The sequence below is a fragment of the Filicampus tigris genome, chromosome 8, assembly GCF_054856515.1.
Source record: "Filicampus tigris isolate MCC_2025a chromosome 8, RoL_Ftig_1.0, whole genome shotgun sequence".
Taxonomy (NCBI): domain Eukaryota; kingdom Metazoa; phylum Chordata; class Actinopteri; order Syngnathiformes; family Syngnathidae; genus Filicampus; species Filicampus tigris.
Genome location: NC_141224.1, coordinates 24,827,072 through 24,899,160, shown reverse-complemented (window position 1 = coordinate 24,899,160; position 72,089 = coordinate 24,827,072). Strand labels below are relative to the sequence as shown.

The 72,089-nt window shown below is 40.4% G+C and overlaps 1 protein-coding gene across 6 annotated transcripts; it reads right to left on the bottom strand.

Annotated features, from left to right (window-relative positions):
• Positions 1-24,705: 24,705 nt before the first annotated feature.
• On the bottom strand, positions 24,706-71,016 carry LOC147144148 (zinc finger BED domain-containing protein 4-like). Of its 6 annotated transcripts, XM_086038588.1 has the most exons (5): positions 70,859-71,016; positions 69,055-69,147; positions 65,913-65,999; positions 39,284-39,924; positions 38,249-38,769 (listed from the first exon to the last, which is right to left on the bottom strand). In XM_086038588.1, the coding sequence occupies exons 2-5, from the start codon at positions 69,139-69,141 to the stop codon at positions 38,454-38,456; spliced, it is 1,131 nt and encodes a 376-aa protein (XP_085894714.1). In that variant the 5' UTR covers positions 69,142-69,147; positions 70,859-71,016; the 3' UTR covers positions 38,249-38,453. The 6 variants fall into 6 exon arrangements, 1 of the variants encoding a protein (XP_085894714.1); XR_015087892.1 differs by lacking the exons at positions 38,249-38,769; positions 39,284-39,924 and adding an exon at positions 24,706-24,945 and having other exon boundaries at positions 69,045-69,147; positions 70,859-71,014; XR_015087893.1 differs by lacking the exon at positions 39,284-39,924 and having other exon boundaries at positions 38,647-38,769; positions 69,045-69,147; positions 70,859-71,014.
• Between the last annotated feature and the right edge of the window lie 1,073 nt (positions 71,017-72,089).

The following is a 72,089-nucleotide window of genomic DNA, read 5'->3' as shown; positions in this document are numbered from 1 at the left end:
TGTCTCCTTTTCCGAAAAAAAACCCCTCTATTTGGAGGTTTTTAGATAAACGACTGGCACAAAGAATGGACAAACTGAACACATGACAAGACTGTTGTGATTTCATGTCACAACGGTCATTATCGTTCTGTGGGCCATAAATGGCCCTCGGGCCCCGTGTTTGAGATCACAATTTCAACAATGGAAGGGGCCACAATTTTTCATCATTGCTACTAGGGCGGCCACATAGACCACGCAGTTCCTAACCAGATCTGTGACACTTTGAAATAATGACCAAACATGTCCATGTCTGTTTTTTAATTGAACAAATTTGTAGAAGACTATCTTAATAGATTTTAATGCTCAAATTCAATGCTGAAATGGTCAGTACTCCACTTCTCAAATGCAAAGGCTTTGAAGCAAACCAAAAATAACCAAGCTCTGTTATTTTTCCCCCTTCTGCAAAGGAACTCTTGTATGGAAATTCCCATTCAAAAATGGCGCAAACAGCAAACCAATATTAAGTACGAGAACGAATTTTGTGGACGTTTTCACATAAATTAACTCACTTAAGATTGTAATACTGTATGTTTGTCGTGTGTGTAATGCAAAATTCCCAAATGAATAGGCTGACTCTCTCACCTGTATAACATAGCAGTATACCAGTAAACTTTGTCCCCTTTTGCATCGCAGGTGCACCCGCCATCCGTCACATTGTTGCAGCAATGTACAGATTTCACAGCCTTTTAGGAAGACAATATTCTGTCGGCTTTTGTGCAAATTTGTTCAAACTAAACTCATTGAAGTTTGCTTTTATGGACCGTTATGCACTGGGCCACAGTCATGCTGGAACAGAAAATAGTTGTTTGAGTATAATGTACTATAGCAATCTTGGTGGTTATTTTGTAAAAATGGCTGCATTAGTGTGTGGCGTAAAAGCTTCCTGGCTGTGGAATGTGCGTCGAACTCAATATGTGTTTCTCTAGTCTTATTGCTGTTTCAGTTTCAGTCTGAAGTAAATTGTGATACTAACGCTTCCATAAATGGTCATTTCTCAGTGTCTTGCATACTCATCACCTTTTGGCTCTGCTATTCTTCCTTCGCTCAATCAAAATTTCTCAGCGTACACCTTTGCACCATTCAGAAAGGCATACTCAGCAAGGTGTGCGTAGTGTGTGCACGTGTAGGTTATGTAAGTGTGTGTTTGTGTTAATGAAAATGACAACTCCACTCAAGAAACCCCACTCATTCTGAAGTAGAGCTGACAAACAAATTAAATATGCAGGCGTTGCATTTTATTTCGTATTCTCCTCCTGCAGATGCCTTTCCACTTAAAGGGCTCTATTATGGTAGACTGATGCCCGTGCGCTCGCTCGGCGTAAAAACTGTGTTTTGACAAAATGTCCTACCCGTGCGAAAATTCCTACCAGAGGCTGATTAGACAGCCTAACCCTAACCCAAACTTAACCCACCTCACTATCGACGTGAACATGTGTGCGCAAGCGCACTGGGCATTGATAGGACGTCTCGACAGGTAGGAATGAATTACAGGACAACGGCCGACTACATCATCCGAATGGGGAGATATTACAGTTTACTTACTATTGCACGAACTCCAGCGAGTTTAATTTCTGTTTCCGCACGTCAAGCATGGCGTACTCGGGCGTGCGCTCCGTACTTCCCTGATTTTGATACAAATTAGGGATTCAGCAAGGATTGGTCGGGAAAAGACTACATTCCATCCCACAATGTCACACAACAGCGCAAACGCCCCATTCCACCCAATTCTACCGTCACAAAATATAGTAAAAATACCAGAAAAAAGAAAACTCCACTCATGCACACAGGACTGTGCTTTGCGCTCGTCCTTGCACCCGGAATTAAAATAGGGCCCAAAGAAAGACAGACTAATTTGTGTGAACCAACCAGCCAGAATAATGGGTACAAATTGTACAATATATACCTGTCTCATAAATCCTCTTTTACAAAAAAAAAAAAGTATCTTTAATAACGGCCAGAGAGTCATCAATTTATTGCTATTTTTATTGTTGTGTCTAAATTTTACATTGGTGTAAAACTGTACTGGATCATAGTAGGATGTTTTCTAATGTAAATTAATGACATATTAGTTATGTGTTCTTTTGACACCGTATCATATTTTGTTAGATGATACAGTACTATTAGATTATACGATTATATCGTGTTCTCATGAGATTAGACAACTACACTATAATAAATGTGCCTGGTGAGAGCATCATTATTTTTAGACATTTTAATAAAATCATTCCTCTGTTGGCCACATTAATATTGTTTGGAATAACATTGATTTTTGTTTTTCCTTCATTTTTCCCAATATTGCCTGGATCAGTAATTAAATTATATCTGACTCTCCGATACAACATTGCCAAAGGAATAACTTCTTCAAATGTGAAGACTATGCCTGACCTCAAAGCAGATCCTTGCAATAAAATAGAATAGAATTGAATAGGCTTGATTGCCATTGCACACTGTTAAAATTCAGATGCATGTTTAAAATGCCTGTGTGTGTGTGCCTGTGTGAGTGTGTTTGTGTAGGTTCTTTGTGTAATTACGTTTGTGTGTATGTTATTACTTTGTATACATAATTGTTTACATAATTGATGAGTATGATAATGTCACAATCTGGCGCTGGGCTTATGTGGGTATTTGTTTGCACACTCGGGTATAGGACGGCTGCGTGAGCTGGATGTTCAGGGGCCAAGGACGGCCATCATCTCGGCACTGACAGTTGACCACTGACAGCACTTTGTTCCACATTGGAAAGACAGTGAGACACACAGACAGGTAGACGGACATGCGGACAGCATATGGTGCAAGACAAGAGACCTGTGTGCCCATGTGCACGGTAGAAAAACAGTTATTCATCCATCTCTGTTCTGTCGCTTTGCCCCTCTCTCTCTCCCTCTCTCTCTCTACCGTCTCTATCCCCCGACCCCCTGTTGGCATATGTTATGTTTGGTTGGCTGTGTGCCACATGCCAATCTGATGCCCTCGGCACTACTGCGGCTCCATGCCACCTGTGCCACTCTCCTCTCCCACTGCAGCCGCTTACTCGCAGTAGATAACCTAGTGATAAATTACAAAACATATATGCATTTATTACAACTAGCATTAATAAATTAAATGCTGAAATACACTTGAATAAAGACCCTACACATGTGGTTCTACATTTGAGGCATGTATGCATCACTGACTTGGCTGCGGAAGGCTTTGAAGCCACAGTATAAAACTTCTTGTTGGGCAGCATGCCTCTTGTTGATTATAAACAAAAACAAAAAAAACATTATTTATGTTTTATTGATTGAAATGATCCAATTTCACTTAAATTGTCTAAAAAAGATTCATTGTAAAAAAATATCTATTCATTTACTACTTCTAATGTATATTTGTTCATATGTCTGTGCCACTGACATAATGACAGACAATTAAATGCCTTTCAATAGATGGCAGAAGATACCATTTACCCGTGTATCCACCTCATTCAATGGGATATCTTTGTCTTTCACTTAATAACAGGCCCAGAATCATCGAGTAAATTGTAACAAGGTCATCATTGTTTCAATATATATACTTTTTGAGACATTTTTGTCTGGTGTTTTTTTCCATAAGATTTTTTTCCAATGTAAAATACAGTATATGTATATATATATATATGGGCGGCACGGTGGTCGACTGGTTAGCACGTCCGCCTCACAGTTCAGAGGTCGTGGGTTCGATCCCGGCTCCGGCCTCCCTGTGTGGAGTTTGCATGTTCTCCCCGTGCCTGCGTGGGTTTTCTCCGGGCACTCCGGTTTCCTCCCACATTCCAAAAACATGCATGGTAAGTTGATTGGATACTCTAAATTGCCCCTAGGTGTGATTGTGAGTGCGGATGTTTGTCTCTGTGTGCCCTGCAATTGGCTGGCAACCAGTTCAGGGTGTCCCCCGCCTACTGCCCAAAGACAGCTGGGATAGGCTCCAGCACGCCCCGCGACCCTTGTGAGGAGAAGCGGTGCAGATAATGGATGGATGGATGGAATACAGTATATGCCTTGCCTCAATAATAGTTGGGAAAAACTGATGCAAGGTGTGCACACGCAGCATCACACTGCCATGTGTGCAGAAACTTGGAAACCAAATAGTGAGATTGTTTGGATTTTTACTCTTATATCATCTAAACTAAGGCTGGGTTTGAATTATGATTCATATTGAAAGTGAGTTCAGTTGGGATGAAAGGCTATAAGATTAAAAGATGTTTGTTTGTGTACGAGTGAGAGAGAAAAGGCAGAAACACAGAGCTGCAGGTTGCATACAAACCGGGCAGCTAAGCAGAAAGGGGAACAAAAAGACTATTATCTGGTCTGTCAAAAGAGCACATTGACATGTGCACAGCGTAACTCCAGGCTACACTTTTGTTCAATCACTGTGTTGTTGACGAAACTCTAGTGAGCCACGCGCAGTATCACACAGCAGCCATGTATTCGGCCTTCTGTGGAAACCTCATTCATCTGCTGAGCTCCAAGCAAACCTACACAGTTTGAGAGAATGACAACTGTGATTTTCCAAGCAACCTTTTTGTCATCATCTGTTAAACTTTGAGCAGTCGGTGTTCCAGGTGAGCTCGAGCTTATCCCCAAATTCTCAGACCAACTATACCACAGCTGACCAAACACACACATTTGGATGGGTCAGTTCGCTCGGTGGGATGGAGCACACCTGACTCCTCTCCAACACTAGAGGTTAGCTATTTAGGCGCTTGCATATACACACACACACACACACACACACACAGCTCCAGCACATATTCAGTCACAATGTGACAATTAATGAGCTAATTCTACCACACCTGACCCACACACACTCAGGTGCCCTGGTGAAAATCTCGGTTGGCCAAAGGAATCTGTGGAGAGTTAATTGGATCAGCTGTTAGTTGCGGAGGCCAAATGTTTGATGGGTATGAGCCAGAATAGACTGACGAGAGGCGGAATAATAAATGAGGTAGCTGAGTGAAAAACAACTCAACAAGATAGAGCCAGAAGACACATTAGGTACACCTGCACAATCTAATGCCATCCAATGCAGTTCTGGCCATACAGAGATAATGCTCCATTTTGATTGACACGCTCTTAGCGAGGGATTTATTGAAAATGTTTATTTTATTTCTGGGAGAGAAAGAGGGAGAACGCGAGAGAGAGAGAGAAAGAGAGAGAGTTTGTGTATTTTAATACTTATGTATAATTGTTTATTTTATATGTATCTGGTAATGGTGTTCACGAAAACAATTATATATATTCAAAATGGTCTGAATACATAAAACAAGAAATATAATCTTCGTAAAAACTGTTTTTTTTTGGCGGTAGAACTCTTGAAGTCTGCTGGCATACTTAATGTTGTGGCCAGTATACTGTCTACCAGGGGTGGCCAAGTCCGGTCCTCAAGAGCCACAATCCAGCCTGTTTTAAGTTTATCCCTACGGCAACACACCTGATTCAAATCATCAGGCTCATTATCAGGCTTTTGAAAATCTTGCTGATGAGCTGATCATTTGAAACAGGTGTGTTGACGTAGGGATAAACCTAACACAGGCTGGATTGTGGCTCTTGAGGACTGGACTTGGCCACCGCTGTTATATACTGTCGGCATTGAGGACCTTGATAATAAAACTGCAAAGATTATATGTCAGACATGCCACGTCAAATGTCGGACTGAATCAACATTTAACTTGAATCTAAAAAATCTATTAAAAATATAATATAATAGTAGGGCTACTGTTGTTCTTAAAGTACAGTAAGCAGTTATGGACTATTGTGATAAAAGGTTTAAAGGTACTGATGCAATTATTTTGTTTACTACAACCTATCTTGGCTCCTCTCACTTCAGCTGTAAGGCATGGCTGGGCCCCTGAATCCAATGAAATCACCCTGTCTCTACCTGATTTATCAGCCAGTTAGACAGTTGGACATGAAAAACGTTGATCGAGCATCGATAGTGAAAGATTAAATCATGAATTTTATTTATTTGGGGCGAATTAAAGGATAAGCGGATTGGATAATGGATGGATGGATAATGTATGCGTTTTGGGTGAAGGGAGTGAACAAGAAAATGGAGGGGGGCACCAAAGGGTGTTTCACACAGGACCCTATTCAAGTTGAATTGAGTTAGGACCACAACTGTTTTAACCTTGTGGATAGCTGTTGTTTCTAGTAATTAGTCTTCTTCTATTCTGCTGGATTTAAGTGAAGAATTGACATTGAGGTAGGTGCTCATTACACACTCACACATCCTTCCCTCATAGCTCATGCTGCCACATAACATAACGGCATACTAGCTGAATCAAATTATTTTACGACACCTTGCACTAAGATACACATGCAAAAATGCACTATTTTCATGACAGCAACAAGACAATTCAACCAAAATTAGCTGTATTTATGATAACATTCAATTGACAGACATGTCGGTTGTCAGCTTATTCACCATAACTAGACCATGACTAAGAGTTTCTTAAGCTTCTACAGTCGCAGAGTTAGCAGCACGTCCATTTTTAAGCCCTCAATTTGTTTTAGCCTATTTTGTACAGAGGTCCTGCAAAATAGCCACATCCGAACCGTTACAGAAAATCCAGCAATAACCCGCCTTTACTTTAGATACAGAACCCGGCGAAGACCTCTCCTAGTGTGTGTGCTCTTACACAGAAAATAAACACTCTGGAATCAGACAATTCATTTTGAATTCTAAATGATCACATTCAACCATAATTCAGTTAAACAAGACAACCTTATCCATCCACCCATTATCCAAACCACCTATCCTCACGAGGGTTGCGGGGGTGGTGGAGCCTATCCCAGCTGTCTTCGGGCAGTAGGTGGGGTACACCCCGAATAGGTTGCCAGCCAATTGCAGGGCACACATAGACAAACAAACATTCACACTTACAATCATACCCAGGGTCAATTTAGGCCTTGTCTACACGTAGCCGGGGGTTTTTAACAACCGTATATCCTCCCCCCCGCCTGCGTTGGAATACACATAAAAAAACGCATTCCACACAAAACCGCGGAACTGCGTTTTCAAACGCACGCCAAGCTTCTAGGCGGCAGTAGTTAGCCAAATACTGTCCATTCAGAAGGAACCTCCGTCCTTTTACGTCACTTCTATGAAACAAAAAACACGGCGCGAAACGCGTTCAGGAGGACCGACAAGAGGTCAGAATTACTTTTGAACCTTTCAAAGAGAAGCAGTGGTTGGTTGCGGACAAATAAGTAAGCAAAAAGCGCCTCGAGAATGGCTATAACCAATGCAGCATCGCGGGAATCCATGTTGACTTGCATGAAAACACAAGTCGCGCAATGACGTTGTCGCACAGTGACGACATAAATCTCCGGGTGTAACCGCCCAGAGCAAAACGCAGATCTGGAGATATATATATATATATATATATATATATATATATATATATATATATATATATATATATATATATATATATATGTATGTATTCACAGACATACGATCGATCCGGGGTTCCATGTTCCTCTCCATAGCGGCCAAGTTTACATAATTTGTAAGTGGCGATCTTGCAGTTCCTCGTAAGTATACCAATCTCCTGAATCTACATGCCATGTAGACGGCGAGCCTTTCTCTAAGTTGAATTTAAAGGGAAATGAAGAGAGCTGTTTCCATTGGGTGGCAAACAATTCATCTGTGTTACCTCCGACAAGTGCAAAAATGCCCTCCTCTATCAGCGCCAGTCCAGGAAAATACCAGAAGCAAGCATGCGTACAGTTAGACCCAGTTGCTCTGGGCATGAAAATAGGGCCCCAAGTCTTGCTTTGCAAAAGGGTGTCGGAGCGTTCCCTCAAATTGTTCAAATGCAGCATCCCGTCATTTTGCTGCAATCGTTGCCTCTCGCTTTCCTTAAGCAAATTGTACTAATTTTGGCGCATCACGGGAGCGCTTATGCGCAATATATGCTCATATCCACAGGCATTGCGCATATCCACCTCCACCTGCACATTTCTGCGAACGTGTACCCTCGTGCAAAATGTGGACCCCCCACGGAGAATGAGGCCCTACACACAGTGCCTGTTCTGCATTCAGGGAAGGGCGGCCCTGCTGAGGGATATGACACCCAGTCATTGGTTGTGCAAGAATGACTGATGTCTATTTCAATGAATTGACAGCCAATTATGGTGCAGGAATGAGCACTTCATTACAGAAGTAACACATGCTGACTGACTGGATGGAATCCTCGATTATTAGAAAATCCTTTTAAAATATAATAACTAATTATCAGAATTGAATAGAATATAATAGAATATAAGAGTACATAATCTATGACAATATATGACTGTTCACATTTGTGCAAATGTGATTGATGTCAGAGTGCACGTATATGCATTGGGATTTCATGAATATGAATTACATAAATTCATCCATCCATCCATCTGTGTACAACAGTGTGGATGAGGTGTTGTTTTGAATGTTGTGACTAAGATTAATTTGACTCAACCGACCAACCGACACAGAGTAGCCAGTTTTACATGGAGCCATGCAATCCGATTAGAAAGGATCCGAATGACCAATCGGAATAAAAATGCTCCATATAAACACCCCAATTGGAATAAAAAGGCCGAATCCCAATGGAGTTTCATTCGGAGTCACAGGGGTGGTATATTCCTTTTGCCAATTCGAACGAGCATCATATAAACAGTTCAGTCGGAATAGCCAGGCTGCGTCCGGTCTGCACATGCTCTGTCTTGGCGTAATTGCGTAGTGACGTCGTTGTATACGCACTTTAAAATGGCAGCGACCTTCCAGAGCTCGTCTGCGACGTGAGAACTTGTTTTAAAGTACTGTTAACTTGTTTTTATCAAGATGCTGCTTTAATAAAAGTGTTAAAACGATTGCGGATACTGTGTTAGATGAATAGATGAATGAACTCCATCTTGATAGATCACGTGATATTTACATCAATCTCTGTGTGTCACACGGCTGTAACACGGCTGATCTGATTAACAGGGTGGAGCAAGTGAACGGCCGCGCGGAATAGATCGCGTCACATCGTAAACAGGTGACCAGTTGTCTTCATTTGGTCTCCATGTAAACCCGGGTGGTGTGTGTGGGCGTCTTTGTGGCCACAAGCTGCATTTTCACGTCCTTGCCAAATCTAATGTAGTTTTGAGTGTCGGGCCATCCTAAGCTGCTGCTAAAGTTTCTTGCATTGGATAGTTGCCTGTCTGCAAGGTTGACATCCAAATGAGCATCACGCAACACAACCAATATGTAGGAGTGGCATGCTGCCTCCTATGATGACGGGTGCCGGAGTCAGGATTCCCCTTATGGCCATATGTGCCATCTCATCAAAAATAATGGATGGCTGTTTTTTATAAGACAACTTTGCTGTCAATCTAGACATGAAAGCCTATAGCATAGCAGAATGCTTAGTTTGTGTTCAACCTTGGGCTCAATGTCACTTACCAGCCTCATATTCCTCCAGCCATCAGCATAACCACCCCCACCTTTTCGTGTGTTTGAGCTTCTCAGCAGGGGGTTGCACTTCCAGAGATATGCAAGGATGGTGTGTGTGCCCGTGAGTATGTAGCGGCCTACGTGTTGTGCGCGTGTTTGTGTGTTTAGCCTTTCGGCTACTCCCAGGATGTGTTAATGTGATAATTGAGTATTCCGGGTTCTGCCTGCAACTATGTCACCATGCACACAAACACCTACGCCACACACACCCTTGCACTAACTTGGCTCAGAATAGCTTATGCGTATCTTGTAGGTGTTCTTTATACTGAGCTGTACTGACTCATTGGCCATGGCCTACATAGAAATTATTTTGTCATACGTTCAATGCATCCCTTCATATGTATTGTTTATATTGGTTCTGCTTTCTTGCAAACAAGAAATGAAGACAGCGAGTGTTTCCTGTGCTGCTGGAACAAAATGTTTTCATTTAAGAGCACACAAGTGCCACTAGTTTCACATTTTATACTCTATAGAATTCCCATCAAGTTAAAAGTTTTATACTCCACCCTCTTACCAAGACATTGTAGACAATTCCACACTTCCAACTTTGTGGAAACCATTTGGGGAAGTGATATTCATAGAAGTTGTATACTCATCAATGAGCTCTTACTTTGTGTGGCGAGTGGTCTTTGGAGGCTCTTTTTATGCCGTACTTACGGTTGTCCATCTGTCTTTGGTGAACTGTGGTTGATTTAGCTAGGGCAGAGATTTCCAAACCACTTTACATTGTTTCAATGAGTTCTGTTTTCTGGTTTCATGGTCATTATTACAGGAATTAATTTTCAGAACATTTAGATTTTATTCAAAATTGTACAACTCTAGAGACAGGCGTGGGAAGTTCCACTATACAAGGTATATAAGTGTGTATTGTGTGTGTATATATATATATATATATATATATATATATATATATATATATATATATATATATATATATATATATATATATATATATATATATATATATATATATATATATATTTTTTTTTTTTTTTTTTTTTTTTTTTTTAATTTATTTATTTTTTACGGACTATAAGTCGCTCCGGAGTACAAGTCGCACCAGCCACAAAATGCATAATAAAGAGGAAAAAAACATATATAGGTCACACTGGAGTATAAGTCGCATTTTGGGAGGAAATTGTGTGCATAGTACGCATCATTTCCACCGAGCTACGATGCTACATGTAGCATAAAAGAAAGTTATGGTAAGATAACTTTAAACTCACCAAAACGGTCATAAATCGATTAAATAAGTCTTTTATGTATCCCCAACCATGTAGAATGTTTCCAAGTCTTCAAAAGTATTTATGCATTCGGTCGTAATTATGTCTTCGTCTCCTTTGTGCTCCTCTTTACATCTGTGGCTGCATGATGCAATACCCTAGCCAGAGGCAGGCAACTGCCTGTTTGTGGTTCATTCTTGTTCAACCATCGCCTTCTAGATCGATTAAATAAGTCTTTTATTTAACCCCGACCATGTAGAATGTTTCCAAGTCTCCAAAAATATTTATGTATTCGGTCGTAATTATGTCTTCGTCTCGTCTGTGCTCGGCTTCTTACGTGTGTAGCTGCATGATGCAATACCCCAACCAGAGGCAGGCAACTGCCTGTTTGTGGTTCGTTCTTGTTTGTCCGTTGCCTGTAAGTAACTTAGACAATTGTGTGTAATGACCATGCAACATTTATATAGGAGCTGAATTGTGGATGATTGTACTGTGTTGTTGACTGAACATACTAATCACTACTGCTAATGCTAATCGCGGTTGCTAATCGTTAGCATGTCTGCCTGTTTGTGGTTCATTCTTGTTCAACCATCGCCTGAAACTAACTTAGACATTTGTGTGTAATGACATTTGTATACAAGCTGAATTGTAGATGATTGTAGATTGTTGACTGAACATACTAATCTCTATCGCTAATGTTAATCGTGATTGCTAATCGTTAGCATAGGTTCATGTCTATGAAAATACATGTGTATGTAATGCGTAGCTTGATAGTACTGTATTTTCTGTTTCTTGTGCAGTTTCACAATACAAACAGGCAACTTCGTTGCACACCTAGAGTCTGTGGAGTTTGTTTGTGAATGTTTAGCTGTTTGGATAAGCTGGATTCCTCGACTAGCAAGGCCTGTTAGTTTAACAAAACATTAGACTTTAACCGTTTAAATTATTCATGTATTTTAATAGCTTTTTGGATGTATCTTATGTTTCTTTATGTGGGTTACAATTACATGTGAAATGATATAGAATTGTCCTGGCTTGTTAGTGCTGACTTGTATTTATGATGTTTTGTCTCCTAGGGCGGCACGGTGGTCGACTGGTTAGCACGTCCGCCTCATAGTTCAGAGGTCGTGGGTTCGATCCCGGCTCCGGCCTCCCTGTGTGAAGTTTGCATGTTCTCCCCGTGCCTGCGTGGGTTTCCTCTGGGTACTCCACATTCCAAAAACATGCATGATAAGTTGATTGGACACTCTAAATTGCTAGGTCTGATGTTTGTGCGGATGTTTGTCTCTGTGTGCCCTGCTATCGGCTGGCAACCAATTCAGGGTGTCCCCCGCCTACTGCCTGAAGACAGCTGGGATAGGCTCCAGCACACCCGTGACCCTTGTGAGGAGAAGCGGTACAGATAATGGATGGATGGGTTTCTTTTCCATTTCTGAAGTTCAGGAATCATACAATGAACAGGTCTGGGCAGCTTTTCCATCCTCGTGAATGCCCTCACCCGAGACGGGCGAGGGCAGAAAAGGGGCACGATCTAACATGCAGCCCTCACATTTATACTGTCTTCAAAATCTAAACATAATGTGGGATGGTCTCCTCCCTTGCTGGCCCTGCCTATGGGGCTGATCTTCACCAGCTGGTCCCATGCGCCGATCAGGGCAGGCTGACTCTGAGACTTTTAACTGATTGTGCGATGTGTAATTCCCATTTTGTTTTTTGTTAACCTGTTGGCTAATATAAAGCCATTCATATAGATTTAGATCCTTCGGTTTCATTAAATAAAATGCAAAACATATTCAAAATACAAGCAGGAACAACAAGGGGAAGTCAACCCAAACATATATTTTTTCAAGAATATGTTCTCTGCAAGCCCACTAGTTGAAACAAGGAATTTTTTGGCTATTCCATTTAAAATATTTAAATTATTTTTAAATCAACTAATCCATGATTTAAAAAAAAATAAAGTAATTTAAACTTCGAGTAAACTATTACTCTACACATTACTTACTCTGATATTGTAAAGAACCTTAGTTTGTCGAAGTTGGTAGTTGGAAACACTAACGGAAGCCCGTTTTAAATGATAGTCGACCCGGCCTATAGGCGATAGCATTAAAACATTCCAAAACATTACAGAATTTTTATTTTGAAAAATATATAGTCAGCAACTGCAAATATTTTTCCATATTAGAAATTGTAAAGGTCAGCAGTTACGTGACATTGTTCTCTCATCGGTGAAAGGAATGTAAACAGGTTTGCTACACGAACTGGCAATGAGCAAATAAAGCAGCACAAATGAATATGAATCGGAGCAAAAACTGTTGTTTCTTGATGAATAGCTAACTGCACTTAAAAAGCAAGACACAAACACATCATAGCAATGTGTTTTGAGCCTGGTGAGAACAAATCAATAACACCTCCGTTCGTCACGTTAGCTGCTGATGTTATTGCTTTGTCGCTTGTTGCATTAAGTGGGTACAAATTGCATCAAAGAGGGCCGGCTAGAGAGACTCTAAAATAGGCTAAATACCGTATTGACTATACTAATCATCTGAAATGTTATCATGGTTTATCAGTAAATTGTAAACCGTTTCATCCCTGCTTACCAGACACACACACAGCTGAATGTAAGACTCCCCCATTTGAGGAGTCACCTGTAGCGGTCTGGCTCAAACTTGCCGCAGCAAGTATGCGGGCTGAAAAATTGAAGCGTTGAGCCAGAAGGTCATGGATTTTGTTGGGAAGCTGAAAGCAAACATAGCAGAGATGAACCAGAAATTCACTCTCTGGCTTTTAGTATCGATCACTTCTTACACATTTACAAACACACATCTTGTGTCAGGCAAATCAATAAACACACACACACACACAGACACCTACGCACACACACGAGCACACATTTTACATTGGCTGTGTCCCAAGTAAATCTTGTATTGGTGATGATTTTTCTTTTTGTGTAGGTGTGCTTGTGTGTGTATGCATGGGAAAACTGGAAGTTCTGTGATTTTTTTTTTCTTACAAACTGCTGTGCAAAGAAGGGGGTGATGTAAGGAGGAGGAGAGGAGGAGGAGAAGAGGCGTTGACGAGGCGTTGTCGAAAAGAGAAGAAGGAGGGGATTAGGGTTGGTGGTTCGCTGTCGAACTAGCATCGATACAACAGCAGCATTTGCCTAATCCCTTGGTAATGGCAGCTTAGAGGCCTCCTCGGACACACAAACACTCGGCCTCCTCCGCCTCCACTCGGTTCCTCTCGTCTCCTTTCTTGCCCTGGTCCGTCTTCATTTACATAACATTAGAAACATTAAGGCGGTGCCAACAAGGCCCTATTATGTGCATGTTGGTTTTGGAGAGGAAAGGAGCAGAATGAGTCAGGACATCACAGCAACGTGTCCCCTGTTTTGTCTGCTGGAGATGGTTTGTGTGTTTGTAAAGGACTCTGTGAAAGGACGCAGAGAAGGAAAGAGTGACGAATGGAGTCTAGGCCAAGTGATCTGATTACATGTGTGTCCAAAAAGTCACCCACAGCCTCCTAAAAATACACATATTTTAAGTGTGGTTTGATTTATTTTCATCAATTGATTACGTGGTCTGACATAAAGCATCACATACTGTAGTTCAATCAGCATGACAAAAGTCGATAATTATTTTTTTCTCAAACAAAATAAATTGAAAATATATACTGTTTAAATAATAGTTGTTTTTGAATTACACGTGGCCTTAAGGGGGAAAAGGTATTATAATACAGGATTTTATACAAAAATCATGGTAAAGTTTAGTATTTTATTGAAATTTGATTTAAATTCATTCTACTATTTAAAATGTATTTTTTATATTGTATTGTGACATTAACTAAAGCTATCACACAGAAAAATAACATCCAACATTGAATGGTTAGACCACAGCATCTGACATTTAATTAACCTTAAATATTGTGTGAATTGTCTGTCAAAAAGTATAACTTGAAAGCTATGTAGGTGTATGATGATCTTTTGATGAAATATACCATGCATATATGTACTAGACCATTTTTTTAACAGTCATCATAAATAGTACTGCAAGATAAGATTCGATGGAGATTAGATTTCCAACCTAATAACAATCCCTTTTGTTTACTACAGACGGCTATCCAAGCGTTACCAGTAAAATTATACTACTGGCACTCTTCTCAGATGTGTATAAGTTTGCCCTTGCTCATTTTCATTTGGCCCCATAGAGCAGAGTTTTCCATTGGCTTCAAAGCTGTGTGCTGAGCTCAGTTGGGGGCCTTCAAAGCCGCCTTCTCTGTCGGCAGGTTTAGGCACAGAGAAGGCTTCTTGTTCTTCAAGGATTTGGCTGACAAATAACGCTGAGCTGAGGCTAAGGCAACTAGCTTGCACCCTGACAGGATAGTCGACAGGCTGTGCTTGGAAGCTGTTGCTACGTTCACCTGAGTGAGTACACCTTTTTCTTTATTGTGCTTTTATTTTGTTAAATGCTATTCGTGTTCACCTTATTCCCTGCAGAGTTTGCATGAGGACATGTTCTCCTTTTGCTTGGTTTATTTGTGTCAAATATGTGCAAACATGCAGCTGCTGATGGATTTAAGCTAACACAACTTTTTGGCGTGTTGGTTTGCAGGTACTCGATCTTTATTTTAATGCTGGTTTTTGGATTGGAGAACACTCTTCCAAAATAAAATGTTCTGCTTAGATACAGCATAGCGCTATGTGGGTGTAACATTTTTTTTTTTTTTTTTTTTTTTTTGGATACAGTCACATGGCAATGATAAGCCTGTTGTAACATTTTGGTTCTATCTTAAAGTCACCATTCATTCATCATGTCTTGGCTACTTAAGGAGGCAACAACTGGTTTCTAAGTGTGGAGAAAACAGGGAGGAGACACAAGCCCTCCCAAGCCAATCATTGCACAAGACAAGTGGCATTTTTGTAATAGAATATGCAAATCATGACATATTACAGTTATGCTGCATATTAGCATGTGCCTGATTGTAAAACGGGAATATATCCATAAATCCAAATATACTATATATACTTAGAGGTAATTCAAATAATATTATGAAGTGCTGATCATAACTCAGTATTAACATACATCATACTATAGCCTCATCAACATGAGTGAAGAGGGAAAATATTGTGGAAAATTCATAACTATGATGCAATTGTTTAACATGATCATACTCTATAAAAAGCAATTCAATTTATTATTTCCTTGCATAGAACGCTTCCAGACAAACTGCCTTAGTTAATGACTGTTCTCTAAAAACCTTTGGGGGGTTTTCTATTCGTAAAGTAATACCTTAACCATTAAACCCTTCCATTGCACAGAAAATGATCATGAACAAAAATATCTGAGTGAGCAGGAACTAGTATGGATTTGTTGGTTGTTGTTTTTTTTTTTTTTATGGTTTGTGTCTGTGTATGTGTGCGTGTGTGTGTATGAATGGGATATGTGGAGCGTTACACAAACAAGCATATGTTGGTATCAGCTGTTAATTATGGATAGTCTCCTGTGCTGCACTATTACAAGCTTCTGGTGACCAATGTGTGTCAATTTGTTTTTGGTTGATGTATTTAACAGACAGTAAAAACCTCTTTAGAAATCTATGCTCTACCCATCTTCCCAGCAGTTTGTCTAGAAGGCCACACAAGGTAAACCTTCACAATCTAAAGAGATCCGGTTGAAAGTACGACATTGTAGTTGTAGTTTTTAGTATAGACTTAGGACAACAAAATAAATTACAGCTATCTGCTGACGTGACATTTTAATATGGTCCACCATCAAGAATGGAAGTGATTGTTTTCCTTTGTTTTTGCTATTTAAATGAGCCACTGGTGTACAACCTTGATTAATAAACATAAATGCATGAGTGCAATGGTTTGATGATAACATGCAATGGTTTGATGATACACATTTGCATTGTGTAAATAAGTGCTAGTTCTATCTATTGTTAAAAACAGAAAAAAAAATGCCTGTTGAGGCTATTCCTATATGTGTGTCTAAGTCTGTTTAAACATTTTAAAAAAAGGTGCTTTACTTACAACTGCTAAATCTGCCATTTAACTTAGTGTTGCTTTTTTAAAAATGCATCTTTGTGTCACTCACTATTCTCTCAATGTACTAAACATATTTACACAATAAGTGCATGCACAATATATGTATAGAGAATATTACCAAGACAGTACAATGTATGGAAGAAATAAAAATCTGCGATAATGCACTCTAAAACATTAGAGTTGACTATTCAGCACCTACGGTGATGCTTATGTAGTTCCCTACTAATGTATTTGTTAAATATGTCTTGGTACGCGATTTTATATTTTTCTATAATGCGCTGCACCTAACCAAGATGATAACTTTGTTTTGTTGGAAGCTTAAAAAAAAAAAAAAAACTCCCGACTAGAGAAATTCTACAAGAAAAAATTGACATTGCATGTTTTTCTGTACACTTTCCCTTTTTCAGTTATAAATCTTAGAATGTATTGTAACTGTTTGTCTTACATATCAATTGTCCGATAATTAATCTATTACTAGCAAAATATGGCATAACCATTATATCATATTGATTTCCACCACTGCAACATGCCTAAGAATCAGGCTCTCTCATGGAGCTTAACGACGCAACCAAAATATTCACATCACAGTGTGATGCAGTGCAGTTTTCATCACTGTACACAGCAGTCACGACAATAAATATTTTGTTGAAGTAATGCCTTTCTGAGACGTGCAATCAAAAGTGCGCTTCATTATCTTTATCTGTAAAGACCGAGGCGATTGTAATGTGTGTAATTTGATGAGTACGTAATGAAGTGTCTGGATGGTGAATGCATAAAATAAAATAAATGTAAAAACACACAAAAAATATCAACTATTATTAATGCTTTGTGGCTGTCGTTAGCATCACTTTAGTTCTTCTATTCGTCACACATGTTGAGGCAGACTTGTATTGTCCTGTTCTGTTATTGCCTTCCCAGATACTCTTTGAACTTGTTTCGGCTGCACCTGCTCTTAAGTCCTCTTGTCCCTCCTGCTCCTGATCAGGATCACAGGATTCACACACATACACCAGCCCTTTCTAGTGCTATTGCTGTCATTGTCCCTCTCCTCGGATAAGGGCATCCAACTAAATGCCTAAATTGTAATTTTAAATTGCAGGGCTGCCGGCACGTTTAATGCTCCGGTCGCATTGCTCCTAAAGAAAGAGACCCTGTGAGGCTAAGGGGAAGAGATGGAAACAGGCAGCCATTATAATCAGTCATTCAGCCTTTTGGAGGAGACATTCACCGCTTGTGGTTTGTTGTAAATTTAAAGGGAACCTCTGTGACCTCCTGGCTTTCACATCAGCCACTGAGCCCCCTTTACCACACCTCTTCCTCCCCTCCCCTCATCCACTGCTGCATTCCCTCAAGCTCCTACTGAAGCGCAAAGTCTCTCACTCACCCTCTTTTTTTTTGTCAGCTTTTTGCATTTATTTTCAGACTTTTATTGCATTGAAGTCATTATAAGGAATAAGCGGAGTTCGCATCATATGTTGACCATATTGTTGTCTTTATGAGTACTGTATTTACTTGTCCAAAAGAATCATTAGAATCATAGCCAGCTTTATTCACCAACTGCTTTAAACAAACAAGAAAGAAACTGTTATGTCACTCAATATAACAACAGCAGATTTACAGTGAGTGTAAGCCAAGGTTATATTAGTTAACGAAATCTAACGGAATAACTGAAACTAAAATTGAAAAAACAATTTTGTTAACGAAAGAACAACAAAACAAAAATACTTTAAAAAAAAAAAGAAGAAAACTAACTGAAACGACATTTTATGTTTATAAAACTAACTATAATTATAGCGTAAATGTTCTTTGTTTTCGTCTTTGGCAATTCATTTAAAAGGCGTCAACCCAAACAATTTTTTTCAAGAATATGTTCTATGCAGGCCCACTAGTTGAAACGTTTGTGGAATACGATACAAGCACAAAATCCACCCGTTTTTACCCATCTCAGGGGGTAGCCATTTTGTCACTTTTGTCAACTGAAAATGATGTCACAGTTGCTCAAGGCTCAGGTAACGACCAATCACAGCGCACCCATTTTCTGAAGCTGAGCCCAAAAAATGTTTGGGTAGACTTCCCCTTTAATACATGAGCCTTTGGAGTTGATTTTGATTGTATTTTATTTGATATTACTGCTTGGTCATTAGCCGGAGGAAGAGAAGGTTGAACAGTCATCTAGGAGTTGTAGTTCTCTTAATATGTGTCCCACAAAAGCGAGGTCGACAAGCAGCAGCCAATAAAAAAGAGCCACCAGATGACGTTGCTCCTGGGAGACGAGTTTCCGTGTGGTTTTGGCTCAAATGGCTTCCCTGCTTTTGTCATTTAACTCAGCACGAACACAAGGTTAGGTCAAATGTGCTTCCCTTTTGTTTCATATATGAAAAAAATATATACATTATACAAAAAAATAGTACACTGTACAACCGGATTTAATACTTCTCAACAAGAATTCAAGCCACAAATCCACTTTAGATGTTGGCAACTTGGCAAACAAGGCATCCAAGCTTTATTCCATGAGGGTGCATCCGTACTTTCAAAGCGGTATTATGCTATAATAATATTAGAAGTCTGTAGACTGTTAAACTGTACCCTGTATTATCAAAATGTTTTAAAATATGTTTGTTGAATTATTACTACACAATACTTACCATGGTGTTTTTTAAATCTTGCACACAAGTAAAACAAAGTTTTATTTAAAAACAAAATCTAACACTAAAACTAAACCAAAAGTATTTTTGAAAAAAAAAAAACTAAAAAAAACAAACAAGGTCATCTTAAACTAATTAAAACGAACTAAATTTAAAAAACAAACCTCAAAATGAAAGAAAAACACACTATATTCCAAATTCCAAAACTATAATAACCCTGGTATAGCACAGTGCGGACGCAAAGTGACTACATACATTACATACATACATTTGTAAATTTGAGTCTATTGTCAGTGGCTCACCAGCCATGAAGCTTACAATATATCAAGGTCACCTACCTTGTGTGTTTTGTGCAATTTTTTTTGTTCAACCTGTTTTTTTTCTCATTTTGTATTTTTCTATTTGGTATGCATCAAACCATGATGCTAAGCTCATTTTGTTGCACTGTGCAGTTAACTGTATGTTGCAGTGATAATAAAGTTGCCATTTATTTATACATTCAATCATGTCAAAGTGGCAGCAAGCAACCATAACGAACCAAACACAGTTAAAAACTGATACAGTACATTCAAAAGCATTATACTGTAATGTGTGATGATAGCGTGAGACTGACCTGTGACTATGGATTTTAATGAAATATGAATGCCGCAGTCAGTGGTTTTATTTTAATTTGTACTCATGCCATGTGTCAGTTCTAAATATGTACCAGTACCGGTTAAAAAGAAAAAGACTTTCCTGCCGTGAAGAGAGACATAAATATGACTACTGGCCCTTTTGGTCCTTGCTAATTATCCCAGTGCACGCTCACAGCTCTAGGAGTAGCATGCAGAGAGCGGAGCATTTGCCGGCAGGTGCTGTGCAGAAGCCACAGTGAAACTCTGCGTGTGGGTCGCCTCGGCACATTGAGACTGACAAACAGTCCCACTTTGGGGCAATTTCAATGCTCCGAACCCCCGGTCGTGTGTGTATGTGTGTGTTTGAGCCGTGGGAGGAAACCCTGACAAACAAGGGGGATCGTGCACGCTCCACACAGGAACTAACGAAGTGAACTACCACTGGGCTTCTGTGTTTTCTGGCCTCATTAACAGCCCCACCCTGTTTCACCTCTCCTCCATCTCCTCTTGCTGCAGCACTGAGGGAACTAATGTCGGGCTGCGTGTGCGTGTGTGTGTGTGTGTGTGTGTGTGGCAAACTGTGGTTCTCAGCTCTCCACTGTGCTAATCATATTCCTTCTGGCAAGCATGAGAGGGGAGACGGGTATGGGGTAGGAGCGAGAACAGAACCTCTTCTGTTTCTCCTCGTTACTGAAACCAAGAGAAGGAAAAGGCAATGTGAAAGTGAGATAGATAGATGAGGAAAGCGAGTGTAGAGAGTGTTGTAATTAGTTTGGCTTTGCGGTGTTTTTCCAGCCTGACACTGGGGTAGAATACCTGAGTCTCTTCCTCCCCCCCTGTCTACATCTCGCTCCCTCTCCACTTTTAAATTATGCAGGGAGAGAGAGGGTTCTTACATTCTGAGGAGGTGTCAGCAGACAGCTGTGGGAACATCGGCATCATCACATCCACCCAAATGACACGTTCACATCCGCATCTGCACACCAGCCTGTCATCTCTTCTCCCAGGGTACACTTGTGTCAAAACTCTGCCACACTCTGGAGATAATTAGATGGACGTCTAGTGTTAGCATGTAGCTGGAAAAACATTAAATACGAATTAATGCCAGGGAAGAATGCCAATTAAAAAAAAGTGGGTCATTTCTGTTAATATATGACGACTCTAAAAGTTTACGAGAAGAATTGCAAGTTGTCATTATTGCACCGCTATCAGGTCCTTTAGAGGGGAAAAAATTACATCCTTTAACAGAATATTAATTAACTGCAATATAGTGTATTATATGTTTTTAGTGGTAGAGCTTTTCATTACTAATCATAACGATAATATATTGATATACAGTATTATGTTATGTTATACCCGCAATTGCAAGAGTGAATATAACACAATTGTATTAATTTTATTATTCTAAAAATAATTCGGGTTCAACATAGATGCAGTGTGTAAATGTAAATATGTTGATACTTTGAGCACTTTGTGCGCTGTCATTGCCACCGAGGCAAAGTTATCTTAAATGTCGTCGGGCCTTAAACATATTTTAACTCACTCCATAAAATAATTAACATGGCGATAACTGTTGGGGACTGCATTTACAGAGGGTAACATTTAAATGATGATGACATAATTAGTATTACCACTAATCTAATATTTTATTTGATAAGATCCCTAATAGTAATATGGTTATTTTTGTTTTGCCTGCAGGGTGTCTGAGAGACAAATATTAACATCAGCCAAAATTGACTGGATTTAATGACATGCTATTTATAACACTGATGGGATGCTGCCAATTTAGAGGACAGGTTTTGTCTATTGTTTGATTTCTTTGATGTGAGCATTTTACGTATTTTAATAACACAACAGAAAGGAGGTGACAGAGCAGGAGTTTCATGCTGCAAAGGCCGAGATGAGGAACCACAACAGTGTGCTGATGTGATGTTAATTCACAATACATCTTAATCAGAAGATTGCTCATTTTTACCCTTCTAAAATGTCATTCATCCTCCTCATGGCATTACCTGCCTTATAGTACTTGATTGTGTTTAAAGCTTCCAGTGAGCTGTATTTGAACTATCGCACAGTAAATGTCCAATGTTTTAGTCTCTTTGGGCCTTTAACTGTTCTTTCCTCATTTTTCTTTTTCTTTTTCTCTCGTTCAGAACCGGCCAGTCATTTTCCCTGGCAAATATAGCCAGACGTGTCTTTTGTCTGCCTGTCAACATGGGAACCGTTGCTACTTCAGTAATCTCACCGTCAGGTTGGTTTGAGACAAATATCTAATAATAGCCAACATGTTAGATAGGTGCTACGAGCCAGCGTTTTAAATAACACACAGCTATTTCTTAACATTACATTGTTACTAATGAACTGCTCGTGCACAATATGATTTGGATTATACTGTCATTATTATCACGGCACAGTATTGTAGAACATTTTCAAATGACTGTGACACATTGTCTTTGTTGGGCCATTTAACTCGACGGTGACCTTGAAATGACACTTGAGAATCTTAGAAGCGACATCAGCAAAATATAATTACATTCACAGCGAGCAGCTTCAGGAGTTTAATAAAAGGTCAAGTGGGAAATGCCAGTGATAAGGAATGAAATTTGCTGTTAAGCACGTGACGTAAATGTGTTGAAATTTGATGTTCATCACATATAGGTGTGTGTAAAACCTACCGTAGCACACCTCTGTGCAAGGCAGTAAAGCAGCACAAAGTAATGTAGTGGTGACGATTATTATATTATTAATACCAAGGAGATATTTCCCATATGATTTGAAAAGAGAATATCACCCACATTGCTTTGTAGACACAGCCGAGGCGAGGCTGCCTCTATGCATAATTCATATTTCCATATCGTCATGGTGATCATGTGCGATGAAGGTTTGCTGTCACAGCGGGGGAGCTGCATGGTGGCTTGCGTGCGTGTGTGTGTGCGCGCGGGTGTGCGTGTGTGTGTTGTAGGTGGGTGTGTCAGCTGAGGCGGAGACGTGTCAGGCGGGACAGAAAAAACATCCTGAGAAAAGGAGGACAGGGGAAAGGAGAGCGCCAGCTCTGTCTTCCACTTCATTATCCTCCATCGTATAGCAGCCAATTTTCACATTTTCTAGTTATTTTTCAGCCGCTGGAAATAGGCAGCCAGAATGGGAAGGAGAGGCCCAGAAGCACCTCGTAAATAAGCGTGTGACTTACCGGTACATTTATGCTCACCAAGCCTCACACCTCTGCCCTATCTACCCCCCAGGGTTTTTTCGTAGGAAAAATAATTAACTACCCCCTACCGCTTTCTAATTAAGTCAGCTTTTTTAAACACATTTTGCGCAAATATTGACTGTAAAGCATTTTGAAACGTACAAGGCAGTGACAGCCATTCATGTTTATAACCTGGATGTTGTTTCATGTAAATGCAGAGGAAATGTGTCATTAAAAAAAGCCATATTTGCTTTTTCTACTTATTTTAATTAAAATACAACATCAGTAATGTTACTTTTCTTGATTTTCTAATGCTCTGACATTCAGTACTGTGGTCTCATGAATTGAAAACTTACAAAAAGCATTTCATTGCTAATCCTTCTTTCACAAGCCTCACTTTTGTGTTAGTCCTACTGATGCTGGGGCATACGTACCTTTAGACAAACATAGGCAGCCGGCTGGGGCCTAAGCTTTCCACGGGCCCCAAAATTCTCATAAGAAATGCTTACTAAAGTTTTTAATAATTTAAGCATTACTATTTTTAATTCTCTTGCTTGAGAACAATAAAATGCTTGATCTATCGTGATCGATTCGATTGCTACCCCTTCTATGCAGTGGCATGTAGACTGACTATTCCATGCGGCTCCAAAATAAATTGTTGTGGTCTTGAGTATGAAGCGGAGGTGCAACATTGGAGCAGAGAAGAGGAGAACGTGTAAAATAAACAGTTGTTATCAAAACTACAAAAAAGGGTTCTTTCTCGTAGCAGTAACACTGCTGTCAGTGCCAGTCGAGGAGGATACAGTGCAGAAAAAGTGGAGACTGCCACGAGTCACAATTGATAATCACGAAGATTTGAGTAATAGTACTAAAGCAGTTGAAAGGATTAACTGTAAATGTTGATTACTGTGCTTATCACTTAAAGCAAAAGCACTGAAGGTAATAGTTGTTAGATAATAATCCTCCAGAAGGATTTTAAGAACTTTATGTAGCTCTGGAAAATAGAGTATGTTCTCAAATTTGCAGTTTTTAGTTGCTGATAATAATTAATATTCAAAGTAGTGGTAAGTAAAAAAATAAAATATATATATATTTTTTAAAAACAGTCACTGGACAGGGGTAAAAAAGAAAAATGGTTATGTAGCTAGCAATCTAAGCTGTGAGATCATGGAAGAGATCCCACATTACATACACACCTTTTGTTAAAACTGAACTTTAGGAAATGCATGTACTTTACAGTTCCTCCAGGATTTCGCAGCCATTTTTAATGATTGTCATTGTCTAAAATGCCTGATTTCGCGGGCAATTTTATTAAAAGTTGCAATAAAAGTTGCTATTGTTTTTGCTCAAAACCTCATTTGTTTACAATTAAACAAACTTTTTCTACAAATTTTAAGTCGGTTTTTAGAAAAGATGTTTGAAAAAGCAACAGATATTTACAAATGTGTATATTCTTTATTGAGAAAGGATGTTTAGCACACATCTCCTCTCAGCACCTGGAGTTGAATCAAATATGATGGCAACAGTCTTTTTGTCAATGTGGCTCCTCAGTGCTTCTTCTTTCTGGTAGACTGCATCTAAATAATTTTTTTTTAAATGATGATAACCCAGATTGGGTCCTCCATTGATGACTTTCCCGGGATCTTCTCATATCTGGGTGGTCACTAACAGACAGTGGGATGTTGACAGCTTCACGGATCTGACAAGAAAGGGAAAACTTTTAGCACCTACCGTGTGCCTTGATAAAGGTTAATATCACATCATCAGCCTGTACTGTGAAATAACTACAGGTGGGCAATATATCAAATTTTCAAAACAATTTGTGAATGTTGTTAGGAGCATGTGAAAACATGTAATCGTGCATTTACAATCATTTTTAGTGTGATTATAATTATATATATTATATATTATATAAGGTTTTGTCCATAAGTAACAGTCTGTACACAAGGGAGTTAGTGATACGTCAGTTGATCATTTTGCACATATTTAAAATTTGTCAGATTAAACTTCAAATAACACATTTGAAGCAATAAATGGTGTACTAAAAAAATATAATTTCAATATGCAGTATACACCATGTAATACAAAATATTATCTATATATAATGTGTTTGTTTTTTAGCTCATCAAAAATAGAAAATATAAATATACTACAGAAAAAAAATTGAATCTGATTATAAAATTATTGCAAACATGGGAATAGACGAGACCATACGCTGGACTTGGGACGGGATGTGTTTGCCAACCTCCAATCACACACATCTGCCTTACCCTCCTTGTTGCTCAAATTGAACCTACACGACAAAATCGCGTGACAGCTGTCTAGCCAAAGCCAATCAGAGTCCAACATCCTATTCAGCAAATGAAAGACGATCTGAACGTCTGTGGGCACCCTGAGATTTCCGATCTTACCTGCACGAGACTGCAAGGACCAGTCAAAGAGTTGATTTCCCTTGTAAGCAAATGATTTGATTACAGCTGTCGGTAAACAATGCGTCATTGGCTTGAAGCGATGTTGTGATTAGAGTGTAACCTATCATGTGCATCACTGGCGGCATGGAGGATTGTTGGATTACTGTATGCAATTTGCATACATATGATTCATAACTAATGTCTGTGTGGACTACTGCGTAACTTGTCTTGTGTTGCTTTCATTAATGATTTGTTTGTACTGTATGTTTGTTTCCTATTTTTTGTTCTCACAAGTGCAGTTATTTTATTTAGCAGTATGTTTAAAATGAAAAAAACAAACAAACAAACAAACATGTCAGTCCATTCATTTTAATCGGCACCCCTCAACCTGTCGACTAGTCCTCCTCAAGGCTCACATTTAGGGCCTCAGTTATTTCCACTTTATATGAAAGATCTTCCATCTGTCTATGCTGATTTACCTGTTCAAATGCATGCCGATGACATTGTACTGTGGTTTATGTTCATGGCATTAATACTTCTAATCAGACCTGGGCATTTTACAAACATTTCCCGGTTCATTTATCACCGCCTGCAGCCGTGCCCTTCCACTGTCTGTCTATCCGACTTTTTATCTGACCAGACCAAATAGTAATCGCCTATAGGCCGATCCGCCTAGCATTCTACACGGGCTTCCGTTACCGTTTCCATCTACCAACGTCGACCAACTACCACTTAGATGTCCACACAGGGAGCACTCTGTGGTCTTCTCACATAGCACCAGTGCTGGGCAGTCTGTCCCTGGGCTGGACTGGTTTTTGGGGCGGGGGGTGGGGGCTGAAAATTTTTTAAAAATGGCTGGACTGAGCATGGCCAGAAGTAGATTTTAGTCCGCCCCACTAATCGGCCCTCATGCGTTTGACATGGTCTCAAGGCGGCCAAATTTCATCTCAGTCTACTCGGTGAAAGCCTTCTTTTTAGACTTCTTTCTACTCTCGCCTCGGCGCGAGCAACAACTGCCGCATTGATTCTCATGACCGACGCATTGTGCTGTTGGCGAGAGGTCTGCGACACATGCTACGCACACATCAGGAATTGTTGCTGCTCTCATCGGTCCATTATGTCACATGTCGCGATGATATACAGTTTCCCACACGGAGAGGAGAAGAGCATGCAGCACGCAGCACGTTGCTGCTGAAAAGCAAACTAGTTTGTATAGTCTAGTCATCTCGGTCTCTTTATGGTTGTAGCAGGCACGACATCCATTGTTGTCGCTGTCTTTTTGAAGCGACACCCCCGACTTGGAACGTAACAGTTTCAAAACAACGTTGTGTCCGCGAGTATGAAGTCAAGCTGCGCGCAGCACTCAAGGATGACGGTGGCACATCAAGGTGGAGTTCATGCACTTCTTCTGGCATCTTCCCTACTTCCGGAAATACGCCGTAGCAAACCTGCTGTGTATAGTGGTTTGCTGTCATGCTTTTATTTTGAAGGCCGTGAAGGAGGGGAAGTGTGTAAAATAAATAAGTAACTTGTTGACTGCGACTTCTGGCCGTCTGTTGGACCCAAATAATTATACAATACGACAACACCAACCCCGGGGTTTCCCTGTTCTGTGAAAAACACTTATGTCTATTTTTTCCCTTTTTTACATTTTTACATAAAGTCCCTGATAGTGTAGTGGTACACACGCCTGAGTTGTGTGCGGGCAGCGTGGGATCGATTCCCGCTCAGTGACAGTGTCTATGTGTGCCCTGCGACTGGCTGGCGACCAGTTTGGGGTACAGTCTGCCTTCGCCCATTGACGGCTGGGATAGGCTCCAGCAACTCCCCGCGACCCTGTATAGGATAAGCGGTTTGGAAGATGAGATGATGACATTTTTACATTCCCTTCCATGAGCCGTCACCTTACCGTGGTGGAAGGGTTTGAGTGTCCCAATGATCCTAGGAGCTAAGTTGTCTAGGGCTTCATGCCCCTGGCAGGGTCACCCATAGCAAACAGGTCCTAGGTGAGGGACCACACCAAGCACAGCTCACAGACCCTTAATGATGAATGTCAATATAGGACCTCGTTTTCCCTTGCCCGGACGCGGGTCACCGGGGCCCCCCTCAGGACCCAGGCCTGGAGGTGGGGCTCGTTGGGTTGAAAATTTTTACCTCCAAATCTGAGACCATGGTCCTCAGTCGGAAAAGGGTGGAGTGGCCTCTCCAGGTCGGGGATGAGATTCTTCCCCAGGTGGAGGAGTTCAAGTATCTTGGAGTCTTGTTCGCGAGTGAGCGTAGGATGGAACGGAAGATTGATTGGCGTATCCGTGCAGCATCTGCTGTGATGCGGCCTCTGTATTGGTCTGTCGTGGTGAAGAAGGAGCTGAGCTGAAAGGCGAAGCTCTCGATTTACCAGTTGATCCACATTCCTACTCTCACCTATGGTCACGAGCTGTGGGTCATGACCGAAAGAACAAGATCTCGGATACAAGCGGCCGAAATGGGATGTTTGGACGGAGCCAGTAATATAGAATATATGAATAGACAATAATAATATACTAATAAGTTATTATATACTATACAATATATACTATATAATATAATATATTAATATAGAATATATATAATATAGCAGCCTATATAGACTCCTGTAAGGAGTACTTAAATGCCTGAAACGGGAACTAGGAAAGAACAAAGGCGATCGTGGAAAGGTTACGTATTAGCATTTGATGTAATTGGCAGCAAGAAAAGCAAGCAAACGCGAATAACTCAACAACTCCTTTCTGTGACTGCTGGGCACATAAACCCCATTGTTTGTAATAACCAGCAGGTACGCGGCAGCAGACTCCGCCCCCCCCCAAGAGTCACCGGGGAATCTGAACAAACAAAATGGTTGAATGAACAGCAACGCCGGTCAAGAACATAACAACTACGGGTGGTCATTTGGCTTCCTGGTTCTATTTGATTGGTGAAATATAGTCAAACGTCAAAAGTGATTTATGTTTGATTGGTGAACAACGCACAAGCAGTAGTAAAATTGAAATGTATGTTGCATAAAAACTATACTGGCAAGTACAATTAACACCAAATGTTACTTGAGTAAATGTAATGGATAATTGTAGCACGTTACTAACCACCTCTGCACATATGTGACTTACTCCCACCCCTGGTACACACATACAGTATATATATATATATATATATATATATATATATACACACACAAGATGGGCAATCATTAATTAGCAAGGTTTGTATACACATACTGTAAAGTGTCCGCAACATACACACACACATACACACGCACACACACATTCACCTTTCATGTTGGTGCTTGTGTGCTGCGGCTCAGCGGAGTGTTAAGTTACTCATACTGTATTCCCTTGGTGTACACAAAGATATCGAAAAGTGTGCATGTGTGTGTGCGTGCATGATTTTGTGTGTGTATGAGTGTGTGCGCATGGGAGTGTGTGAAGGCCTGAATTCAGAATGATATTGATTTAACACAGTAGGGGGTGAGTTTGTGAGCACTGCAGATAGCACACTAACCTGCCACTCACCAGAACATCTAACTGCCTGCTTTTAATGTGATAAATCAAATAATAAATTATCTTAACCCATTAAGGCCGGCAGCGCATAACCGCGTTTCTCCCACTAGAGCCAGGCTGTTGCGTCTGTCTACCTTTAAAGCCGGCAGAGCAGATACATCTTTTTATTTTTTAAATCTAATTCTTGGTGTCTTAGCCAATGAAATATACATGTGACGGTGTCGTGAGACTGCGGAGGATGTCCCGGAAAGCTTTCGGACATTAATGGCGACGCATACCATCGTGGGAGCTCTGAAATGAGTGATGGCATTGAAAAAGACGACGCGCTTGTGGACTTTGAACCAGTGGAACCAGTCAAATGTGATACTATATGGTTAAGATATATGTTTGTAGACAATGACGATAGCAACGCCTTTGTAACAGAATAGAAGACGTAATCACCACTCGATTTTTTAAAATTAAAAATAGAGCTTCTCTTGCACTGACATTTTATTTTTACATCTTCCATTGAAACAGTAAATAATATACTCGGGCCTCTGTGAAATCCACGTCTAAGCCCTCAATTTTGGGGGGAATTATGTTTCTATCTGCTACAGGGCCTGAGATATCAATTATTTTATAGGTGTTCAATTTCTGGGAGAACCTCAAGTTTAAGAGGGTGATTCTATAGCCGCCCTTAGGTTGGGGAGATGTTGAGTCAGGTGCTTTAGGCCTTTAAGAGGAAATCAACACAAACATATTTTTTTTCAAGAATATGTTCCCAGCAGGCCCACTAGTTGAAACATGGCATTCTGATTAATATTGTGATTGTGGAATACGATATAAGCAGCAAAATCCACCCGTTTTTAGCCATCTCAGGAGGCAGCCATTTTGTCACTTTTGTCAACTGAAAATGATGTCAGAGTTGCTCAGGGCTCAGGTTACGACCAATCGTTACCTGAGCCATGAGCAGTTGTGATGTCATTTTCAGTCGACAGAAGTGACAAAATGGCCACCCCCAGAGATGGCTAAAAACGGGTGGATTAACTCTTATTCCACAAACGTAATATTTATCAGAATGCCTTGTTCCAACTAGTGGGCTTGCATAGAACATATTCTTGAAAAAAATATGATTGGGTTAACTACCCTTTAATGATTTAAAACAGCTTTGAAATAGAGCAGGGTGGGCAATTCCGGCCCTCGAGGGCCAGTATCCTGCCTGTTTTCCAACTCTCCCTGCTGGAACACACCTGATACAAATGATCATATCATCAGCAAGGTCTGCAGAAGCTGGATAATGATCTTGATCATTTGAATCAGGTGGCTTGCACCAGGGTGACATAGAAAACATGCATGAATTGCCCACCCCTGGATTAGGGAAATTCACCTTTTAGTCTAATTTTGAATATATGCAGATAACTTTTGGAAATACCAACATAACTTGTAAATATAACATATTTACTTTGCTATACACCTCAGAGCATCAATGAGAACCAGAACACCTCCATGTGGGTGGAGGGCTTTTTCCTTAAGTTGATGCCCCCTCGTCGCAAACGTATGCGTCATCAGGGGTAAGGTGGAGCGGTGGAGGTGTACGTTTTTTGAAGTTGATGCCCTCTGTCACTCAGCAGTAAGGTCGTTCATCATCTATCATTGGTGTGTGTGTGTGTGTGTCGGAGGGTCAGTAAGCCAACGGGGCTGAGGCCCTGTCCAGCCTCTGCACACCCCTGGTGCTATGGCACACTAGTGTGACAGATCATAAAGAGTGCCGTGAAAAATCATCTAATTTCATGTAATTCGTCTGGAAATTATTATTTATGAATTACAGATACAGTGCATCTTCGTTCAGCCGGAGGTGTAAGTTTAAACTCTTTCTGACAGGGGATTCTGCCAAAGGTTCCCAGCCAACCCTCGCAATACGTTTGGGTCTGGCAGGTCGGACCGGCGTCTTCCCCCACTTTCGGAGTCTACACACCACCAGTTGGTGATCAGTTGACAGCTTCGCCCCTCTCTTCACTCGAGTGTCCAAAACATGCGGCCGTAAATCCGATGATACGTCTACAAAGGAGTGTCATGGTGCCATGTGCACATATGGACACCCTTATGTTTGAACATGATGTTCGTTACGGACAATCCGTGATGACCACAAAAGTCCAGTAACAGAACACCACTCGGGTTCAGATCAGAGGTGGGGGAGGGGCGGTCCTGCCAATCACACCCCTCCAGGTCTCACTGTCATTGCCCACATGAGCATTGAAGTCCCCCAGCAGAACGATGGAGTCCACAGGTGGAGCGCTCTCCAGCACACCCTCCAAGGACTCCAAAAAGGGTGGGTACTCTGAACTGCCGTTTGGTGCAAAGGCACAAACAACAGTCAGGACCCATCCCCCCACCATAAGGTGGAGGGAGGCTACCCTCTCCTCTACTGGGGTAAACCCCCAATGTACAGGCGCCAATAATATGGATGCTAAGTACAGTGGTACCTCTACTTACGAAATGAATTGGTTCTGGAAGAAATGTCTTAAGTAGAAAATTTTGTAAGTAGAGACACGTTTTCCATGTAAATGCCCTAATCTGTTCCAAGCCCCCCAATATTCAGACATAAATGTTTTATAAAGAATAAATGCATCAAAACATGAAACAAATGCATGTTACAATTATATTATTGCACAAATAAGAGTTGTGCATAATGTAAAAAAAACAAAGAATAGAGTAAAGAATAAAAATGATGGTCGTTTACCTTTTGAATGCTGTCATCGCTTTTTGACCTCTTTGGTTCATGCTCTCTCTCAGAAGTGGTTTTTGCCTGACGTTTTGTAAAGAACTGATTTAATAACGTGGTGACTGTCGATACATTATGGTCATATTCTTTGGCGAGATCAACCAAACGCATCCCTTTTTATACTTTTCTATTATCTCTTGCTTTGTTTATATGGACAAAAAAAAAAAAATTCTCTCCGTTTTTGTCTTTTCCTTGTTTCTAATTCACGTAAAACTATCTGAACACCTCATGGCCCATGGGGCGAATGACGAGGACGCTGCATAGACATATCTATCTATCTACCTGTCTATCTGCACACATAGACACATACGGTAGAGGTCCCTCTTCGCCAATGGGATGCCAGGAAGATGCTAGGCTAGCCAATGGCAGAGCAGCGATGAGTATGTTGCGTTCAGGAAATTCCGGAGCTGCGAGTGGCAGCCCATACTCTATTTTTACCTTTCGTATCTTGAAATTTCTTTCGTAACAAGAGGCAGTATTTTGCTGTTGAGTCGTTTCATAACTTGAAAATTTCGTATGAAGAGACGTTCGTAAGTAGAGATCCTACTGTAGTTGATTTCCTTCTGCTAACTTTGACTGTTAGCAATCGAGAGCTGATTCTGCCTCGACTAGCCGCGGGAGCTAGCGGGAGCCAGCGGGAGCTAGCGGGAGCCAGCGGGAGCTAGCGGGAGCCAGCGGGAGCCAGCGGGAGCTAGCGGGAGCCAACAGCCATGGCTGCTTTGCTGCTATGGGAAAAAACAAAGCGTGTGCATCGCTAAATGTCCGAAAACTAACTGGTATTGTCCACTCTAACCAGTAATTGAAAAATAAAATTGAAAAACGATCTGCACAATGTTTGACTTTGTGGAGGTGATAGTGGTCTTTCCTCATAGGAGCTCACGTTTGATGTTAATAAAAACTAAATAAGCCAATTTGTGGCTTTAGTCATCAGAAAAAAAGCCCATAAATCACTCCAGATTCTTTTAGGGTGGTGAATTTTAGTGCTGACATAATTTTTTCATACAGACCTATTATATAAGTGTTGTAATGTTCAGCCCAATCAAGTGTCTCTTTAAATCAGTGTTTTTCAAACTTTTTTGAGTCAAGGCACATTTATTTAATTGAAAAAGCACCGCCAGCTGAAATTGTGAAAAAAAAAAAAGCTTATTTTAACAATATAAGTCTTATATTGTTTATATAAGCATTTGTTAAAGAATGACATTATATTATAACATCTTGAATAGGAATTAAATAAACACAGAGAAAAAAGTGTTTTATAATGTTTTATATTGCTACTTAGTGTGAAACATGGGCCTGTTTGGATAAACGTGCGTCAATAATTGGCTTGTCTCTAAACAAAGACAGTTATCTACCTGCTGCTGCTGCTACCTAATGGTATGGAAGAGTACTACAATGTAGTAAAGACATGATTACGCTGCCAGGAGCTAGACCGCATGATGAGCTAAATCTACATCAGTAAATATGATCATGCTTTAACTCACCAAAAAAGGGTACAACCATATCCTGTGCGGTGCGACGTTGGTAGCACCAGTGCTACCAGTGCAAAACCTAGTGTAAAGCCCTGCAGGATTACACAGTCGAATGGCAAAACTCACGGTGTTCTTTGAACCATGCATCCAACCATTTTCTGAAGCCCTTTTCCTTTTGGACTAATTATAAATCCATCCGCTTGTCGTACAAGCTGCTGTCTATTGCTAAGCTAACCGGTGTAATTTGTGTCCTCTCTGGCGTGCAAGTGGTCAAACTCCCTTCATCTGCTGCTGTGACTGCGTGAATCTCCATTGACTTCTTAAGAGTTGAATTTACTGCTAATGAATGAGCAATTGATCTACTTTTTTATTGAATCAATAGTTTTTATTCTTAAATGCACACTGTATACAGCAGTAAACTCTAGTTTCTTGTCTAGAAGCAAAGCTAATTTTTTTTTTTTTTTAATGCTCTGCTGTAATGTAATTTTGAGAACATTTGTGAACATTGTGCCGACCTCCATAGTCAAAGTTGCATGGTGTTTGCTGACTTTTACTACAGCGGGCCCCACTACCTTGTTGTCAGAGACAAGCTCTTGGGCTGGGGGGAGGTCCTGAGCTCCACAGTGGGCACAGATCTGGGTGGCTCAGCTGGCCTAGTTTGCCACCTCACTACCTTCTTTACCACCTTTGACGTGCCAGAGGGAAAAAACAATCTGCAAATTTACAGGTGGCATATGCGCGAATAGATGAAAAATAAATGTACTTGCACTGCCTCAAATTTTCGAAGCTAAATGCTACCATTTAGGGGCAGTCTGGAGCCATGTAATGTAATACAGTGATATGTTTAATAATATTTATGAATTAACGGTTAGGTTCAGCAACAGGTGTAATATTTTTCTGAAACATCATAGCTATAAATTACAATATATGGTCAAATCCGCTTTGCTCAAACCTTCATAAGTCAAACTTTAAAAAAAAATGTAAATGATATCTCAAAAACCTGATGCGCTAGGAAAAAAAGTAAAGGCATTTTTGAAACCATCATCAAAAATATGTTTAGGGACATATAATGCCATCTCTGATTACAATTGCTAGTGACAAGTTTTATCTTCAAACATGTATAAATTAATTTCACAAGGTCCTTAAAACCTTAAAAATATGAGCGACCCACATATGATGAGGGGGGGAAAACTTACTGTGCTTGTAGCTTTTGAGGTTCTCAAGATGACCAACATAACACAACCCACACACAATGCTGGATCTCCACTGACAATTGAAAGTCTGCTCCTCCAAACTAAATCTGTTGTATTTCCAACAATCCCCCCAGAAAAGAAAAAAAGAAAAGGATAAGTAGTACACTGTAAAAAAAACAAAAAAAACACACAATTTGTAATTTTTGGGGGCATAAAACAGTCATCTAAAGTTGGAACAACTTTAATATATAAATTAGTGACATTTATGGAAACAGTTTAGCACAACAAAGCAAGCAAGTTGTTTTCCCCAAAACAATTTGCTGAGTTGTTTTTCCTTTTATCTTTAAGTTAGGGTGATAATCAGAGCTGGGCACTTGACCCTTTTTTGTCCGGCCGTGACCCTCCACCCTCGACCTGGGAACCCTTCCGGCCGCGACCCCCCGCCCTTATTCATAAAAATTATCCTGACCTGTCGCCAACAGCACAATGCGTCGGTCATGTGAATCAATGCGGCATTTGTCGCTCGCGCCGACGCGGGAGGAGAAAGAAGCCTAAAGGGCAAGCCTTTCACTAAGCAGGCCGAGATGAAATTTGGCCGCATCGCGACCACGTCAAACGCATGCGGGCCGATTAGTGGGCCGGACTAAAATCCACTTCCGGCCATGCTTAGTCCAGCCATTTTTTAAAATTTGTCACACCCCGCCCCCACGTACCAAAAATGGGCCGAGGGGTCCGACCGGTCCGGCCCAGGGACAGACTGCCCAGCTTTGTGATAATACAAAGGACAACAGTTTTGTAAAGTCATATTTCTTTGTTGTGAAATGTGGGAAATCCAATTTTCACAACAACTAAATATTTATTTGAATAGCCAACTTTAAATGTTAGCGAAGTTTGTTGCCTTGAAATTCTGAGTTTACCACTTTTTTAAAAAATAGATACTGTATATATACAGTATATATACGAGGTGTCGTCAATAAGTTTTCAGACTTTTTTCGTAATCATCCCACACTCTTGAAATGTTGATATGTCATTACTATATGTTAATTAGGTAACATACCAATTTTTGGTATTCCCGTTTGAAAGAGACAGCTGTAATTGGATGTTAAGTGAACCCAACTAAATCACGCTCGTCACAGCAGACTGCAGAATGCAGTCGGGATGGGAGCACACTTACACAATACGCTATAAAATCTTGCATTATGAAAGAAAGTTATGCTGACCAATTAACTGCTTCAGACTGCTTATGGATGAACTTGAATGTTCAGACCACCCCTGTTCTGTTGGAATAAAAAGTGTAAGGGGGGCAGAGGGTCTGTGAGGGACAATGAAAGGTGTGGAAGGTGGAGGGAAGTCAGAACACCGGAGCTGGTGGGGAGAATTCGTACTTTTATGCATGAGGACTGTTGGGTGTCAATAGAGACAATAAGTGTATGGTTTGAAGTCAGTGTGGGAACAGTGCACACAATTATTCATGATGAATTGAACATGCAGTTAATTTGCGCGACGTTTGTCCAAGGCAAAAGGCTGGTACTCTTCAAATTGTGTCTGTGGCATTTCCATCAGGACAATGCACCAGTCCACAAGTCCAACCGTGTTTCCAACTATTTGACCGAGGTGGTTATCAGGACAGTTCCTTGCCCTCCCTACAGTCCAGACGTTGCTCCCTGTGACTTGTTTGTTCACCAAGCTACAGGAAAACCTCAGAGGTAGTTGTTTTGATACCATTGAGAAGATGAAAGAGTCGCGGACACGTTCACATCGAAGGACTTCCAGGGGGCCTTCCAGAAGTTGTTGGAATGTTATAACAAGTGCATTACAGCTGGAGGGGAGTGCTTTAAAGGGGACTAGAAGTTAGTCCTAGCCCCTATCCTACTGAGTGGCGAACAATTGCGAATGTTTTCCATGGCAGTGAATGTTTGCAAAATGCTCACCAACAGTTTTAGTGATTTTTCTTGCCACAAGGAATTTTTTAACATTCCCTTGCAACAAGAGAAGTACAGGCGAACGAACGTCTGACGAGCGTTTGGCAAACATTTGCCACCTTGAACATACCCTGATGTGAACGTGCATTTTTCTACCTTCGCCAACAGTTGGAAATGGTCGCTCCGCAGTGGAATAGGGGCTTAAATGAGTAAAATGTTACTTTATTTAACCTACAAAATGGGAGTGGTACGGGAGTGGGAGTCATGCTGAACGGGACTAGGAAAGGATGGGAGTCGTTTTCACCGGGACGGGAAAGCATTCTTTTTTTTTTTTAGTATGGGATAAGATGTGATTTTATTTATGTGGAAGCAGGATGGGACGGGAGTGAAAATCCACTCCCGTGTCACTCTCTAGCATAGAGTTCATTAGGTGAAAGGCGAAGTAGGCTATCATGCAGAGTGCTTTCTGCACAAATGTGCAGTGAAAGACTTGAATGTGGTGTGCTTTGACATTTTACCTGTGCAACACTTACCTTACTGTATGTGCACCCCTGATTGTAGACCACCAAAGTTTGTGCGGCTTCTTCCTAGAAGCCACTAAACCATCAACAAATCACATTCTGAAGCTGCCGTAGTCCAGCCATGATCGGAGAGATTTAAAGGTAGATGAAACTTAAGTGAGTGATAACAAATGGGCTGATGTAAGATGTGGTGTTATACTTTGTGGATTACTTCGAGGAGGAACAAGCGTTTCATAAAACAAACCCAAGTTAAAAAATGCGAAAAATCATTTCTGTCCCTTAATCATTTTAACAGCAGGGAGGCTAATTACTAGTGTTGTTCCGATGCCATTTTTTGGTCCCGAGACCGATACCCAGCTGTGTGGTATCGGCCGATGCTGTACCGATACCACACTTTTGAAAAAAAATATATATATGTATACATGTATTTTATTTTATTATTTTTATTTTTTTATATATATATATATATATATATATATATATCCATCCATCCATTATCTATACCGCTTATCCACACAAGGGTTGCGGGGCGTGCTGGAGTCTATCCCAGCTGTCTTCGGGCAGTAGGCGGGGGACACCCTGAATCGGTTGCCAGCCAATCGCAGGGCACACAGAGACAAACAAACATTCGCATTCACAATCACACCTAGGGGCAATTTAGAGTGTCCAATTAACCTGCCATGCATATTTTTGGATTGTGAGAGGAAACCGGAGTACCAGGAGAAAACACGCAGGCACGGGGGGAACAATATATATATATATATATATATATATATATATATATATATATATATATATATATATATGCCTACCTGGTATAGGTGACAATAAGTGGATTAACTCGTCTGAAACCTGAACGTATTGACTCCCAAAGGCCATAATAGTGCAATAAACATGTAATTTACATGTATAACGGTAGTGCAACAAGAAGTAAAATTAAATTAAAATAAGAAATAATATAAATTAGGTATCTTTAAAGTATCTTTGAGAGAGATTGTGTCATTAAGTCATATCTGACGTAAGAAAAAGACTTTCAAAACCGAAAAAAAGCAGTAGAAAAATCCAACAAGTTCCAACTCCAAAATCCACTTTCAAAAAACAAAATCAAGCAGTGGAAAACTAAAGTTATTCGTGACAGACTTGACAAATACTGTAGTAGCAACACCAAGTATTGTTTATTTAGTCCTCCTGAGGATTCAAGTTATTTGGGTTCAAGTTCAAGTACATTGGCAAGTTTTTCCTTTAAGAAGCTTTTTCTCTCCCAACAGCCTATTCCTCTTGACATCAAGTATGTTGGAAGCTGTGCTGAATAGTCTCTCGCTATCTACACTAGTAGAAGGAGCACAGAGAAACTTTGCAGCAGTAGTAGCCAAGGAGGGGAAACGTTCTTTATTCTTTCCCTAGTACTCGAATGGGCTCTCCATGCGTTGTATTGTTTTCTCAGTCAGATACGTCTTAATCTGTACCTGTGTGGCTGTGCTGCTGGCCCCACCTTGCTCTGCATCATACTCTTGCAGGACCTCCTCATACAGCCCCTGAAAGTAGCCCTTGCTACTTGTGCTGGGCTCTGCTTCCATCCGTGGAACCTCACTGGCTAGGTCCACCGTCTCAGTGGTGATTGTCTGCAGTGATCTTGATTTACACTCCTCATTCTTCTCAACCTCTTTGATCAGTACATTCTTTGCAAGCTTGACGTTTTCTGCACTTGTGAAGTATCTGCAGTAACATGGTAAACAAAATACACGTGTTGAATAAACAGCCTATTTTCATAGCTCTTCATGCTGGTGAGAGTGAGACATGGGCTAAATATTATTAAGGTTAATTTGAAATAAAGCAAGGTGCAATATGGACATCTAAAACATTATATTCTGTTATTCTAATTCATATGATTCAACAAGAATTTGCGTACTCTAATCAGTTGTTGTGATTCCAATTTTGCACTCATAGTGATGGCATTAACCAGAGTCACAGTACAGTCCACATGCTACAGAGGCGAGCAAAACTTATTACTATAACTTATATGTCTTTGGAGGTGGGCGGAAGCCGCAGTACCCGAAGAAAACCCAGGCAGCTTTGAGTCACAGGTGCTAACTACAGCACCACCATGCACCACCACCTGCACTGCATTTAATGCCACACTAACACAAAATACAATACAATTGTATTCATATAGCGCATTTCATAACAGCTATGTTTAACTTTACACTGAACAGCACACAATTAGACATACATGTCTTTGTAACGCGGGTCTAAGAGGGTGGCAACTGCATACAAGGGCTCCGCCGCAACGGTCTGGAATCTTCTGTCCATAGCTGCTAGAATCGTTGCCCTCATTGTTTTTAACCCACTGTCCTCTGGAGTCTCTATGGCCAACAGTCGCTTCAGTAGCACGACCGAGGGGATTACCTCTGAGGCGGTGGAGTTGGCGAAGCTGATCTGCTTTGTGATCTCCTCAAATGGAGCCAGAAGTGTGTTGACTTTCTCCAGAAGGGACCATTCGTTTGCAGTCAGGGTCGCTGGCAGCTGGTGGTCAGCTGCACACACTGAGATAGCAGACTTTTGCTCTAGAAGGCTTTCTGTCATATAGAACGTGCTATTCCAGCGGGTGGGCACGTCTTGTATTAGTCGTTTGACTGGCATTCCCAGGTTCGTCTGGATGGTTTCCAGCTGCAATGTGGCCAGTGGGGAATGCTTGAAGTGCCCAGTGATCCTTCTCTCATTCGACAATGCATCACCAACACTCCGCTGTGACAGCAAGCCTTCTTCTACCACAAGTCGGATCAAGTGGGAAAAGCATCCCAGGCTCGGCATCCCCAGGTCTCTCATTGCCTTCTTCATATCGCTGGCGTTGTCACGAAGAATGATGTGGACCTACAATAAAATAATAATAATAATATTATTATACACTATAATTGCATGTAATATATAATAATTATATTGTATAACAACAGTAAGGTAACGGTACCTTAGACTTGGGTATGCCGCCGCAAACTGTTGGTGCTCGTTCAAATGGTTTGTCCTCAAATGTTTTATCATGTTGGACGTATTGAACTTGCCCACTTTAGTACCACCTTGTGCAACTTTTGAACCGCAAATTGCACTTTGATGTTGTACTCGCTGGAGTTTCTATGCTGAAATACTTCCAAATCGCCGACATTGTTATCTCGTGTACCCCACTGCCCCCCCGCCCCAAGACGAAAAAGCAGCCCCCCCATTGGTTAATAGCGTCTGCTTTGGGCCAATAGCGACGGCAAGTACTGAACAGTCACCACACACCAGTGTTGTGAGGGAGCAAGCTACAAGGCGCTGCATTCAACGGTCTTTACTAGTACAGCATCGGGAAATAGCATCGGCACGTTATTTGTAAGTACTCGCCGATGCCGATACCAGATTTCGGGATACTTGCCGATACCAGTATCGGAACAACACTACTAATTACGCGTAATTTTATTGGTCATATGTGTGTGCAAAAGCTACAAAGCATATCAATTTTTTGCAAAACTTGGTCAGCCTTTCATTTACTCGCTGAGAAAATGCACTTTGGTTATAATTATGGGTATTATCCTACTTTCTATAATGATGATGGCCTTTCTTGACAAAAATGCTCTCGCATTTGCACAGATTGCACTCAGGCTTCACACCGAAAATTGCCGAAGCCCATTTCCTGACATGTTTTCCCCAGGCTGTCCACAAATATCATAACAACCGCTATTCTGTAGCTATTACGGAGAAGGCTGCATGTGGAGAAACACATTGTATTGTATCTCTATCTGTCAGTACATATGTTTTTCTCCTTGTTCTTTCCACCAGCCTCTCGCTCCCATTCTCTCAGCCTCTCTTTCCACACTGTTGGGTTTTAATCACTGCTGTAATTGGCAACTCCCTGCTGTGAGCATACACCACACACACCCATGCACACACACACATGCGCTTGCCGCCTAGCTGCTGCAAATCCCTCTGGCAGTGTATGCATATGTGTGTGTGGTGGGGGTAGGAGAGGGAGATATGGGCAGATAAGAATAATGAAAGGAGGAGAGTTTTAGAACTGCAGGCCAACTCACCAACTCAACAATCTGTCTGCTCTGAGGAAGTGGAGCGCTGCAGCCAAATAGTAATTATCTCAGTGGAAAAAAAAGACATGGCTGAAGATTTATTGTGGAAGCCCACATTGTTGTGGAGTTGCTTGAGAACCTGATGTTCATTCAACTTATTCGAACAGATAATTAAAATTGTGCAAATGTGCCACATACTAAGAAGCTAATCTAGATGGAATAATAAACACACTAATAACTGGGAGCTGAGGAATGAACTGCACATTGCATCAAAATCTTGAGCATTTTATACTAATGAAATGTTTTGTCTCATCAAATAAAGGGTCTTACAAACATTTTAACTCTTTTGGTTCATCTAATTAACGTCTGATATTTATGTTGCGTTCTTTCTGATTTGGACGTCAGTTGGACCACTCAATAACATGTAAAATTGTAAATGATACTCTTCTTTGAAGAAACGTCAACAACTACAGTATCTGTATCTTATTGTGAACTGATGCAATGTAAAGCAATGTACTAAATTAGTCCATTGCTGAACAGTTCATGAGATGGTATACGTAAGTTAAGTTGTACATAAGTCCACTGTTCACGTCACTCTTGCAGCATGCAAAATTCACATTTTTAGTTTGTTGGAGGGAAATATATCACAATAAATAAATAAATAAATACATACATACAGTATGTCACAAAAGTGAGTACACCCCTCACATTTCTGCAGAGATTTCATTATAATGTTTAATAGAACAACACTGAAGAAAAAGATGAAAAGTAGTCTATGTAAAGCTTATATAGCAGTGAAAATGCATTTTTCCCCTCAAAATAACTCAAAATATAGCCATTAATGGCTAAACCCTTGGCAACAAAAGTGAGTACATCCCAAAGACACTACACCCAGAAATGTCCAAACAAAGTACTGCTTGTCATTTTCCCTCCAAAATACCATGTGACTCATTACTCTTACTAGGCCTCAGTTGTAAATAGGGAGCCGGTGTGTTCAATTTGTAGTACAGCTCTCACACTCTGTCATACTGGTCACTGAAACTCCCAAGATGGCACACCGTGATAAGGAACTCTCTGGGGACCTTAAAAAAGAATTGTGGCACTACATAAGGCTGACCAAGGCTACAAGAAGATTGCCAAAACCCTGAAGTTGAGCTGCAGTACAGTGTCCAAGATCCTCCAGCGTTTTAAAAAATCAGCATGCACTCACGACAGGGCTCGTGTTAGACGTCCAAAGAAGCTGAGTGAACGTGCACAGCTTCACATCCAAATGCTATCTAAGAAAGATAGGCGCAGGAGTGCTGTCAGCAATACTGCTGAAGTTGAAGAGGTTGGGGGTCAGCCTGTAAGTACTCAGACCATACGCCGCACATTTCATCCAATTGGTCTGCATGGCTGTCGCCCTAGAAAGAAGCCTCTTCTGAAGGCTGTCCACAAGAAAGCCCACCAAAGGTTTGCAGAGGATATGTCCAACAAAGGCCATGGCTGACTGGAAAGATATCCTCTGGTCTGATGAGACAAAGATTGATTCATTTGGCTCAGATGGTGTGAAGCATGTGTGGCGGCAACCAGGTGAGGAGTACAAAGATGTGTGTGTCGTGCCTACAGTCAAGCGTGGTGGTGGTAATGGCATGGTGTGGGGCTGCATGAGTGCAGCTGGAGTTTGGGAGTTGCAGTTCATTGAGGGAAATACTGGAGCAGAGAATGATCCCCTCCCTCCGGAAACTGGGTCGCAGGGCTGTGTTCCAGCATGACAATGAGCCCAAACGCACCTCTAAGATGACCACGGCTTTTCTAAAGGGGCTAAGGGTAAAGGTGATGGACTGGCCAAGCATGTCTCCAGATCTAAACCCAATAGAACATCTTTGGGGCATCCTGAAGCGGAAGGTGGAGAAGCACATGATCTCGAATATCCCCCAGCTCCGTCATGTTGTCATGGAGGAGTGGAAGAGCATTCCAGTGGCAACCTGTGAGGCTCTGGTGAAATCCATGCCTAGGAAGATTAAGGCGGTTCTGCAAAATCATGGTGGCCACACAAAATATTAACACTTCAGGAACTTTCACTTTAGGGCGTACTCACTTTTGTTACCAGGGGTTTAGCTACTAATGGCTATATTTTGAGTTTTTTGAGAGGAAAAATAAATTTACACTGCTCTATAAGCTTTACACAGACTACCTTTCATTGTGTCAAACCGATGTTTCTTCAGTGTTGTTCTATTAAACATTATAATGAAATCTCTGCAGAAATGTGAGGGGTGTACTCACTTTTGTGACATACTGGACATACATACATACATACATACATACTGTACATAATAATAATAATATTAATACATTTTATTTGTATAGCGCTTTTCATATCACTTAAAGACGCTTCACAGCAAAAATAAGTGAGTAAAATAAAACCTGCTGTTAAAACAAAAACAGTTAAAACCAACAGAAGAAGAAAAAAAATAGCAAAGATTAAGTGATGTTAAAAAAGCAAGGCAGAATAGGTGAGTCTTGAGGAGTGTTTTGAAGGATATGAGGTCTGTGCAGTTACGAATGTGTTGTGGAAGGGAGTTCAAATGCCGGAGCAACTCTGTCCGCTCAATCATGTAAACGGGATATTCAGAATGTTTCAGAAATTGGAATTTTGATTTTAACCAGAATATTGACTGCATGTAAACGTAGTCTCTATGGTGCTGGGGACAAAATGGAGGAGGAGGCACGGGCGTCGTAAAATCGAAACAACTCGTATTACGCGTACGTCGTAATACGAAGATATCGCAATATTCAAATTGTCACAATATACCGTCGTCCTCATGTTACGATATTAATAGCAGCAAATCTGTTTGAAAGCCCAAGTTGTTTTCCACTTGTGCAGTTCCAGCACCCTATGGTGGTTCGTTTATTAGTGCAGTTTCATTTGATGCATGACGGGCTTAGCCTATTTCTTTGTGATTGCTATTGTTATTATGTACAAAAACAAAATATTGTGATGTTTATATGAGCTCTTTTTTTTACAGTATCGTGAGTTTTTTAAATACCGCCAAGCACTCTCTCTCTCTCTCTAAACATAAATATAAATGTGTGTGTGTATATACAGTATATAAAACAAAAATACACTAATTTTTCTTCTTACATGGTAAATTAATTTGTGAAGAAATCTACTAAATTCCCATGAGAACGGGCACCTCTTGATACAAATGCAATAAGCCAGTATTAAAGGAGTGTTTCACTCTGAAAATCATTGAAGAATGTTCATCATCACAAAAAAAGAGTTTGTTGGACTTTTGTGTTTATTGAAGCTTACTGGAGCAACAGTTGCCCACCAAATCTGACACTGTGAAAACTATGTGACTAAGCTAAGGCCACTCAAACCCAATACTTAAGAATCACAGCTTTATGGTTATCATGGCAAATTCGCTGCAAGAAAAGAAAGTTTCATGCTTTGTGGGTGTGTGTGTGTGTGTGTTTTAGCCTTTTAAGTGGGTCACCCCACCATGTCTAATGGCCCCTTGCTGTGTGCCGCGTCCAGCGCTGAGCTGCTCCCTGCTGTCACACTCACACACACACAAACAAACCCATACACGCAGCAGGGGTGATTTTTGGGGTGTCCCTCACTTTAATACCCTCTACAATGCACTACCACTTCATCTGTTGCTCCTGTTCCCAAAGTTTAAAGTTGCCCATAGATGTGCTAGCATGTCTTGCTATATCACCTCCCTCACTTTCAGCTTCATAGTTCGTAGATTAACCATACGAAAATGCTTTTTTTCAAATGTTTTTTTTTTTTTTGTATAAGATATTTTGTAGATTATTTTCAAACATTTTCGTTTCTTGTTTTTACCCTTACCTCACAGGGTGGGACTGGATTATCTGATATATTTTTATTCATTCCAAATCTCATCCTGGAAGAAACATCCTCAACTAGGTGAGAGTATGCACAACATTTCAGCTCTTTACCCAGTGCATTTGCATTTTGTTGTGTTTCTGTCAGCATTACTTCAATACATTGGATTGAGTTACTAAATCCTACTGCTGTGTTAAGACTAAGTTGTCGGGTAAATGAATCTCGATTAGCATTGTATAAAAATGTCTCAAGTCACAGTAGCCATTTTGTCTCTGAGATCTCAAGAACTGCTGCATCCAGTTAGTGAATGTGCTACAATATAGTGATTATATGTCACTGCAACATTAGGAAGCAAAAAGTATATTTTTGCTACATCCTTATATAGCATGTGCCACATACAGTATTTTTGGTCTTTATATGATTTGTGAGACCATACGTAATCAAATACCACAATCTCTCGTCATACCATTGTTATAGTGCCGTATAGTATTGTATAGCCGAAATAGTAGAGGAGGAGAAGAGAGGAGTGGGTGATGTGCAGGGGGTGGGGGCGGGTTGCATGAAGTGGGTTGAAGAGTGAACGCCGATTTGCTACAAAATCACCTTATTATGGCTAGTATCTCCATATCAGCATTTTTGGAGTCATCCAAAAACACACGTGCAAACACGCACATGCAAAACATGCAAGAATGCATGACAGTAGTTGGAATGCATACTTATTAAAATGAACTAACCGTAACCAAGTTCAATGAAAATTGTACCGACTGTACCTGTTAATTGTAAACACTGGAGTATCATCATGGAGCTGTAAAACCCTGAAACAGACACACACAAACACACACACATACACACTAAACTTGAGCCAAGGAGAAGCAAGCTACGTCAGTATATTTTCACACTGCAGCAGCAGCTCTTTGTCTCCCTGTCGACCTGCCAGCGCTAAGATGGAGGAGGAGAAATATGATTTTAGCGGGCGGCTTTGCGAGACAGAAGAGGCTGCTTTGTCGTTTTTGTTTGCGAGAGGCATTGTGGCAATATTTCTGTCTGTCAACATTATTTCAGCTTTGCCATTAGGTCCTGCTTCATCTTTGTCTCTCGACATGAACGTGCATGTGTCACAGGAGGTGTCGGTTACACCAGTAGTGCTCGGCGTCGCAAATGTTAAGAGGCGTGTGTCCATACTGGCTCGTTAACACATCAGTGGCCAATTGCAACCTTCTGCCCACCTGTCTATAGAATCATCTGTTGTTTTTGTTGCGACGTACATTCACAGTCAAAGAGCAGCGGGCAGGGGCTTCCATCCTATTTCTTTGACAAAGGAATGCACATTATGATCGAGAGTGGCAAATTTGCTACAGTTTTGACTGTGTTGGTGGGTCAAATATGTCACCCTCTCAATTATTCAGTAGAAAGAATGAAAACGTAGCATAATAGCTTTTAATCAAATGTCAACAATGACTATCTCAAATAGCAAAGGTCTTATTACACTCGATGCAAATTAAACGAGCGTCTTTTCCTGAACCCTTATGCTAAAGCTGCTCTATTTTCTCATGCTTCTCACAGTGCTGATGTGTCTAAGCATTAAGCCACACAGGGAAATGCAGAGAACAATTCATTTGTACTGCAGCAGGCCTCAGTGAGTACCTTTTTCACTATTGTGCGAATGACTCTAATGCAGATGCAGTTAGACTTTCATTTCAGGTTGTATTCCATGACATTTCCTGCACACACTCACACATGCGCACACACTTATAGGATTAGCAACTGATACTTAAGTCACTTCTCTGCCTCGCTCACCCAGTATCTCTTTGCCTTGCTTTTCATGCATTTCCATTCTCAAGGATATTGCTGATTGCCCCATGTCTATGTGGCTAGCTTGTGCTCTAGCAAGTGAAAATTACAATACAGCAGAATAGTTTGTTAAATGCATTTTTTGTATGTTACCAATGACCTGTTTTGGTTGTACATCCACACAATTGCGATTGCACATTTAAGGCGGATGCATTCTTTTTGAACCCATGCAGCAGGGTTTGATACAGGCCACTTTTGCAGAATGGTGATGACACTGAATGGAGGCTATCAGTGGTGCTGCAGCAAGCTTCAAAAGGAAGCTGACGGCCAGCCTTTCGCCGTCACTGTGGAGATGTCTTTTCAAAGCCTTCACCGTTCACGTAAAAATACAGCGCACGTGAAAATCTAAAACCGAACATGATGTTTTGCTTGAATACATTTTCCTGATATTTTGTCACAGATTTTAGTAGCAGGTAATGAACCTTGAAGTCGATTCATTGTCTGGAGATAAATAGAGTGTTGTTTTTTCTCTTAGTCTGCGTCACTGTGTCCTTTCGCTGATGAGTGTGCGAGTGCGGTGTTGACACATGTTAGTGCTGCCTGATTAGTCGACATATAAGAGAACACGCAGCCCCTCCATGACTATTCAGCCATTTTGTCTCTCTGTCTGTCACACTGCTAGAGTGTCTGTGTGTGGATGTGGCTTTTGTTAAGGTAATGTTGAGGAGAGAGTGCGCAAGGGAGACGACACCGTGAAAAATTATATAAACCACGGCCGGGTCCTTTTTTTTTCCCCCTTTAATCTCTGCATTTCTAAATTTGAAGCATTTATTTCTTGAGCGTCATCATTTTACAGGCAAAGGAAAAATGCAAAATGAGTTTTTTTTTTTTTTTTAATTAAAAAATGGTTGGAATATGCTGTGCAAGGTACGGAGCCCCCACATCACTCGGCCTGTTGTCTGTTGTGTCTTAAGTGGATTAACAGAGCAGTGTGTGAGACACACAGTCAAAGTGGCAACCAGAACCGTTGTTTACAAGCTTCTGTCACCTCTGTCTCTTCCAATTTTCATACAATACCGCTTTTTTTTCCTTTTTTTTTTAATGTTCTCACTGCATTACTGCCAAACCGTTGCATAATCTTATTTATCAAAGCCTGAATGGGGGCACAATCAAGCGCTGTACTTTAAGCATATATTACATATTTAATGTTCAATGGTGCTATTGTGTAGTGTGCATGTTATTAAGTCAAATTGGATTCACATTTTCAATCAGTATTTTGTAAAAACAAATAAAACCAAAAAAAGCAATATCACCTGTACATTTTAAATAATAAAAATCTGAGTCTTATCAGAAAATTCCATATACAACCAAATAAAACTACAGCCTGACTATGCAATCATTAGAGTATAAATATATTATCTTAGCATTTTAAAAGATTTGTGTGAAATCAGAAAAATATGTTATGTGTTGGTAGTGCACATTGTCAACATTTTAGAGTCGTGCAGTTTTTAAACCTCTAGGTAATATAAAACCATATGTGAGATGGGTTAAATTGTGTGTATGAGTGATGTAGCTGTCAAGACAGAGCCGTGTTTGCGAGCACATGCTACATACAGTGCAGTTGAAAATTTACTTTATAACTAAATAAAAGAACCATTACATTGGGGGGGAAACACAGCACCACAATCATTTAAGACTATTGTACTGTCAGCACTGTATATAGACTGTATTATTGTTTGAATTGAATTTGCAAACAAAAAAAATGATGATGACAATTATTAGTCTCTGAAGCAACCACGTGTTTTAAACCATTAAGCAAAATTTACACTTATTGCAACGATAAACTCTCAAAATAGCACAAATGCACAAATTAAAGTAAAATAGTTAAATAGTCTGGTGTCATAAATACAATTCATTATAATAATCAGTGTCCTACAAAGTAGCCTGGCAGGCTTTATTCATGCATTCAATGAAAACATTTATGTATTCCTAATGCTTTGGTTACTGCACAATATCATTTGTGCAGGCAAGTTTAGAATATTAATAAAAGTCAAAGCTTGCTTTGCAAGAGAATTGGATTTCTTAGAAAAACAAACAAACCCAGAAAAAACACATTTCAAAAATCCCTTTCACTCTTGGGTCATGCGAGTGCATCTATATGGATATTTGAAAAAGCAAGAGTCTCATATTGATGAGACTCCTGATGAAAAATACATCCTTTAGCCTTTGATCAGACTATTAAAGAACACTAAATTAAGAACACGGAGATTAATCAAAAGCTTTTAGATTTATTATCATGCGGCATGTTTGTTATTTCAATAGATAATACATGTGCTCTCATATCTTTATAAGGTGTATTTCTAGACTTTATAACCTTACCTAATGATAAGCTATCTGCAGGAAAAGTGAACTGAATCCACCCATGCTCTGAGCCGCTTTATCCTCATGTGACTTTGCTTTGAAGGCCTTGCTCTTATATTATTTTGTTGTATTGCTCCCACGTTTTTCCTAGTTTTAGTAGATAAGGTTAGGGGTTATATGTCAACCTGTTTAATACGGCAGATTATGTCTGTTTTACAAATGTAGCTTTGTCATATTTTGGGGTTTGTGAATGCTTGTGTTTTATTCTTAACAAATTTTGGATATGAATTCTTGAATTTGAAGTATGTGTCAAGGTCACGTTTCTGCTTAATTGTGTAGAATGTATACAATTGTTTATTATACATTACAGCATGACTCCCACTCCCGTACCGCTCCCATAATATACATTATATTATACATTTATTTACACATTATTTTGTAGAATATAAACGTTGTTGTTGTTGTATTCTGTCATCCTCTTATTTGTGCTGCAATATTTTGCTTGGGCGAGAGTGTGTCATTTTATAGTCAACGGCCACAGACATTGGGTTAACCTAAATGGCCTTTTAACATTTAAAAGAGGGCTCCTCTCTTCACCATTGAATCTATCAGCCCCATTCAGCCCCGTTAGCTTTCATTGAGGCCCAAGCTTTAGGCTGCTATTCATGGCCAATGCCTATGTAAACAAAAATGTGTTGTTTCAGCGTGCGAGCGAACGTGTGTGTGTGTGTGTTGTGGCGTGCGTGTGCATGTGTGTGTGAGAACCTACATCTTTTTAAAAGGGTTTAGCCTCCACAATACTCCTTGTCTTGTGTCTATTTTACATTCTTTTTTCTCTGTCATGCATTCTCCCCTCTCATGAGCCACAACACACATACACACACATGCGCGTGCACACACACTAGAGGATCAGTCATGCTAGGGGTCGTCTGTGGGCCAATTCGATATTGTTGCCTATAAGCTGCTTTGGAACAAGTTTAAAGGACAATTCCAAATATATTTTGTACAAGAAAAGGCTCCACAAGCTTGATGTGTCAGAAGCAGATTTAGTACGGAAGAGGGAGGGTCTCAATACCTTCTCGGTCCAGCCCATCCTATGTGTGAATAGAAATTGCACTTGATTTGCTCACAAGACTTAAGTTTAAGCAACACTGATATAAGCCCCGTGTCCGTCTCAGTATTTGGAGAAAAAAATTCCTTTCTAAATTGATTGAACTGAAGGTGAGCGACATCCAGCCATGCAGTATGTTGCTATATGCTGCAGAGTGATGATTTGCCATAAATGCAATTCGCAATATTTTACATTCGTTTTATTGCTTGAATTTGAGCGGGCTTTCCATTATGTTAAATATTAATATAATACAAATGTGAAATATTTTCTCTCGGTTTGCAGGGATGAATTTCTTCAGCAATAAAATATTCTATTATCAATGTCACACTTGTACCGATTATATGTAACCATAAACAACAAACTACAACGATATATAATAAACACAAAAATATGTCCAGCAAAGAGGCGACTGAATTTCCAATTTTGGGATTAAAAAACTATGTAGTACATTTGTAGAATAAATACAAAAAAAATTAAATGATTAATATTGATGATGTCTATCAAAGCTAAGCATTAAAATCAGCTTTTATATTGGATTTCTGGAATTAAGCACATGTCCCAAATGAAGTGTCTCTAAGTGTGTATGATGAAAATTAGGGAGCAAGTTGGTGCTTGGTAATGTAAATAAAATTAATGAGCACATTTCAATGATTTTTAGTATGCATTTTAGGTGTTTTTTTTTTAATTCACATCCATGCTGAATGAAGGAAATGACTAAGGCCTTTTCCCCCCATTCAATTCAAATTCAGCACATTATTCCACTTTATTTCTGTTTAAACCACACCACTTCTTTTGTGACATGGGTAAAAAGTGCACAACATCCTTTTCATCCGTGGGATTCTTTTTTTGTGCAAGATGAGATGACGTCATAGTCACGACCACAATAATAAGTCAACAGTAGGGTGTGTGCTGTGTAAGTGATGAAAATGGCCTCTAAATACAGATGTGACTGACTTTAATGAGCATCTGTTGACCATAATCCATCAGATGAATGACTTTTAAAGGCATTAAACCCTTTAGCTCTAGGATCACTCCTTGTAGAAACGAACATGACATCGTAATGAAATATCAGTGAAATGTTTGTTATAGTTTAGTGCGCTTGCCGCATTTTGACATTGTCATGGTAGTAGCAATACGGTGGAAAGCCTGTCCTTCCTAACCCTGACTACTAATAGTTAGAATAAACACCGTTACATGAAATATACTGTATTTGTAGATACTAATCTGCCAAGCGCACTCACTGAGGTTTGATTTTTATTGGTGTTTGCACATCACACCACACAAATTTACACATTGTTATTTTAACTGGTTTTCAGCAGATTGTGTCCCTGAGACCCGCAGTTTCCTGTGCTGCCAGAAGCCGCTGAGGAGAATACCGCCTCTCTTAAATTGCCGGCATGGAGGACATTTACCATGGCAACGACTAATGCAGTATAGATGCAAGGACTGAGCCTTGTCTGCTGCTGCAATAATACAGAATTGATTGAAGTCAGGTGAAATGGCATTTCGGCTGTTGTCACCACCAAGAAGTGCTTTTGATATCTAGCGTTGTCACTTGGCTCTATAGAGGGTATTGCTCCCTGGGTTTGCTCATTGCTACAACATCTGTCTGGTCTCCAGCTCCTCAATATATGGACTGAAGCACTATAGAACCACTTCACGTTCTTTTTTTCTTTTTTTTTCCCCCCTCGCTATGTCAGCAGTGTTGTCCGTTTCATTGTTTCCTGTATAAATCAATAATACCCTATCGACATAATCCCTCAGGGTCAAATGGGATTCTTGGATGTCCCTCCCTGAGAACTTCTAAAATGTGGGTCCTAAAATCTGTTTCCTCCTCCTTCACACGCTGGATTACAACTGGACCTCTTTGAGTAGTCACACCTAAATGGCTGTTATTGTCCTTTTGAGCGAAGCAAGATTTAGCAGGGTTTATTGTCAAAGGTTCAGGTTACTTTATTGTACCTGTAGGTACATCTGAGTTGTGTTACACGCATCCATCTAGACATAATCCCCAAACCAAAAAGCGGATATAAGAAGACTCGTCAAAAACAGTGCATACTTGAATATTACCATGGGGCTGTCAACTTTTAAAAAGGTCGAAAGCAAAACGGAAAAGGAATTTGCTTGCACCAAGACTATAGGACAAAACCATGGGAAAAAAGGGTTGCCATTTGGTTTAACAATACTGTATTTTATTTACCAATACTGAGTATTAGTTTAAAAATATATTTTTGTTGTATTTTTGAATGTGATTGAATAAACATGGTAGAAGCAACTTATCTTAAAAAAACAAGAAAAAACAGATTGAGGCATTTAAGTTCTCTTTTACCTTGCTTTTCAAGAAAGCTGAGGACCTTTGTAGGAGTTTCTGTCCAAAACAATTCCTTCCAAGTGCTACCGTGATGTGTTCTATGGCTGTAATGTGTGTGTGTGTGTGCTTGAGCTCGTGTGCGTATGTGCACGTGTGTGTGCGTGTGTATGTGCGTGTGTGTGGGGGTGTGTTCTGCCCCAATGTATAGCTGCCCTTCTCTTTCAGAGCTAGAGAAAAGAACCACACCCCTTGGTGCCTTGGCTTGGTGTAAGTGTGTGTTGTTCAGCTCTCTTGGGATTTGGAGATTTCTTTTTGCTATCCCCATGCTTGAATATAGCTTTGTGACAAGCAAAGTATATGTGGTACAGCAGGAAATAACTTCAAATAGAGATTTTTTTAATCTATGTAAAGTGCCACCAAAAATGCATCAATAAAATAGATCAATATTGCTACATTACACAGTTTGCTTTATGAAAGGGATTTTTGATAGGGCTGAACAATGACGCCTATGTAATAGGTCGGTATATGTAAAAATGATGTCAGCACTAAAATTCAGTCCCCCATGAAAAACTCAGTACTGATTTAATGCGTTTTTTTTATTCCTACTTTCAACACTGCTGGACTGTTTCATCACACATCAGTCTGACTTTGTCATGGAAGGAAGGAGGCAAGCAATGTAATATTGTTATTGACTTGCTTTGTCATGTTTTGTTTTCACCCATTGTCTGAAAATGACGACCAATCGCTACTAAAATTCTTCTCATGTCCACTTCAACCTGTGAAAATATATAAGGAATCGGCACAATATTTTGTATTTCATACATTATCAGCTACACTAAATTGAAAATATTGTGCCGAAGGTTTTTTCTTTTATATTTTTACAGGTTGAAGTGGACATTAGTAATGCATATGATTTTTGGTGATGATTGGTCGTAGTTTTAAGACATTTAATGTTTTTTAGGTTTTTTTAACACTAGGACTACGAGAGCAGTCATTTTGACTGTTTTCAAACTTTGATATGTTATTACTCTGCGTATATAGATATAAGATGGTCCTGGCCTCTTGACTTTTCCTAATTCTGTATATTTCATTCCCATGGTGCAATTTTACAATATTAAACAATATAAAAATAGTTACGAGCCATTACTCCTTTAACTACGGCGTGCCAGTCAATTTGACGGATCTACATGTTGCGCTGGGACGAAGGGTTTCCATAGTAACCAGCAGTTGTATTGAGAAACGCTGATGGTCACAAAGATCTATAAAAAAAATCTTACATGGTAGAGAAGGCATTACATCTGCTTCAAAATATTGACAAGTCTGAGGATGAATTGGTCGGCTGACACACAGCGAGTCCAAGTAAAAAACTTCCTGTGCCCCGGCCAAGTGGAGCCGTGTCGCGTGTGGTAAAAAAAGCTGTTAAATGCGTTGTTGGTAGTGCATGCCCGACAGTCGAAATAAATAAAATAATGAGCTTACAGTATGTGGTGCTTGTTGACATACTGTAATTCCCCCATGGAAAAAGAGTTCCAGGTTGCGCTTGGGACAGAGTTCTTTTGTGTGCCGTAGTTCCGATTTACTTCCTCTTCTTCGAAGTGAAGTGCAGTAAAGTCTTTTGCGACACGCATCCCCTTTCCTTCAGCTCCAAACAAGCTGTATTTTATAACAGCTGACGCACACGCAGAGTGAGAGCTGCACGGGACAATAGGCGCGCCACCAACAGTTACTCATTCATTTATATGACATAATTTACATTAAACGGTACACACAACAGAATTGTAATAAACAAAATACCTTTGTTAGACACTCGAGTAGCAAGTAATAATCATTTTGGTTGAGGACGTCATTGTCAGAGAGCAACAGAGCGCAATCCGTCAAAATGACTTCTCTCATAGCTCCAATCAGAGCTGGGCACTTTACTAAAAATTTGCGGTCCGTTTATCACCTTCCGCCTACAGCCAGGTACCCCTCCACCATTAGTTTATCCGCCATTTTGTCCAGCCGGACTAAATAATAATCGCCTATAGGCTGGTCCACCTATCATTTTAAATGATATTTTTTTCGGGTTTCCGTTAGCATTTTCCGACTACCAACTTCGACAAACTACCACTAAACTAGACTAAAGGTCCTCTTTATGGACCTTTGAGGAACTCGACCGCGGCCAACGGGGAACGGAAGCCTCGCCGCAGCCATTGGAGTCTCACGGCGAAAATAGACGATCCAGGGGTGTCGAACTCTGGTCCTCGAGGGCCGCTGTCCTGCCTGTTTTCCATCTCTCCCTGCTGCAACACACCTGTTTGAGCTCATCAACAAGTTCTGCAGGAGCCTGATCCCGATCGTTTGAATCAGGTGTGTTGGACGAGGAAACCTCTAAGACATGCAGGAGGGCGGCCCTCGAGGACTGGAGTTTGACACCCCTGCGAGATAGACGATCACATAGATAAAAATGAGCTTCCGACTATGCTTAGACAGACTACTGTATTTGTTCCAAGTTTCCTGACTATCGCTTATCGCCTACAAAATGGGCATCCGTCATAGGCGGATAGATGGACCAGCTCATCACATAGGCTGAATGCCCAGGTCTGGTTCTAATAGTTTCAAAATCCTGGTAGTCCTACACTAGGGGTGTTCAAGTCCGGTCCTCAAGAGCCCCTATCCAGCCTGTTTTCCCTCCCTCCCTATGTTACGTAGTGTCAGGTTGTAATGTAAATAATAAAAACATTATTTTGGAGTCTTAAACAATTACTCTAATTTTGAATTATTTTTCCTTTGTTAAAAACATGAGATATTGTGAAGTCTCCTTAACAAGAGCTACTTACGTAATCTCAAGGAGTTATGTTAACTACAGCCATACTACATAAAAAAACATTTGTTGTATTTACTCAACTGTGAAGTGGGAGGGGCCACAGATCATCGTGGCCGTTGCATGATGGGATTTGTGTATTTCTTGCCTCATTCTGTCTTCATGTGCGTTATATCTTTTTTTTTTTTTTTTTTTTGTCAGTCCACCTAATTAGTAACTGTTTTATTCCAGGTAGTAATTCAGTCAGGAGAATGACAATGTTCTCGGGGTAGTGAAAATAATGAACCCCTCGTCACATTGTTAGCAGGTAACTGCTAGCTAGCTAGCGTGTTGATGACTTTGTCCAGTTCAGTTACTGGTGTAGAAGGGTTAGTGATAACCCTAACCCAGAATATGTACATAGCACATATATTAATTGGGCTGAATGAACTTAAAAAGAAGTGGTGGTGTACATTTCGCTTGATTTGATTTGGAACTATTTTTTGTATATGAACTGTAATTTAGCTAATCAAATGTAAATAGAAAGCAGATACAACTTAAAAAGAATTGTCAAGATATTTGTTAAAAAGTAAGTAGCATCTACTCATCGAAGTGTATTTTAAAAATCAAATAACTAAAGTCAAACACTAAAATAAAAATTCAAGTAGAATGAAAGCAAAAACTCAAGTAGGATTTACTTGCCGATTTATATTTTACACATTAACAACATTTCAACAAAGAATATGATTTTTTTTTTATAACTACTTGATAAATTTTTTGTCGTGGGTTCGAATCCAGCCCTGGTCTTCCTGTGTGGAGTTTGCATGTTCTCCCCGTGACTGCGTGGGTTTTCTGTGGGTACTCCGGTTTCCTCCCACATTCCAAAAACATGCATGGTTGGTTAATAGGTCACTCTAAATTGCCTAGGGTGTGATTGTGTGTGCGAATATTTGTTTGTCTCTGTGTGCCCTGCGACTAGATGGCAACCAGTTCACGGTGTCCCCCGCCGACTGCCCGAAGACAGCTGGGATAGGCTCCAGCAAGACCTTGTGACCCTTGTGAGGATAAGCAGATTGGATCATTTTTTCGTAAATAGCACTCGTGTAGGTTTTTTTTTCAAACTCACTGACCGCTCATCAACCCCAAAAGTCCTGATCGCATAAATCCTAGTTAACACATCTGACTCACTGACTGGCTTTGAATCTAGGACCCTTCTGTTCTTTGTGGTTTGCATGTTCTCTATTTGCTCGCAAGAATGTTAGGTTAACTGAAGATTCCAAATTGACCATCGGTGTTAATGTGAATGTTAATATTTGTGCCTTGTTCAGACTGCCAGCCCCAAATGCAATTTTGCCGTGTCTAGCTTGTTTGCTGCATGATTATATGGAGTCTAGACAGAAAAAGTCACATAAAAGTTCGATTTGGCAAAACGCATACCAAACCGGCACAAATACACTCACAAGCACACATACACACGCACTAACGAAGACATCCAACTTTTGGCACGATACTAGGATTCAAATGAGTAATTCGGGTACTTCTGTTAAAAAAACTGCTCGAGGTGTTTTTTCTGAATCGGGTATCCGCTTATTTATGCGTACACCATCAGGAAGCAGTACTCAAGCTAACCGGAAAACAATTGTTCATGCTATGCATGACAGTAACACACAGCCAACATGGTGAGAAGACTAACTTATAAAACGTACCTTACCAAAACAAGAAACAACGTATGTAGTTTTTAAATCTGATGATTATACACGTTTACGCCCTCATTCAGCATATTTCAGTATTATCACCACATTAACAATGTGCCACTCATATAAAAGTTAGATTGAAAAACATAACATGCATTCATTCATTTTATCAAGTTAATTGTTTTTCTTGTTATTTTTTACAGATGTAAACATTGATTACATTTATAGAGATAATGTACTCTTTGTAGTAGGACCAGCGAAAATATATTTTATTATTACTCTAACATATGTTTTAATGAGCACGATTTTATTTAGGCGGCGGCATGGCTCAGTGGTAGAGTGGTCGTTTCCCAACCCGGAGGTTGTGGGATCGATCCCCGGCAATTGTGACCATGTCAAAGTATCCTTGAGCAATATACTGAACCCCCAGTTGCTCCTGATGCTGCATCATCAGTAGGTAGATGAGGTACAGTGTAAAGCGCTTTGAGTACCCAAGGTAGAAAAGCGCTATATAAGTGACAGCCCATTTACCATTTATGACTTTGGTGGTGACTCGACTTGACTTGCTTGAGACTTGATGGTTACGACTTGAGACTTACTTACTTACTTGCACATATGTGACTTGGCGCTCACCTCTGACAAATAGAATAACCAACAAATGAAAAGGTTCACACACCATAGTTTTAATAAACAAATAGAGCATTTTCCAATCACTTCTATGAATTAAAAAAAAAAGTATCTTAATAGTGTTGCACTGATGTACAAACAAATACACTTAACGAAATTAGCACTCGTGGTCCACTCTTGCGCCTATAATACTTGCTCAGATCACAATCGTATGTAAAAAGTAAGTACAAAAACATACAAAACACAATAGCTCCGGATTCTGACATCAAGCATCCCACAATGCCCTGCGCCAAATACAAACAAGATCTTTTTGGCAGGGTAGAAAACTTAGCCACTAATTTTAAAAAACACTGCACTTTGACAACAGCAGACAGGAAGCTAAAGAAGGGGCGAGCATTCTACAGGATACCAAAAGAAGAACCAATTCGGACTGACGGCTCCTCCGGCCTGCGGGTCGCTCTCACTCTCCAACCCCCCCTACAGCGAGGCCGAGACGCCCCGCATCGTCATCCACGGGCATTCCGACAAGTGCCGTGTTTCTTACAGCCTCCTAGCGACATCGCCTTTAGTGGTTAGCGTATTTTCTGCACTATAGGTCGCTCCGGAGTACAAGTCGCACCAGCCATAAAATGCATAATACAGAAGAAAAAAATAGTAGTAGCACTGGAGTATAAGTATACGTTTATTTTTATGTTTCTTTATGTGGGTTATAATAACATGTGAAATGATATACACTACAGGTTATTCTGCCCGTTGTAAAGTCAATATGTAATACAGGTGTGTATGCAGCCTTAGAACGCCCTCCTGTGGTTGTTTGGTGTATTGTTTGCTGACCTTGAAAAGGAAAGGGATACAATATAATAATGCGTTAATAATTTCACACATAAGTCGCTCCGGAGTATACGTCGCACCCCCGGCCAAACGAAAAAAAAAAAAAAAAAAAAAAACGGGACTTACAGTACGGAAAATATGGTAATTTGCCCGCCGACTAGTCTCAAATTTTACTTGCGACTAGTCTATAAGCAAGAAAACTTGAAATTTAATACATATTGAATTCAAAGTTTAAAATGTAAATGTTTTGTGTATTTACAGTAGGGGCTATTTCAGCCCAAACATTCAGGACAGTTTGTTAACCCATTAAGGCCTAAAGCGCCTGTCTCAACAGCTCCCCAAAACCTAATGTACAATATAATAATGCGTTAATAATTTCACTCATAAGTCGCTCCGGAGTATACGTCACTCCCCAAAAACTAATGTTGCCTTTGGAATTACCCTTGAAAACCTGAAGTTCTCCCAGTAATTCAACACTTACAAAATGATTAATATCTCAGAACCCTGTAGCAGACAGAAACATAATTCCAAAAGAATTAAAGAGCTTAGACATGTCACTTTCACACAGGCAGAATTGCCCCCTGGCCAAACTGAAAAAAAACCACACGCAAAAAACACGACTTATAGTCCGGGAAATACAGTACTTACTTTAACCACCAGGATCATCTGCCGTGCACTGTCAAACGGCAGAATCCAGGGTCTTCTTCCAACCATCCTTGAATCCATTTTCTGAAGCACTTATCCTTTTGGACTACTTTTACATCCATCTGCTTGTCATACAAGTGGAGAGCTAGCACTCAGCTAGGTGTATTTTCGTGTCCTATCCGGCGTGCAAGCGGCCAAACTCCCTTCATCTGCCGCTGTATCGGCATGAGGCAACAATGAAGTAACAAAGACAGAAGCATTGATAAACTGTCTTGCTGGGATTCATTGACTGCTTAACAATTTAATTTAATGCTCGATAACTGGCTAAATATCTCCATACACACACAAACGCTTCTGTGTTTTGTTCTCGGGTGTAACAGGTTGTCACACGGAGCATGCACATCTCTCACATATATACGTCACACATACATACAGACGTGAGACGTGTTTGTGTGTGATGTGACTCGAATCTGGAAATATTAATTTGGCGTTTTTAACGGCCAATTCGAGTCACCACCAATTTGTGTACTGTATAGCCCTAGTGCTTATCCTTGTTTTTTCTTTTGTTATTGAGACATTCATATGCTTTGCATTCCGCCATCACAGCTTTTTCATAGACTAGAATCCTGTGTGAGCAGGTACTGCCAGCGGCAGCCAATATTGGCTGCATCAGGGCTTTGCTTCCTGAAGGCCAGGAAGGGCCAAGTATGTCTGCATGCATTCGCTGTCATGGCGTCTCGGACAGGTAGGCCCCGCGAGTTATTATAAGATTGCTTTAATACAACCAGTGCAACAAAAACGTGTTTGGATGCAATTTTCATTGATAAACCACATTTATTTATTTTTCATCCGACAACCACAGGTACACTTTAAACTGCCTTTGGACGAGCAGAGCTGGACTTCCTGAAGTGTGTTATACTGTTTGGTGCTGAGCTTTGGGAACATTAAAAGATGTGTTCTTTCAGTAGTCGGCACAGCCTTTTCGATACACAGCCATTTCACATGATTTTTGGATTAGTCTTTGACAGGATCAAACTAAATTGAATGTTTAACCTCAAATGGCCTGCAGCCGAGAGTTTTACTGCGGTAAACCTGGTTAGAGAGGATTAAATTTGACCCATATAACATCGCCAAATCTTATGTGTCTTGAAAACAATGAAAGCTGATTAAATCAAGGACGTTTGAAAGAAACAACAGTTTGGTTTCTTTTTTTGGGGGGTGAAGTTTAACGTTAATTTTCACACTGAAGAGGTTATTTATCATCTTCTGTTTGTCATTGTTTCACTAACTAAACAGACGCTACAGTATATTGTCTGCAATTTTGCTGTTTCGGTAGTGTGTTTAGTAGAGCTGGGCATTCTGTCTATGTGACGGACCGGTCCGTTTATCCGCCAATGACAGATGCCCGTTTTGCTGATGGTTGACGAATGAAGAGAAAAAATTAAAAAATAGACGGACTAAGCATAGTCGGAAGCTCATGTATTTAATCCATCTTTCGTTATTTTATAAATTTACTTATTATTATTATTTTTTTTTTTTTTACAGTTTAGAAACGCTGACGGAAGCCCTTTTAAAATCAGAGCGGACCGGCCTATAGGTGGGTACTATTTTTTTCCCCCAGGAAAAAAGGCGACTGACGGACGACGGAAGTGTACCCCGGCTTCAGACCAGAGGTGCCCACACTTTTTCAGAGCTACTTATGACACGACTGAGTCAAAATGATCCACAACCTACTAAAAATGCAAAACACATTACTTATAAATATATTGAGAATTATTTTCATATGTACCGTATATGCTGGTGTACCTTGCATGACTGCATCAATCTATATAGTACAATACAACAAAAAAATGTTTTGTAATTACCTTACTCTGATGACTTGTACCGAATGGAATCAGCCAAGGACGCATAGTTCGGACAGTAGCTGCTGATAGCCAGCCTCAAGCAGATTTGCAGCAACAACAATCCGCCCATTCGCTCCATTCGATGCGTATAAAAGAAGTTTTTATACAAACAAACTTTTTTGCACTATGCTAATGCTATCAATATTGCTGTCTTGGTAAAGTTCAAGAACTGTAACAAAAAAATAAATAAAAACAATTAAACAATTTTTTTTTTTTTTAAAAGACGCCGAGTGAACAGGACGCTGTGTGGCTGTGTGTGTGTGAGAGACGTAGTATGCCTGATGCTGACTGGCTCAGGCAAAATGGCAAAAAGGTTGTTTTGTTTAACACGCGCCGAATGGAGCAAATGGGCAGGGTTCCGGTGCTTCGCTCTGCGTCCCACCACTCCAAACGCATCATTCGCACCGCAACTGCGCCCGCCCGCGCGAGCTACATTGACTCCAATTGAAACACGCCGCCAGAAACAATCCCAACGCAGTTGGTGTGAACATAGTAATCCAGGAGTGAGGATTTTCTGTTTTTTTTGGTTTTGTTTTTTCTCTATCCTAGACTCTTTCTATGGTCATTGCATGAACAATTGTTTAATCTCCCATCGAGAGTTTTGTATTGTATTGAATTATGTGAATAAAAAAATCCATCCATCCATTATCTATACTGCTTATCCTCACAAGGGTCGCGTGCGTGCTGGAGCCTATCCCAGCTGTCTTCGGGCAGTAGGCGGGGGACACCCTGAATTGGTTGCCAGCCAATCGCAGGGCAGAATAAAAAAACAGTAATGAGGATGGATGATAGGCTGGCGATCGACCCACAATGCCTTTGCGATCGACCGGTCGATCGCGATCAACGTAATGGGCACCCCTGCTTCAGACGGATGACAGATAAATCACGGACACTCAATTTTTTGTAAAATGCCAGCTCTGGTGTTAACGAGCATCAAACTCCTACAAACTGTAATTACAAATTTTATCATCTAGCCAAATTTACAAAATACTGCAATTCACCTATGATGTCCATCCATCCTTGTTGGTTCTCCTCACTAAAGTTACGGGTGTGGTGGAGTCTATCCCAGCTGACTTTGGGGGAAAGGCAGTGTACACTCTGAACAGATTGCCAACAATCCAGACTCACATTCACACCTCTGGACAACTTAAGCTGCATTCAGACTGCAGGCATATCTGATTCATATCTCAGTCCTCTTCAAACCCCTTTCAGACTGGGCCACATTGACCCATCTGACAGGTTGCCATAGCAACAACATTGGAACGGAGGTGCCCTCCAGCACGTGTAGTGTCGACGTCATACAATTATGACAGCTGCTAAACACGAAATACTTTCATAAATTGACTTGTTTCGCTACATAACCTCGAGCTTGGCTTGACTGATAAGGCAATGTCTTTCCTCCTCTTTTCAGGAATTGCTGCTTTCAATTTCTTCAATGTGATCCATTCTTTACCACCCCGCACATTGATTGGCACGCTCTGCTCTGACATATTGCGCTTTGCGTAGAGTGACGCCACACACAGATTTGTGTGTCTGGAGCTGCTCAGACTGAGATGTATCCTGTCCAAATCGGATATGAAACTACCTCCGGAATGTGGTTTCAATCTGTCTTGGAAAAATTGGATTTCATGTGCCTTGTGACAGTTCAGACTGCAAAAGAGCCACCCAGTTTCAATCTGGATAGGCTGAGAAAATTATTTTGTCTGGCAGTCTGAACAAGGCCTACGTCTTCAATTAACCTACCATGCATGTTTTTGGTATGTGTGAGGAAAACTGAGTACTTGGAAAAAAAACACGCAGGCACAGGGGGATATGCAGAGTCTACACAGAAAGGCTGATGACCCAGATTTGAACTGACGACCTCTGAGCTGCAAGGTGGATGACAACCAGTGGCCAACTTTTATTCTATTACAGTATACTACTTATTAACATGACTTTCTCACAGTTGAGATGTTCTGGGCTCACATTTTGGATAAGGCTCTCTTGTGTGTCCCCAAGACAGGCATGTTCGTTTTTATTTTACTTTTACTGTATATAATTCCTCAAGGGTTTACATTTACACCCTGTTTTATACAAATTTTGCATTGCACATAACACGCATTGAATATCATTTTATACATGCATGCATGCAAGGAGAGGTGTCACAATAGAATAGTGTGGCACCTCTTGAATGGCAATAGAATAGTGTGGCACCTCTTGAATGGGAATGGCTTAAAGACACCCAGAAAGTAGGCAAACAAGTATGTCTCTAACAATAATTTGCCATTTTTACATTTTGTCTGTATTGAGATTTGAACCATGTCATCCAGTTCCAAAGCTCCAGTCCTTACAAATGAGCATCTGCCACACCAAAAGATGATTGCGCTTTCAGGAACAAAAACTACCAAAACCTAGATTAAGGACAAAGAGGTGAAGAAGGCCTCAGTGTGTGTGAATGTGTGCACTTCTATTGGTTGGCCACCATTCAAGGGTGTATCCCGCCTCTCTCCAAAAGTCAGATGCCGTATGATCCATCCAGCTCATCTGCACCCTAAGGTATGACACGTGCTACATTCAAAACATGTGTGGATTAAACATGCATGAACTGTTCAATCGCTTTAATCTGTTGTACGTTTCGTGCGTTTCCACCTGTGTAGTTATCTATGTTCCAACTAAATATGTTCTACCTGTGGTGTGGCCTGTTATCATCATTTAATTTCTTTCTTTCGTTCTTTGCCGGTTTGTTTGCCTTGTTCTGAGTTTTGAATATGTTCATATCAAAAGACTTGTTTTACGCACATTCACTTCGTGTCGTCCTTTTAAATCCGGCCCACCTGTAAAAATCTTCGAAATCTCAAACTCTCCTTTCACACTGCGGGTGTTTCACCAATTATACTACCTTGGAAGGCAACAAATGCAACGTCCCTATCTGGCATTGTTATCAAAAACATGAGAGAGCATCACACAATAGACTGCTGCTTATATTTTGTGGTGTACTTGAGATGAACAGCACAACACACAACACGCATAATGATAGCTTGGTTTTCAATCGTGAGACTCCTCCCTCAAACCAGATGTCCGTTGTAATACAAAAATTGACTTGAGGCAGGCAGCAAAGGTCCACATGGCATTGAGACTTGGAAATACCAAAAAGCAGTACAGTAGTTGTAGATGTAGTAGTTATGGATGGCGCTACACCGGGGTTAGGGGTGCTATACCCCCATCAGAAATCTGTTTAGCCGCAGCTAAGCCCCTCCAGTAGGGCTGCTTGATTAAATGATTTTGAACCGTAACCGAATTTTCTGGATCAAACGATTTTATAAACGTTCAAATCGGCACCCCCCACCCATTATCTATACCGCTTATCCTCAAAAGGGTCGCGGGCGTGCTGGAGCCTATCCCAGCTGTCTTCGGGCAGTAGGCGGGGGACACCCTGAATCGGTTGCCAGCCAATCGCAGGGCACACAGAGACAAACAAACAACCACACTCACACCTAGGGGTGAATTTAGAGTGTCCAAACAACTTACCATGCATGTTTTTGGAATGTGGGAGGAAACCGGAGTTCCCGGAGAAAACTCACGCAGGCACGGGGAGAACATGCAAACTCCACACAGGGAAGCCGGATACGGGATCAAACCCACGACCTCTGAACTGTCAGGCGGACGTTGGTAACCAGTGGATCACCGTGCCGCCACTCAAATCGGCACATTCAATTTTTTTATTTTAGGTGTACCTAAGCCACCGTAGTTTCCTCTGCATTTCCGCTTCCTCCCACGAGAGTGCAGTCCGAAACAACAACAACATCCATGGCTACCGGCGATTCTGCTACTTACTCAGGCAAGTGAGCATTTAGTTAATAAATCGGGCAAATTAAGATCTGTAGTGTAGTGTGTACAATACAACCCGTGAGCAATTAACTCAACGTCTGAAAGGCGTCCCTTTTTTTCTCCTCTACAACGGACCTCTGGTCCAGCCGGACTATGCATCCATGCTTAAGCTAGACCGTGCATTGTACACACTAAAAACAGTTGGGTAAAAAATAACCCAAATTGGTTTCTTTTCAACCCAGCCGCTGGGTTATTATAGCACCATCCCAGCAGTAGTTAAATTGACCCAGCAGGATGGGTTGGTTGATTTTAACCCAACAGGTGAGTTAAATATTTCACCCAAATGTTTGATCAAATCCACTACATTGCTGGGTTGTTTCAATTCAATGTATTTATTATATATTATCCCCAAATACTGGGTCAAATCAACTACAATGCTGGGTTGTTTCAACTCAATATGTTTGTTATATGTCACTCCCAAATTCTGGGTCAAATCAACTACAATGCTGGGTTGTTTCAACTACATGTATTTGTTATATATTATCCCCAAATGCTGGGTCAAATTAACAGCAGTGCTGGGTTGTTTCAACTCAATATGTTTGTTATATGTTACCCCCAAATTCTGGGTCAAATCAACTACAATGCTGGGTTGTTTCAACTACATCTGTTTGTTATATATTATTCCCAAATGCTGGGTCAAATTAACTACAGTGCTGGGTTGTTTCAACTCAGTGTGTTTGTTATATGTCACCCCCAAATTCTGCGACAAATTTACTACATTTCTCGGTTGTTTCAACTAGTGTACAACTAGAACAGTTAGAATTTTATGCATATAAATCACCTTTCGTCAAGAACAGGAAATTCATATCAGTGTCAGATGAAACAATTACCAGTAACATACCAGTGCAAAACTAACAAGTAAAAGGATAAGTCCATAATAAGTAATACGGTAATTAACAAGTAACATCAAAGGGAGCCAACAGCCTGTAAACACGACAATCTGTTAGCTGAATTTACAAAGCACATATTTGACTATCAAGAAAAGTGGTAACTTTGGACCTTAAACACTCTTGACATTTGAAAGACAACAGTTTGTACTAATACCCACACATATTGGCACTGCTTTGGGTATTGGACGCAGGGGTAGTGTCGATGTGTTGGCCTCATGAAGATTCTCCACCATGTTTGGCCCAGGCTGAAAAAGAAAAATAAATCATGTAAGAGAACAATTAAGATATTATGAGAAAGGACCAAATGTACACAAATAAAATGACTGTCATTACAATAAACATGTGGTAAAAATGCATGCCGTCCACCTATATGTCCATCTTATTTGGACAAGGAAGATCTGAATTGTACAATTTGGATTCATTACTTTGGAACTGAAGTCCAATAAATTTTAAACGAAACGATTTGTAGGCCTTGTAAGCATAAACTCATTTAAGACCACTCTCCCGGAGCGATGAGAAACCACATCCAAAGTAAACCCGGAGCGATGAGAAACCACATCCAAAGTAAACCTCGATGTGAACCTGCAGGTCGATGGCGGCGGGGCCAGGCAGACGAGCATGAGAGCGTTTGTTCCAGCCAGGCGCCGTGATGCTCACCGCACAGCAAAGATTACCCAACTAATTTGTAAAATGACACGACATGCTGACGCTTTCTTTTGTTGAGGGCAAAGGGTTTGAAAAATTAATGCTGTATATCAAGCCTGAGTACGTCGTGCCAAGTCGCAAAACAATAACGCGAGAGTAGCCATAACCAAATGAAAGAGGAGATGCTACGAGCGTTTCAGCGGGTCAACTATGTGGCCATAACTACAGACGGATGGACGTCCATAGCCACCGAACCTTACATGACTATAACGTGTCATTATGCGGACGAAGGACATCACCACAGCTGTGTGCTTCATGCGCCTTGGAGGAAAGACACACAGCTGAAAACTTGGCTGCTCTCCTGCGGATTGTGATGGGTACGTGGGCACTAGAGAATAAAGTCGTCGCCTGTGTGCATGATAATGCACCTAATATATGGCGAATGAGACCCTGCTGGACTGGGAGTCAGTACATTACTCATTACATTATTCATAATAAATGCCATGCATTGCATTGGCAAATGTATCAGAAATATATTCCTCTTTCAATTGTTCACTTTTATTCTGTCAGTTGTTATTACATCAATAGAATTTAAATTAACCCATTAAGCCCGGGAGCGCATAACCGCGTTTCTATCACTAGAGCCGGAGCGCTGTTGCGTTATTCTACCTTTCAAGCCGGCACAGCGGATAAGTCACTGTATTTTTATAATCCAATTCTCTGTCTCTTTGCCGACTTAATGCATCAGAATATGCACGTGATGGTGTCGCGAGATCGCGGAGGGCGTCGTGGAATTTTTTCGAGCCGTAGGTAGGCTAATGGCGGACGCCGTCGATCGCTGGGAGCTCTGATTAAAGTAAGTAAAGTAACGGCAGTGCTATATAGAAGACGCGCATGACCAGTGGAACCAGTTGAACGTGATATGATATGGTTTGTAAACAATGACGATATTGACGTCTTTGTAACAGAATAGAGGATGGTAATCATCACTCGATTTTTTTTTTTATAAAAATAGTGCTTCTCTTGCACTGACACGTTATTTTTGCATCTTCGATTGAAACAGTAAATAATAATCAATTCTGCCTGTGTGAAAGTCACACGTCTAAGATCTTTAATTCTTTTGGAATTATGTTTCTGTCTGCTACAGGGTCTGAGATATTAATCATTTTGTAAGTGATGAATTACTGGGAGAACTTCAGGTTTTCAAGGGTAATTCCAAAGGCGACATTAGGTTTTGGGGAGCTGTTGAGACAGTCGCTTTAGGCCTTAATGGGTTAACAAACTGTCCTGAATGTTTGGGCTGAAATAGCCCCTAGTGTAAATACACAAAACATTTACATTTTAAACTTTGAATTCAATATGTATTAAATTTCAAGTTTTCTTGCTTATAGACTAGTCGCAAGTAAAATTTGAGACTAGTCAGCGGGCAAATTACCATATTTTCCGTACTTTAAGTCGCGTTTTTTTGTTGTTTTTTTTCTTCGTTTGGCCGGGGGTGCGACGTATACTCCGGAGCGACTTATGTGTGAAATTATTAACGCATTATTATATTGTATCCCTTTCCTTTTCAAGGTCAGCAAACAATACACCAAACAACCACAGGAGGGCGTTCTAAGGCTGCATATAAACCTGCATTACATAATGACTTTACAACGGGCAGAATAACCTGTAGTGCAGAGCTGGGCAGACCTGTAATATTTCACATAAAGAAACATAAAGGTAAATCCTTAACGCTATCAAAATGCATGGATAATTTAAACAGTTAAATCATAATATTTTGTTAAATAAGTAATTAAAATATCCATCTATCCATCCATTATCTATACCGCTTATCCTCACAAGGGTCGCGGAGAGTGCTGGAGCCTAGTATGATAAAAAGGCAATTTGACTATCAATACATCTACTTGCTTTGCCTGTGGTCTTACACAAACGTACGGTGCGGACCACAACAAAGAGATAATTACGACCGAATACATATATACTTTTGGAGACTTGGAAACATTCTACATGGTCGGCGATAAATAAAAGACTTATTTAATCGATCTATGACCGTTTTTGCGAGTTTAAAGTTATCTTACCTTGTAGTGTTGTCCACCTTAATTTAGAGAATCTACACTGGCTGAAGTGGGTAGTATAGACCAATTGATTCCGCACCAAGGCGGAACTAAACTTTGGTTCCCCCCAGTCTTTCTGACATACCTGTTGTAAATTCCTCATTAGTGCTTCGTTTATACAGGTATTGTTTTACTGTTTAACTTGTGTGTTTTACACCAGACATGTTTTCGGGCAGCCAATGGGTCCTTTCCCGCAGGATATCGTATTACCATAATACTGCCCAACCCTAAAAAACACATTATAAACACAAAACACAAGTTTACTTTCCTTTACTCCCACTCAGTTTGATGACCTATCAATGAGGACAGTGAACATGTAACTTCAGCTCACTTGTGGAATTCACAAAAGCATTTGGTGTTTTTTAAGGCACAAATGAACGCTGCACTTGGCAAATTTGTGCACAGTCTGGCCCTTGCAATTGGACAAAGAAAGAAAGAAGAAATCACTTTAGAAATGAGCAGACATTTGCAGCTATTTAATGTGTACCCATAGTTACATAAATGTCCTAAACAAGCTGAAACTTTACAAACCTTTTTTCACCTGGTTTAGGAGTGTATTCATCATCACTGTCCCATCAACAGCTGGTCCAAAGTCCACATGCTCGCTTTGTATAGGAAGATGCCGCATTCAGTTCTACAGAAAAAATAATCAACAGAAATTATGTTTATAACTAAAAATGTTGTTTTTGTAATGTTTACAGATACTAACTAGAGGTGGAGTTTATGAATAAAACATGTGACTGTCGAAAGCTGTCAAGATACAGCATTGTGTTTGTAGCCGTTGTAGCCAACTGAATTTGCCAAATATCGTCAAAAATCAGTGGCATAGGCACTCTACCTTGTCATGTTAGCGATACAAGTACACAATAACATGGTTCATCCATCCATTATCGATACCGCTTATCCTCACAAGGGTCGCGGGGCGTGCTGGAGCCTATCCCAGCTGTCTTCGGGCAGTAGGGTGGAACACCCTGAATTGGTTGCCAGCCAATCGCATGGCACACAGAGACAATAACATGGTTCATATTTTTTATCTTTGCGCAACTTACCTCAAACAATTGAGACAGATTATCCAAGTCTGCAAAAATTCCAAAAATGCCGCCATAACACGAGTCTATTTTAGCAATCCAAAACAGATTGTAGTGTCCCCTTCGACCACACTCCGGACAAACAAGTGCTTGCAAATTGTTCTTAGGTATGTGTTGGTAACCGACCAGCACTGGAGGAATAGTGTCGTTATTTTTGGCTGCATTTGGAGCAAAAGGGGTTTAAATGCCAATTTGCGACAATCTTTATCAATATGGTTAAATGAAAACAAAGTAATAAACAGAGGTGGGCCTTGTCAGTCCATCAGTAAGTTCCCATCAGTATTTCAGGCCAGTCCGTCCCTTGTCGGTGACAGCCAATCGGCGTCTAGAATATAATTTCCACGTCACACAAGCAAACAAACAAACAAACATTCAAATAAAAAAACAGACACACACATGCACATTGTGGTGATTGTGAAATTAAACAATATGGGACACATGTCATTGAGGTCAGTGAGACTGAAATGCTGTTTTATTTATTTATGTGGCTGTGCGTCAGGTGTGGGGCACCTGCATGCGATATGGTACCGTTAAGTCAGTTCTCTACGCCGTTTGACTGACTTGGACCGACTGGGCAGGCCTGAAATAATAATGAGAACCCACAGACTGACTAAAGCACTGACGAATGCCCACCTCTGGTAATAAACATGCATATTTATCATTATAAAATGTGTGATTTATCATTACAAATGCACTGAACGCCTACAAAAAACAGAAGCTATTATATTACAAAACAAGGGTAATTATATTTAATAAGAATTCATACAAGTAATGCAGTCAACTCCACGACTAGCAAAATGTAACCAAATGTTAAGATAACAAGCTAGTTTGTTGGTGAATAGTACTGAACAGTCATTTTACAAAATATGGAGAGACCGAGCTCCCACTCCGTAAATTTAGGCAGCGAAGACGCATACTTGGCGTTTAAAATCATTTGTGGCGGGCTGAACGAAACTACGGATAACACTGTTACAGTAGAGAAAACGAGCATAAAGCCGACTTTATACTAGCAAGCTGACAAGCAGGCTAAGTAACATAAACATGACCGGTGGCATTATGAACAGGTTTAATGATATATTCGCTAATTCGCCGGCGGAAAAACTGTGTCAAAACGAAAAAAAAGGGCTACCCACGTAGCTAACAAACGAGAAACACTTACCAAATAAAATAGAAAAGACAACAACGATACTCATTCAATAGGAAACGCAACACAGACAATGTAAATCATATATAGTGTGAACAAAATCATTACTTTACCTCTAACAATGGATAATTTCTCCCGGCGGTGATGTTTGTGCTCGTGTGGCCCGAACGCTGTGTGAGTGAAATGTCGGGTCGGACTCCTGGATTGAAGTCTATCGACGTGAAGATGCGATGACGTCATGACGGTCGACGCACACAAATAACCCAATGCTGGATATAGATAACCCATAATGGATCAAACGTTTCATAACCCCGCAGTTGAGTAGAATAAAATAACCCATTTTGAGTTGAGGGCTTTTGACCTAGCTCATAAATAACCCAAAATGGATTAAAAATGGACAACCCAGCATTTTTTTAGTGTGTTTGAGTGACAGTTTTGCACTAATCATTGATTTATGTTTAAGTAAGACCAGGGAGAAAGGTGAAAGGCTAGTCACTAGCTGGTTGGCAAAATGACTTGCTGACAGACTGTTTGGTTTATAGACTTTCCAGCTTCTCTCATGTTGATGATTTAGTTTCAGATGGTATATGCACTTTCATTATTGGTTTAATTAAGAACAGATCTGAAATCTATTGTGTAAGTAAAATGCTGTTAATCTCAATGGATTGTTCTGTGTGTTAAATTGACTGGCATTTTGAGTTCAAAGAAAGAGAAATTCAGTTTAAATAAAAGACAATCAAAACACTTCATTTTTCATTATTTTTTATTTTACAAAGAAATCGTAATCGTAAAATCAGGTTTGAGAGAAAATAATTGGGATTTTCTTGTTAGGCAAAATCGAACACCCCTACCCTCCAGCATTTTATTTAACATTTTAAAATATATTTAAACATTACTTTCTCAGCCCCGCAATGTATTGGTCAAGCTCCCCTTTAGGACAGGGAGAGAAAGAATTCTAGAGCCGTGCCTGGTATTAGTAGAAGAAGAAATACAAGGTGCTAGGCTTATCTTGTACTACATGCTACAAGCGGTGGCAAACTCTCCACCTTTTTAATTGTGGTGACTTGATAGACATGTTATATGAACAAGTGAAGCCCAAATGCCAGTTACTCCTCCATTTGTTTCTGGCAACAGCTTCAGGTTGCTTCCTAATTGGTTATTGGTCCGTTTTATGATATATAAGCTGACAATCGTTTTTCTCCTCCCCAAAAGAGATTTCTGTCACCAAAACAAAACTGACCTGTGGAAGGCAGCAAGCTCGGCTGGTCTTTTAACTACATGCGGTGGCAAACTCTTCTCTATTTTATTGTGGTAGAAGACTTGCTCAACATGTTTGAACACTCA

What these genes read in the sequence shown, in the direction of transcription:
- LOC147144148 (XM_086038588.1), bottom strand. Translation starts at nt 69,141, where the DNA reads ATGCGGCATCTTCCTATACAAAGCGAGCATGTGGACTTTGGACCAGCT. An exon ending in TGAATACACTCCTAAACCAG is followed by an intron (nt 66,000 to 69,054) that starts GTGAAAAAAGGT and finishes TTTCTTTTTCAG; the next exon opens with CCTGGGCCAAACATGGTGGA. An exon ending in CCAAAGCAGTGCCAATATGT is followed by an intron (nt 39,925 to 65,912) that starts GTGGGTATTAGT and finishes ATTTTATTGTAG; the next exon opens with GTCCACATCATTCTTCGTGA.